The 72,089-nt window shown below is 46.6% G+C and overlaps 1 protein-coding gene across 8 annotated transcripts; it reads left to right on the plus strand.

Annotated features, from left to right (window-relative positions):
• The first annotated feature begins 31,914 nt into the window (after positions 1-31,914).
• On the plus strand, positions 31,915-46,691 carry LOC125514415 (probable amino acid permease 7). Of its 8 annotated transcripts, none has more exons than XM_048679734.1 (9): positions 31,954-32,070; positions 32,581-33,215; positions 33,283-33,387; positions 34,009-34,251; positions 34,669-34,762; positions 45,310-45,539; positions 45,615-45,748; positions 45,842-46,063; positions 46,149-46,691. In XM_048679734.1, the coding sequence occupies exons 3-9, from the start codon at positions 33,363-33,365 to the stop codon at positions 46,530-46,532; spliced, it is 1,332 nt and encodes a 443-aa protein (XP_048535691.1). In that variant the 5' UTR covers positions 31,954-32,070; positions 32,581-33,215; positions 33,283-33,362; the 3' UTR covers positions 46,533-46,691. The 8 variants fall into 8 exon arrangements, with proteins under 8 accessions (XP_048535686.1, XP_048535687.1, XP_048535690.1 ...); XM_048679735.1 differs by having other exon boundaries at positions 32,581-32,978; positions 33,104-33,387; XM_048679736.1 differs by having other exon boundaries at positions 32,581-32,973; positions 33,104-33,387.
• Positions 46,692-72,089: the final 25,398 nt, after the last annotated feature.

The raw sequence follows: 72,089 nt of genomic DNA on the forward strand, positions 1-72,089 counted from the left end.
GCTCGCTGGACCGGTTGCTGGGCTGGGTCGGCTAGGTGGGCCTGCCAGGTGAGCGCTAGGTAAGTCCTCTGCTCTCTGCCTTTTGTTTTTCTTTTTTTATTTGTTCCCGTTCTGTGTTTTGAAATAGTAAAAATTCTATTCCATTTAGGAAAAACCTGAAATTATTCAGAGGCATGAAAATATTCTCAACAGCCTAAAAATACCTTTAGAATTATTTGGGCATTTTAAAATATTTATAGGATTTAAATTGCCCAAATGCAAATACTAATGGCTTGGTGCAAAAATCCAGAATGGCCCCCAAAAATATGAAACCATTTTTGGCAGAGGGTTTAGCCAGGACCAAAGATGGTGAACATTTATGAAGGGCATTTTGGGTTCATTGAAAATAATTTTAGTAAACCCTAGTTGTTTCCAGGGGGTGCTGGGGGTTCTGCCTTCCCCATTTCAGTTTTCTGGAAAAGTAGACATGATGCAACACTCTAATGCATGAACTAGCTAGGGTGTGACAAGCAACAGGATAAATTATACCTGCCTGAAGAAGCTTTAGTATTTCCTTTCTTACCACTTCCTTCATCTTAGGATTGAGCCGTCGTTGATGATCATGAACTGGTTTGGCATCTTCCTCCAAATTTATTTTGTGTGGACACAAAGTGGGACTAATGCCCTTAAGATCATCAAGAGTATATCCAATAGCAGCACAGTGCTTCTTCAGAATTTTCAATAATCTTTCTTCTTCATGCTCTGAAAGGTTAGCACTAATAATAAAAGGATATACCTTTTTCTCATCAATATAAGCATATTTAAGAGTATCAGGTAACGGTTTAAGCTCAAACACGGGATCACCCTTGGGTGGAGGAGGATCCCCTAGGATTTCAACAGGCAAATTGTGTTTCAGGATGGGTTCCTATTTAAAGAATACTTCGTCTATTTCCCTTCTTTCATTCATAAACATATCATTTTCATGGTCTAGCAAATATTGTTCTAAAGGATCACTAGGAGGTACAGCAATAGAAGCAAGACCAATAATTTCATCTTTACTAGGCAATTCCTCTTCACGCTGTTGTCTACGAAATTTAGAGAAATTAAATTCAAGAGACATATCACCTAAACCAATAGTAACAACATCCTTTTTGCAATCTATCTTAGCATTAACAGTGTTCAAGAAGGGTCTACCAAATATAATGGGACAAAAGCTATCTTGTGGGGAACCAAGAACAAGAAAATCAGCAGGATGTTTAGTTTTCCCACACAAAACTTCAACATCTCTAACAATTCCAATTGGTGAAATAGTATCTCTATTGGCAAGTTTAATTGTGACATCAATATCTTCTATCTCAGCAGGTGCAATATCATGCATAATTTCTTTGTATAAGTTAATAGGTATTTCACTAGCACTAGCACCCATATCACACAAGCCATGATAACAATGATCTCCTATTTTAACAGAAATAACAGGCATGCCTACCACAGGTCTAGGTTTATCTTTAGCACAAGGTTTAGCAATTCTAGCAGTCTCATCACGGAAATAAATAACATGCCCATCAATATTATCAGACAACAGATCTTTAACAATAGCAATATTAGGTTCAACTTTAACTTTCTCAGGAGGTGTATAAGTTCTAATATTGCTTTTACGAACCACAGTTGAAGCTTTAGCATGATCTTTTATCCTAACAGGAAAAGGTGGTTTCTCAACATAAGAAGTAGGAACAATAGGATCATTATAAGTGACAGTCTTTTCTTCAACTTTAATAGGTGCAGCTAATTTTACTTCTATGGGAGGATGATATTTAAACCACTTCTCCCTGGGAGATCAACATGAGTAGCAAAAGATTCACAGAAAGAAGCTACTATTTCAGAGTCAAGTCCATATTTAGTGCTAAATTTACGGAAAACATCGGTATCCATAAAAGATTTAACACAATCAAACTTAGGTGTCATACCTGACTCCTTACCTTCGTCGAGGTCCCAATCTTCAGAGTTGCGTTTAATTCTTTCCAATAAATCCCATTTGAATTCAATAGTCTTCATCATAAAAGAGCCAGCACAAGAAGTATCGAGCATGGTGCAATTGCTATCAGAAAGCCGAGCATAAAATTTTCGAATAATCATTTCTCTTGGGAGCTCATGATTGGGGCATAAATCTAACTTGATTTAAGCCTCCCCCAAGCTTGAGCGATGCTTTCTCCTTCGCGAGCCCTGAAATTATATATATAATTGCGATCACGATGAACAAGATGCATAGGATAAAACTTCTGATGAAATTCCAATTTCAATCGTTTGTAATTCCATGACCCCGTATCATCACATAGCCTATACCATGTCAATGCATCTCCCTTCAAAGATAAAGGGAAGACCTTCTTCTTAATAACATCTCCGGGCACACCTGCAAGCTCAAATAATCCACAAACTTCATCCACATATATTAGGTGCTCATCAGGATGCTTTGTTCCATCTCCTGCAAAAGGATTAGCTAGCAGTTTTTCTAACATACCTGAAGGAATTTCAAAGCAGACATTTTCATTTTCATCTTCATTTTCAGTAGGTGCAGTAGGTTGAGGATCAACTCTTTGCTCTACTAGTCGGGGTGAAGATACCCCGAACAGGCCCCTCAGAGGATTACTTTCCATAGTAACAAGTGACAGTAAATTTCAGCACACTATATACATTTTTCCTTACCAAAGGCACTTCACTCCCCGGCAACGGCGCCAGAAAAGAGTCTTGATGACCCACAAGTATAGGGGATCTATCGTAGTCCTTTCGATAAGTAAGAGTGTCGAACCCAACTGTAACGCCCCGGACACACCCGCCGGTGGTCGTTACTCCTGGCGGGATCTAGACTGGCCCCACAGATCAATACTAGTCTTTTCTGCACACTTTGTCCTCACTCATGCGCACCCGGGAGCAACTTCCCGGTCGGTCACCCATCCTGACACTACTCCAAGCTGAGCACGCTTAACTTTGGAGTTTTGTCCGAATGGGCTCCCGGAAAAGAAGGAATTCCTTATTGATATGAGTAGTCTATCATCCCTAATAAGCCAGGCCATCACATACACCCCCACTTAGAGGAACCGATGTCCTCGTCGGGCTACAGGAACGTTCCCTCTTGGCACAAACGTCTGTGCTTCTAGTCCGGTACATGTGCCATGCCGGGTGCCACGACGGGTCACAAACGTCATGAACAACATGACCACACACCTGTCCGCAACCATCCGTGTAACCGCGAGGGTCGGCTCTGATACCAACTTGTAACGCCCCGGACACACCCGCCGGTGGTCGTTACTCCTGGCGGGATCTAGACTGGCCCCACAGATCAATACTAGTCTTTTCTGCGCACTTTGTCCTCACTCGTGCGCACCCGGGAGCAACTTCCCGGTCGGTCACCCATCCTGACACTACTCCAAACTGAGCACGCTTAACTTTGGAGTATTGTCTGAATGGGCTCCCGGAAAAGAAGGAATTCCTTATTGATATGAGTAGTCTATCATCCCTAATAAGCCAGGCTATCACACCAACGAGGAGCAGAAGGAAATTGTACGCGGTTTTCAGCAAGGTATTCTCTGCAAGCACTGAAATAATAGGTAACATATAGTTTTGTGATAGGATAATTTCTAATGAGTAAGAAGTAACAAAAGTAAATAAAGTGCAGCAAGGTGGCCCAATCCTTTTTGTAGCAAAGGGCAAGCCTGGACAAACTCTTATATGATGTAAAGCCCTCCCGAGGACACATGGGAATTATCGTCAAGCTAGTTTTCATCACGTTCATATGATTCACGATCGGTACTTTGATAATTTGGTATGTGGGTGGACCGGTGCTTGGGTACTGTCCTTACTTGGACAAGCATCCCAGTTATGATTAACCTCTATTGCAAGCATCCGCAACTACAACAAAAGTATTAAGGTAAACCTAACCATAGCATGAAACATATGGATCCAAATCAGCCCCTTACGAAGCGACGCATAAACTAGGGTTTAAGCTTCTGTCACTCTAGCAACCCATCATCTACTTATTACTTCCCAATGCCTTCCTCTAGGCCCAAATAATGGTGAAGTGTCATGTAGTCGACGTTCACATAACACCACTAGAGGAGAGACAACATACATCTCATCAAAATATCGAACGAATACCAAATTCACATGACTACTAATAGCAAGACTTCTCCCATGTCCTCAGGAACAAACGTAACTACTCAGAAAGCATATTCATGTTCATAATCAGAGGGGTATTAATATGCATATAGGATCTGAACATATGATCTTCCACCAAATAAACCAACTAGCATCAACTACAAGGAGTAATTAACAGTACTAGCAACCCACAAGTACCAATCCCAGACTTGGAGACAAGAATTGGATACAAGATATGAACTAGGGTTTGAGAGGAGATGGTGCTGGTGAAGATGTTGATGGAGATTGACCCCCTCCTGATGTGAGGATCGTTGGTGATGACTATGGCGATGATTTCCCCCTCCCGAAGGGAAGTTTCCCCGGCAGAACAGCTCCGCCGGAGCGCTAGATTGGTTCCGCCAAGGTTCCGCCTTGTGGCGGCGGACTCTCGTCCAGAAAGATGGATTATGATTTTTTTTTCTCATCGAAAGACTCCATATAGCAGAAGATGGTCATCAGAGGGCCACCAGGGGGCCCACGAGGTAGCGGGCGCGCCCAGGGGGTAGGGCGCACCCCCACCCTCGTGGGCAGGGTGTGGCCCCCCTGGTGAACTTCTTGCGCTCAGTATTTTTTATATATTCTGAAAATGACTTCTGTGAAGTTTTAGGACTTTTGGAGCTGTGCAGAATAGGTCTCTAATATTTGCTCCTTTTCCAGCCCAGAATCCTAGCTGCCGGCATTCTCCCACTTTATGTAAACCTTGTAAAATAAGAGAGAATATGCATAAGTATTATGACATAATGTGTAATAACATCCCATAATGCAATAAATATCGATATAAAAGCATGATGCAAAATGGACGTATCAGTATGTTGCTGTTCTGAGAATGATCACGATGCCTTCTGATACGTCTCCAACGTATCTATAATTTTTGATTGCTCCATGCTATATTATCTACTGTTTTGGAGTATATTGGGCTTTATTTTCCACTTTTATATTATTTTTGGGACTAACCTATTAACCGGAGGCCTAGTCCAGAATTGCTGTTTTTTTGCATGTTTTAGGGTTTCGAAGAAAAGGACTATCAAACGGAGTCCAAACGTAATGAAACCTTCGGGAACATGATTTTCTCATCAGATAAGACCCAGGAGACTTGGACCCTCCGTCAAGAAAGCCACGAGGCGGTCACGAGGGTGGAGGGCGCGCCCCTACCTCGTGGGCCCCTCGAAGCTCCACCTACATACTTCTTCCTCCTATATATATCCACGTACCCCCAAACGATCAGAACAGGAGCCAAAAACCTAATTCCACCGCCGCAACTTTCTGTATCCACGAGATCCCATCTTGGGGCCTGTTCCAGAGCTCCGCCGAAGGAAGCATCGATCACAGAGGGCTTCTACTGAAGGAAATATGCCCTAGAGGCAATAATAAAGTTATTATTTATTTCCTTATATCATGATAAATGTTTATTATTCGTGCTAGAATTTTATTAACCGGAGACATAATACATGTGTGAATACATAGAAAAACAGAGTGTCACTAGTATGCCTCTACTTGACTAGCTCGTTGATCGAAGATGGTTATGTTTCCTAACCATAGACATGAGTTGTCATTTGATTATCGGGATCACATCATTAGGAGAATGATGTGATTGACTTGACCCATTCCGTTAGCTTAGCACTTGATCGTTTAGTTTGTTGCTATTGCTTTCTTCATAACTTATACATGTTCCTATGACTATGACATTATGCAACTCCCGTTTACCGGAGGAACACTTTGTGTGCTACCAAATGTCACAACGTAACTGGGTGATTATAAAGGTGCTCTACAGGTGTCTCCGAAGGTACTTGTTGGGTTGGCGTATTTCAAGATTAGGATTTGTCACTCCGATTGTTAGAGAGGTATCTCTGGGCCCTCTCGGTAATGCACATCACTCAAGCCTTGCAAGCATTGCAACTAATAAGTTAGTTGTGGGATGATGTATTACGGAACGAGTAAAGAGACTTGCCGGTAACGAGATTGAACTAGGTATTAAGATACAGACGATCGAATCTCGGGCAAGTAACATACCGATGACAAAGGGAACAACGTATGTTGTTATGCGGTCTGACCGATAAAGATCTTCGTAGAATATGTAGGAGCCAATATGAGCATCGAGGTTCCGCTATTGGTTATTGACAGGAGACGTGTCTCGGTCATGTCTACATAGTTCTCGAACGCGTAGGGTCCGCACACTTAAAGTTCGGTGACGATCGTAATTAGGGTTTTTGTGTTTTGATGTACCGAAGGTTGTTTGGAGTACCGGATGTGATCACGGACATGACGAGGAGTCTCGAAATGGTCGAGACATAAAGATTGATATATTGGAAGCCTATATTTGGATATCGGAAATGTTCTGGGTGAAATCGGGATTTTACCGGAGTACCGGGGGGTTACCGGAACCCCCCCGGGGGGTTGTTGTGCCTACATGGGCCATAAGGGAGAAGAGGAGGGACGGCCAGGGCAGGCCGCGCGCCCCCTCCCCCTAGTCCGAATAGGACAAGGAAGGGGGGGCGGCGCCCCCCTTTCCTCTTTCTCCCTTCCCCCTTCCTTTTCCAACAAGGCAAGAGGGGGGAGTCCTACTCCCGGTGGGAGTAGGACTCCTCCAGGCGCACCCCTAGGGCCGGCCGCACCTCCCCCTATCCCTCCTTTATATACGGGGGCAAGGGGGCACCCCATGACACACAAGTTGATCTTCGTGATAGTTCCTTAGCCGTGTGCGGTGCCCCCTTCCACCATATTCCACCTTGGTCATATCGTAGCCGTGCTTAGGCGAAGCCCTGCGTCGGTAGAACATCATCACCGTCATCTTGCCGTCGTGCTGACGAAACTCTCCCTCAATGTTTTGCTGGATCGGAGCATGAGGGACGTCACCGAGTTGAACGTGTGCAAAACTCGGAGGTGCCGTACGTTCGGTACTTGGATCGGTCGGATCGGGAAGATGTACGACTACTTCCTTTACGTTGTGTCAACGCTTCCGTTGCCGGTCTACAAGGGTACGTAGACAACACTCTCCCCTCTCGTTTCTATGAATCACCATGATCTTGCGTGTGCGTAGGAATTTTTTTGAAATTACTACGTTCCCCAATAGTGGCATCCGAGCCTAGGTTTTATGCGTTGATGTTGTGCACGAGTAGAACACAAGTGAGTTGTGGGCGATATAAGTCATACTGCTTACCAGCATGTCATAATTTGGTTCGGCGGTATTGTTGGATGAAGCGGCCCGGACCGACATTACGTGTACGCTTACGCGAGACTGGTTCTACCGACGTGCTTTGCACACAGGTGGCTGGCGGGTGTCAGTTTCTCCAACTTTAGTTGAACCTAGTGTGGCTACGCCCGGTCCTTGCGAAGTTTAAAACAGCACCAACTTGACAAACTATCGTTGTCGTTTTGATGCGTAGGTAAGAACGGTTCTTGCTAAGCCCATAGCAGCCACGTAAAACTTTTAACAACAAAGTAGAGGACGTCTAACTTGTTTTTGCAGGGCATGTTGTGATGTGATCTGGTCAAGACATGATGCTAAATTTTATTGTATGAGATGATCATTGAGGGAGTCCTGGATTAGGGGGTGTTCGGATAGCCGAACTATACCTTCAGCCGGACTCCTGGACTATGAAGATACAAGATTAAAGACTTCGTCCCGTGTCCGGAAAGGACTTTCCTTGGCGTGGAAGGCAAGCTTGGCGATACGGATATACAGATCTCCTACCATTGTAACCGACTTTGTGTAACCCTAACCCTCTCCGGTGTCTATATAAACCGGAGGGTTTTAGTCCGTAGGACAACATAGACAACAACAATCATACCATAGGCTAGCTTCTAGGGTTTAGCCTCTCCGATCTCGTGGTAGATCCACTCTTGTACTACCCATATCATCAATATTAATCAAGTAGGACGTAGGGTTTTACCTCCATCGAGAGGGCCCGAACCTGGGTAAAACTTCGTGTCCCTTGCCTCCTGTTACCATCCGGCCTAGACGCACAGTTCGGGACCCCCTACCCGAGATCCGCCGGTTTTGACACCGACATTGGTGCTTTCATTAAGAGTTCCTCTCTGTCGTACCGTTGCTAAGGGAGCTTTGGCTCTTGGCCAAACCCTCCGGCTAGGTGGTTTTCTTATGATCGCTCGTTCGGCTTCTGCGCCGACGATGACCTCTCGGGCCATAGAAAACAATCTTCATGTCAGCTCGGAACTCGCCGAGCAGTTAGATCCGATGGAGCTCTCCTCCATAAATGAGCTCTTGGATCGCTTCGCCGCCCTGGGAGTCGCTACGGATTACGACCAGATTGGGCCTAAACCCGTTCTGAGAGAGATTAACTCCCCCCAAGTCACCCATCACGTTGCCGTGGTAGAGGGACAGTGCGGCGACCCTTCATCTATCTTAAGGACTCGTTACGTCCGGATTCCCGATCCCTCCAAGACGGATACCCACGGAGGGGAGGATATCACTCAAGACCTGAACTTAGAGCCAGGCGACGGACTGGATTCATTGGACAACATCCAGAAATCCAAATTTTCGAATTCAGAAATTCCTCGGCCTCTGAGCCTCAGATGGGGTGAGGCTTCAGATTTAATTCCACCCACCCACCCAAACATTAGCGATCTATCCCAAATTAGGCAAGAGCCCAAAGAAACAGTACATCATTATGGGGCCAGATTCCTCCTGGTTATGAACGGGATAAAGGACTGTCGCGAGGAAGATGCGATTTCATTCTTCTGCAATAATTGCACGGACAAGGGAATCCTCAACGCCATAAGTCGCCGTGATATTACACGCTTCGCTGACTTGGCGTCCATAGTACGAAAGTACTGTGCGATGGAAAGCGCCCGGAAAACCGAAATAAAATTTTGGGACAATCCGGCCCTGAATGCAAACCCAGTCCGAAATAAAAGGGTGCATCATTGCCAAACACCCGGGTCCAAAACCAAAAAGCAAAAACCCTCTACAGGGCATGGAACCGTATTGGAAGGATGGCTTAATGGACCCTGTAAAATTCACAGTAAAGAGGACGCCACACCAACTCACAGCCTTAGAGCATGTTGGATACTCCGGCAGGTGGCCAAAATTGGCGAAAATCTCCTAATTACGGAGGCCACAGAAAGCCACCCCAGAGACACCAATACGGTATTAACAGTCTTCGACACCTTCGCATCAAATAATATGCGAAAAAGGACACTTCGCAGCCTTGCCGAAGTCTACCAAGTAGCAACAATAAACCCATGGAGTGACACAGGTATTACCTTTAATGCCAGTGATGAACCTAAATTCCGAACAGCCCGAGCACCAGTCGCATTGGTCCTTAGTCCAATAGTGGACGGCTTTCGTCTTACCAAGGTACTCATGGACGGCGGCATCGGATTGATCCTCATTTATGAGGAAACTCTTCAAAAAATGGAAATAGACTGGAACCGCATCGAGCGAAGCAGCACAACCTTTAGAGGAATAATCCCCAGTCGGGAAGCGCGCTGTACAGGAAAAAACACACTAGATGTGGTGTTCGGCACGCTGGATAATTACAGGTCCGAAGAGGTCACGTTCCATGTGGCCCCGTTCAGCAGCGGTTATCACGCTCTGCTAGGGCGGGAAGCGTTTACAATCTTCCAAGCAATACCTCATTAAGAGTACATGAAGCTCAAGATGCCTGGGCCCAACGGGATCATCACTCTCGCTAGTGATCCGGACATAGCACTCCGCACCGAAAACAAGACAGTCGCACTGGCCCTCGAGGCACTATCCGAAGCCCTAGCGGCTGAGGAGCTGACTGCGCTGCGCTCTACGGTGAATAGGGACGATGTGGTACTCGACAAAAGATCCAAGTCCACCTCCTTTAAACCAGCGGACGAAATAGTCAAATTCCAAGTCCATCCAACGGACCCCAGTAAAACAGCTTCCATCGGGGCACAGTTAAACCCTGACGTAGACGTCGCACTGCGAGAGTTCCTACGAGAGAACTGGGACATTTTCGCCTGGCACCCTTCAGACATGCCAGGAATCCCATGCAGGCTGGCCGAGCACAGCTTAAATATCCGAACAGAATTCAAACCTGTCAAACATGCTCTTCGGCATTTTTCCGAACCTAAGAGACAGGCCATGGGAGAGGAGCCAACAAAGCTATTGGAGGCCGGATTCATCAGAGATATAAAACATCCGGACTGGCTAGCAAACTTGGTGATGGTACCAAAGAAGGACAAATCCTGGCGCTTGTGCGTTGATTTTAAAGACCTTAACAAGACCTTAATAATGGTCATCATCGCCCCGTGGACAGAACCATTCCTCGCCTACCTTATTAGGCAGGAACTCCTCGAGGACCAAAACGAGGCACGCTGCATAGTACGGCGATCCAAAGACTACAAAGTCCATGATGGAGAGCTTTATAAGAAAAGCACTACCGGAGTCCTTCAAAGGTGTATCTCTGAAGAGGAAGGGCGGACCCTCCTGGCTGAAATTCATGCCGGACTCGGCGGTCATCACGCTGCAGCCCGGTCCCTGGTGAGCAAGGCCTTCCGCACAGGCTTTTACTGGCCGACGGCCCGGGCAGACGCCCAGGACTTAGTCCAACGATGCACCGGTTGCCAGCTCTTCGCCAACCAAAGCCATATGCCACCCACCGCCCTCCAAACTATCCCCATCACTTGGCCCTTTGCGGTCTGGGGGCTTGATATGGTTGGACCCCTTAAAGGTGGAACCCACAAGCACAAATACTTACTAGTCATGGTGGATAAGTTCACCAAATGGATAGAAGCCAAGCCTGTTAAGACGGCCGAATCTGGACCTGTGATAGACTTTGTATCCGGGGTTGTACACCATTACGGCGTCCCTCATAGCATCATCACTGATAATGGCACGAACTTTACGGCCGACGAGGTAAAACTCTGGTGCAAAAACATGGGCATCAAGCTCGATTATGCTTCCGTCTATCACCCACAAACTAACGGCCAGGTCGAACATGCAAATGGTCTTATCATGAGCGGCATCAAACCCAGATTAGTGCGGTCCCTCAAGGAATCTAACACGCACTGGGTAGAGGAGCTCGACTCCGTACTCTGGGGGCTGCGGACCACGCCGAATTGCACCACCGGATACACACCATTCTTTATGGTGTATGGCGCAAAGGCAGTTTTGCCTTGCGACATAATTCATGACTCACCTCGAGTGCGCATGTATGAAGAAAGGGAAGCCGAGCTCGATCGGCAGGACAGTTTGGACGCATTAGAGGAGGAGCGTGACGTGGCAAAAGCCCGTTCCGCGTTTTATCAATAGCAGGCTCGAAGATACCAAAGCAGAGAAGTACGGGCCAAAAATTACAACGTTGGCAAATTAGTTCTACACCTGCTGGACAAGAAAAAGGACAAACTCAAGCCCAAGTGGGAAGGTCCCTTCATAATTGACCAAGTCCTGACTGGTGGAGCGTACCGCCTGCGAAATGTATCGGATAACCGACTGAGCCGAACCCATGGAACGCAGCCCGTCTCCGAAGATTGTATGCCTAGCGCCGGATCCTGTGTTCGTCTCCTTACTCTGTCCATTTTTTATATACTTTATGTCTTACATTTCTCTCCTTCTCTCTCTCTCTTATAGCCTTTAAAGGCTCACAAAGTGACGCGCTATCCGCGCTCAGTAAACCTGGGGGCTTCTTTAAACAGAAGCTTATTTATACGGGCTTCATGCCCAACACATGTGTCAAACTTCCGCATGTACCTTTTATTCACCATTATATGCATCGATATGACTTAAGTTTTGGCCAATCTGGGTTGCCTAGCTCCTGTGCTTACCCCTACGTTCCCGATTGTTCGGCTAGCCGGTAAAGGGAGCACCTCTGCGATTGCTACTGCCGGGTCAGCTGGACATGTACCTCAGACTGGGTGAAGCCGAAAGCTAGCGTTCTTAAGGGAATATTCGGTCGGTGAACTAAAGATGATCTTTTTTTATCCCCATGCCCCCAGATGTTTTTCCTGCGTTTCTTTTTGCAGCATGGACATGCACTTTAGGGCATGCTTCCCAGGGAAAGGAACCCCTAACGGAACTATTCTCCCTGGAAGATGTTTCTTACTAACCATGTAATATAACATAACTAGTCGGGCACTTGTCTATTCATGCACTAATGACCCCTACGCCTGGTCTCCATGCATTCCCCGGTTCTTATATAACCACACGGGAATTCAGACACACTCCGGACCGTCAGGTCCGAGGCTGAAGTGAAAAGGTCGGCCATGACAAATGATCTACAATCCAGCTAGAAGGCATTACAAATGTCAATTAAATTACAATCATTTTGACTGATTGTATTCCTCTTCAATACCATCTAACAGGCTGTCTAATTTACAGTCCTGCTAGGAATACTTTGCGGCCAACTTTACTTGGCCATATACTAAGCTTACAGGGATCTCCTTCCCATCAGGCCCTATAGGACCGACCTCGGCCATGTGGTTGGGGTCAGCCTTTGAGTATCGCGTTTTCACCATGGCCCAGGCCTCCCTAGCGCCTTGACGGCAGGCCGATATCTTCCACAATCGGAAGTGCTGCCGTGCTCCCTTTAGCTTCTCCGCAAGCTCTCCAAGACCTTCGGGCACGGAGATGGATGGCCACAGGGCCTGGGCGACGCCTTGCATCGCCTACCGAACTCGATCGAGCAGTTGCGAGAGCTCGGGAAGAAGGTCACCCGTAGAACCGGGCATCTCCTCTGCAGGACGACCTGTTAGCACACCTACAGACATTGCTCTGTTAGTCGACTTCCCCGCTGAACTTTCTTTTAAAGGTTCGTTCAAGCACTTACTAAATATGTCGCGCCGAAGCCGCTGATTCTCCTTCACAGAGTCTGACAGCTGGGCACGAATATCTTTCAGCTCGACGCCCAGCTTGGTGTTGGCATCCTGGAGATCGTTCTTCTCCCGCCTCACCTTTGTCAACACCTTCTCACCAGCCTTTAGCTGGCGTAGGAGGTGTTGCCTTTCCGGATTCAATCCGGCGCCATCTGCAATTTCATTTGTCAGATTCGCACCCATGCCACGCTTCGCGAAACACTTATCTTTCAAAGCATATATTACCAGAGGGGGTCTCCTTGGGCTCCCCTGCCGCGGCCAGTGCGGCCTCAAGTTGGGCTTTGCACTCTTCCAGCTCCTTGGACAGTAGGGAATTCTTTTCTGTGAGAACCTGCATAACAAATGATCCTTAAATCAGTTATTCTAACTGTTTCAAGTCTCGGGGGCTACTGGTCTATATATAATTACCAAAATTTTCTTACCCGTATGTCTTTTACCTATTGCTCTGTGGCTCTGGCTAGACCATTCTGAGCGGCACAGAGGTACGCATCTCCCGAATTGAAGGCATCTAACGCCCCTTGGGAGAAACAAGCGTCACGAAGAATTGTCCGGTGGCGCCTGTGGTTCATGGCACTCTCCACCTCAGAGTGGTGGCCGACAACCCGTCCGCATCCTCCGTCGGAGGAGCGTCTGGCACGCGCCTTGCGTTTGCCTCCACCTCGGACCAGGCTTTGGAGCCTGGCTGGTGGAGGCGCGATTGGCAGCCTCTCCGGATATAGTCCGGCGAGGTCTCTTTGTCCTAAAGAAAGCACAAGTGTCAAATGTTCCTTGAAGGTATAATACCTAGGATAGGGGGGCGCGCCATACCTTTGCGCTGATGCCTCGGTCCGGACTGCACTTCTTTTCTGCCCACGGGGCCCTGCGGCCCCTCGTTGGCTTGTCGCCGCAGGTTCGACCTTCCGCCTCAGAAACCTCCCCTGCAAAGTTCGGTTGTAATCCGGAAACTGAAAACACGAGAGGGCGGACACCTATTCGGGGTACTGGGACTTCGATCTCAGTTACCTGGGAGGCCGGAATTAGCCCTAGGTAATCAGCCGTAATGGCCACCAAGGCGTTGTCCATACTCAATTGATGGAACACTCCATCAATTAGCTCCACAGATATGTCCGGATCCTCTTGAGAGGCCGGGTCGAGGGACCGTCCTGGGTCCTTGGGTTGTGGAGGAGGGCTGCTTATTTCCTTAACAGCCCGGTGCAGTTCCTGCGTTGAAGTTGTTAAACTGAATATTTAACAATGGGAATACGAAACGGATGAGCAAGTAAATGCGACCACTTACCCAGCTTGGGGGATTGTGCATAGAGAATCCACCCCGTGGGTTGACGCGGAGAAATTCCTCCTCTTCTCCCTTATACAAAGTGGACAAGATCTTTAGTAGAGCGGCAGCCGAATCTGGCCCCTTACGGCCGTAGCGGGTGGCGTCGTCCTCCCCGTTGAAGTCCCACATGGGGTGGCTTCTATACTGAAGCGGCTGCACCCCCCGCATGATGCATTCGGCCATAACCCCGATCATGGTTAGTCCGGAATGGGCCAACAATCTTATTCAGCCCATCAGGTAAATGATGTCCCTGTCACTTTCCCTCTGAGGGCTCCGCGGACGCCAGCTTTGACGCTTCTTTAAGGGAGCACCGTCGAATTCAGGGAGGCCGACCCGGACAGGATCCGGCAGCAGGACGTCTTCTATATAGAACCATTCCAAGGGCCAGTCTTCGGACGCCTTCTTTGGGGTTCCGGGCAGATATCCGGTCCCGGCGATGCGCCATACTTCGGCTCCGCCCACTTGATACATTGACCCCTCCTTAGAGCGGGGCACAAGGCAGAATAAACTTTTCCATAGCCCGAAATGAGCCTCGATGCCTAAAAACAGCTCGCAGAGGGCTACGTAGCCCGCGATATGCAATACGGAGGCTGGCGTGAGATTGTGTAGCTGGAGGCCGTAGAACTCCAGCAGCCCCCAGAGGAATGGATGGATTGGAAACCCGAGCCCCCTTATTAAATAAGGGACAAGGCACACCCGCTCTCCTTTGGAGGGATTGGGGGCACTCTCCACTTGCTTTCCGCCGTTATAGATGGCAAGACCGGCTCGAACCGGGACCATGTAGGCCGGGGGGAGAAATCCCTTGGTCTGGAGCTTCACCAGCTCACTCTGCGGGATGGAGCATCTCTCCCAATACCCGGGCTAAGGTCTGGAAGGGCGAGGGGAGGAGTTGTGACGACTGGCCATGGTGGAATGGACCTTCGTCGGATGCGCTCTGATGAACACTCACGAAGGGGGGAAGATGTGGTTTGGATCTAAATCCTCGTCCCCTTAAATAGGGCAGCTCATTTACGCGGCTAGGGGTGTGAATGTAAAAGCACTCAGACTTTTCATATTCATTTGACACATGGGAAGCGGCCATTATTGGGCATAGAAGCCAAGGAGCGCAACATCTACAAGAAACCAGACTTTATTCAACAGGTACACGGAATTTGGGGTAGAACCCGCCTTGCAATGCCGAAGACAATCTACGCGCCGGACTCATCGTCATTGAAGCCTGGTTCGGGGGCTACTGAGGGAGTCCTGGATTAGGGGGTGTTCGGATAGCTGAACTATACCTTCAGCCGGACTCCTGGACTATGAAGATACAAGATTAAAGACTTCATCCCGTGTCCGGAAAGGACTTTCCTTGGCATGGAAGGCAAGCTTGGCGATACGGATATACAGATCTCCTACCATTGTAACCGACTTTGTGTAACCCTAACCCTCTCCAGTGTCTATATAAACCGGAGGGTTTTAGTCCGTAGGACAACATAGACAACAACAATCATACCATAGGCTAGCTTCTAGGGTTTAGCCTCTCCGATCTCGTGGTAGATCCACTCTTGTACTACCCATGTCATCAATATTAATCAAGCGGGACGTAGGGTTTTACCTCCATCAAGAGGGCCCGAACCTGGGTAAAACTTTGTGTCCCTTGCCTCCTGTTACCATCCAGCCTAGGCGCACAGTTCGGGACCCCCTACCCGAGATCCGCCGGTTTTGACACCAACAATCATGTTTTGTAACCAAGTTATCGGCAACTGGCAGGAGCCATATGGTTGTCGCTTTATTGTATGCAATGCAATTGCGCTGTAATGCTTTACTTTATCACTAAGCGGTTGCGATAGTCGTGGAAGCATAAGATTGGCGAGACGACAATGATGCTACGATGGTGATCAAGGTGTTGCGCCGGTGACGCTGGTAATCATGACGGTGCTTCGGAGATGGAGATCACAAGCACAAGATGATGATGACCATATCATATCACTTATATTGATTGCATGTGATGTTTATCTTTTATGCATCTTATCTTGCTTTGATTGACGGTAGCATTATAAGATGATCTCTCACTAAATTTCAAGATAAAAGTGTTCTCCCTGAGTATGCACCGTTGCCAAAGTTCATCGTGCCCAGACACCACGTGATGATCGGGTGTGATAAGCTCTACGTCCATCTACAACGGGTGCAAGCTAGTTTTGCACACGCAGAATACTCAGGTTAAACTTGACGAGCCTAGCATATGAAGATATGGCCTCGGAACACTGAGACCGAAAGGTCGAGCATGAATCATATAGTAGATATGATCAACATATTGATGTTCACCATTGAAGGCTACTCCATTTCACGTGATGATAGGTTATGGTTTAGTTGATTTGGATCACGTGATCACTTAGAAGATTAGAGGGATGTCTTTCTAAGTGGGAGTTCCTAAGTAATATGATTAATTGAACTTAAATTTATCATGAACTTAGTACCTGATAGTATCTTGCTTGTCTATGTTTGATTGTAGATAGATGGCCCGTGCTGTTGTTCCATTGAATTTTAGTGCGTTCCTTGAGAAAGCAAAGTTGAAAGATGATGCTAGCAATTACACGGACTGGGTCCGTAACTTGAGGATTAACCTCATTGCTGCACAGAAGAATTACGTCCTGGAAGCACCGCTAGGTGCCAGGTCTGCTGCTGGAGCAACACCAGATGTTATGAACGTCTGGCAGAGCAAAGCTGATGACTACTCGATAGTTCAGTGTGCCATGCTTTATGGCTTAGAATCGGGACTTCAACGACGTTTTGAATGTCATGGAGCATATGAGATGTTGCAGGAGTTGAAGTTAATATTTCAAGCAAATGCCCGGATTGAGAGATATGAAGTCTCCAATAAATTCTATAGCTGCAAGATGGAGGAGAATAGTTCTGTCAGTGAACATATACTCAAAATGTCTGGGCATCATAATCACTTGACTCAACTAGGAGTTAATCTTCCTGTTGATAGTGTCATTGACAGAGTTCTTCAATCACTGCCACCAAGCTACAAGAGCTTCGTGATGAACTATAACATGCAAGTGATGGATAATACAATTCCCGAGCTCTTCGCAATGCTAAAGGCTGCGGAGTTAGAAATCAAGAAGGAGCATCAAGTGTTGATGGTCAACAAGACCGCCAGTTTCAAGAAAAAGGGCAAAGGGAAGAAGAAGGGGAACTTCAAGAAGAACAGTAAGCAAGTTACTGCTCAGGAGAAGAAACCCAAATCTGGACCTAAGCCTGAAACTGAGTGCTTCTACTGCAAGCAGACTGGACACTGGAAGCGGAACTGCCCCAAGTATTTGGCGGATAAGAAGGATGGCAAGGTGAACAAAGGTATATGTGATATACATGTTATTGATGTGTACCTTACTAGAGCTCGCAGTAGCACCTGGGTATTTGATACTGGTTCTGTTGCTAACATTTGCAACTCGAAACAGGGACTACAGATTAAGCGAACACTGGCAAAGGACGAGGTGACGATGCGCGTGGGAAATGGTTCCAAAGTCGATGTGATCTCGGTCGGCACGCTACCTCTACATCTACCTTCGGGATTAGTTTTAGACCTAAATAATTGTTATTTGGTGCCAGCGTTGAGCATGAACATTATATCTGGATCTTGTTTGATGCGAGACGGTTATTCATTTAAATCAGAGAATAATGGTTGTTCTATTTATATGAGTAATATCTTTTATGGTCATGCACCCTTGAAGAGTGGTCTATTTTTGATGAATCTTGATAGTAGTGATACACATATTCATAATGTTGAAGCCAAAAGATGCAGAGTTGATAATGATAGTGCAACTTATTTGTGGCACTGCCATTTAGGTCATATCGGTGTAAAGCGCATGAAGAAACTCCATACTGATGGACTTTTGGAATCACTTGATTATGAATCACTTGGTACTTGCGAACCGTGCCTCATGGGCAAGATGACTAAAACGCCGTTCTCCGGTACTATGGAGAGAGCAACGGATTTGTTGGAAATCATACATACAGATGTATGTGGTCTGATGAATATTGAGGCTCGTGGCGGATATCGTTATTTTCTCACCTTCACAGATGATTTAAGCAGATATGGGTATATCTACTTAATGAAACATAAGTTTGAAACATTTGAAAAGTTCAAAGAATTTCAGAGTGAAGTTGAAAATCATTGTAACAAGAAAATAAAGTTTCTACGATCTGATCGTGGAGGAGAATATTTGAGTTACGAGTTTGGTCTACATTTGAAACAATGTGGAATAGTTTCGCAACTCACGCCACCCGGAACACCACAACGTAATGGTGTGTCCGAACATCGAAATAGTACTTTACTAGATATGGTGCGATCTATGATGTCTCTTACAGATTTACCGCTATCATTTTGGGGTTATGCTTTAGAGACGGCTGCATTCACGTTAAATAGGGCACCATCGAAATCCGTTGAGACGACACCTTATGAACTGTGGTTTGGCAAGAAACCAAAGTTGTCGTTTCTGAAAGTTTGGGGCTGCGATGCTTATGTGAAAAAGCTTCAACCTGATAAGCTCGAACCCAAATCGAAGAAATGTGTCTTCATAGGATACCCAAAGGAAACTGTTGGGTACACCTTCTATCACAGATCCGAAGGCAAGACTTTCGTTGCTAAGAATGGATCCTTTCTAGAGAAGGAGTTTCTCTCGAAAGAAGTGAGTGGGAGAAAAGTAGAACTTGATGAGGTAACTGTACCTGCTCCCTTATTGGAAAGTAGTACATCACAGAAACCGGTTTCTGTGACACCTACACCAATTAGTGAGGAAGCTAATGATAATGATCATGAAACTTCAGATCAAGTTACTACCGAACCTCGTATATCAACCAGAGTAAGATCCTCACCAGACTGGTACGGTAATCCTGTTCTGGAAGTCATGCTACTAGATCATGATGAACCTACGAACGAAGCGATGGTGAGCCCAGATTCCGCAAAGTGGCTAGAAGCCATGAAATCTGAGATGGGATCCATGTATGAGAACAAAGTGTGGACTTTGGTTGACTCGCCCGTTGATCGGCAAGCAATTGAGAATAAATGGATCTTCAAGAAGAAGACTGACGCCGATGGTAATGTTACAGTCTACAAAGCTCGACTTGTTGCGAAAGGTTTTCGACAAGTTCAAGGGATTGACTACGATGAGACCTTCTCACCCGCAGTGATGCTTAAGTCTGTCCGAATCATGTTAGCAATTGCCGCATTTTATGATTATGAAATTTGGCAAATGGATGTCAAAACTGCATTCCTGAATGGATTTCTGGAAGAAGAGTTGTATATGATGCAACCATAAGGTTTTGTCGATCCAAAGGGAGCTAACAAAGTGTGCAAGCTCCAGCGATCCATTTATGGACTGGTGCAAGCCTCTCGGAGTTGGAATAAACGCTTTGATAGTGTGATCAAAGCATTTGGTTTTGTACAGACTTTTGGAGAAGCCTGTATTTACAAGAAAGTGAGTGGGAGCTCTGTAGCATTTCTGATATTATATGTGGATGACATATTATTGATTGGAAATGATATAGAATTTCTGGATAGCATAAAGGGATACTTTAATAAGAGTTTTTCAATGAAAGACCTCGGCGAAGCTGCTTACATATTGGGCATTAAGATCTATAGAGATAGATCAAGACGCTTAATTGGACTTTCACAAAGCACATACCTTGACAAGGTTTTGAAGAAGTTCAAAATGGATCAAGCAAAGAAAGGGTTCTTGCCTGTGTTACAAGGTATGAAGTTGAGTAAGACTCAATGTCCGACCACCGCAAAAGATAGAGAGAAAATGAAAGATGTTCCCTATGCTTCAGCCACAGGCTCTATCATGTATGCAATGCTGTGTACCAGACCTGATGTGTGCCTTGCTATAAGTCTAGCAGGGAGGTACCAAAGTAATCCAGGAGTGGATCACTGGACAGCGGTCAAGAACATCCTGAAATACCTGAAAAGGACTAAGGATATGTTTCTCGTATATGGAGGTGAAAAGAGCTCATCGTAAATGGTTACGTTGATGCAATCTTTGACACTGATCTGGACGATTCTAAATCGCAAACTGGATACGTGTTTTACTGAACGGTGGAGCTGTCAGTTGGTGCAATTCTAAACAAAGCGTCGTGCAGGATCTACATGTGAAGCGGAGTACATAGTTGCTTCAGAAGCAGCAAATGAAGGAGTCTGGATGAAGGAGTTCATATCCGATCTAGGTGTCATACCTAGTGCATCGGGTCCAATGAAAATCTTTTGTGACAATACTGGTGCAATTGCCTTGACAAAGGAATCCAGATTTCACAAGAGAACCAAGCACATCAAGAGACGCTTCAATTCCATTCGGGATTTAGTCCAAGTGGGAGACATAGAAATTTGCAAGATACATACGGATCTGAATGTTGCAGACCAGCTGACTAAGCCTCTTCCACGATCAAAACATGATCAGCACCAAGGCTTCCATGGGTGTTAGAATCATTACTGTGTAATCTAGATTATTGACTCTAGTGCAAGTGGGAGACTGAAGGAAATATGCCCTAGAGGCAATAATAAAGTTATTATTTATTTCCTTATATCATGATAAATGTTTATTATTCATGCTAGAATTGTATTAACCGGAAACATAATACATGTGTGAATACATAGACAAACAGAGTGTCACTAGTATGCCTCTACTTGACTAGCTCGTTGATCAAAGATGGTTATGTTTCCTAACCATAGACATGAGTTGTCATTTGATTAACGGGATCACATCATTAGGAGAATGATGTGATTGACTTGACCCATTCCGTTAGCTTAGCACTTGATCGTTTAGTTGTTGCTATTGCTTTCTTCATGACTTATACATGTTCCTATGACTATGAGATTATGCAACTCCCGTTTACCGGAGGAACACTTTGTGTGCTACCAAACGTCACAACGTAACTGGGTGATTATAAAGGTGCTCTACAGGTGTCTCCGAAGGTACTTGTTGGGTTGGCGTATTTCGAGATTAGGATTTGTCACTCCGATTGTCGGAGAGGTATCTCTGGGCCCTCTCGGTAATGCACATCACTTAAGCCTTGCAAGCATTGCAACTAATGAGTTAGTTGCGGGATGATGTATTACGGAACGAGTAAAGAGACTTGCCGGTAACGAGATTGAACTAGGTATTGAGATACCGACGATCGAATCTCGGGCAAGTAACATACCGATGACAAAGGGAACAACGTATGTTGTTATGCGGTCTGACCGATAAAGATCTTCGTAGAATATGTAGGAGCCAATATGAGCATCCAGGTTCTGCTATTGGTTATTGACCGGAGACGTGTCTCGGTCATGTCTACATAGTTCTCGAACCCGTAGGGTCCGCACGCTTAAAGTTCGGTGACGATCGTAATTAGGGTTTTTGTGTTTTGATGTACCGAAGGTTGTTCGGAGTCCCGGATGTGATCACGGACATGACGAGGAGTCTCGAAATGGTCGAGACATAAAGATTGATATATTGGAAGCCTATATTTGGATATCGGAAACGTTCCGGGTGAAATCGAGATTTTACCGGAGTACCGGGGGGTTACCGGACCCCCCCCCTCGGGGGGGTTATTGGGCCTACATGGGCCATAAGGGAGAAGAGGAGGGCCAGCCAGGGCAGGCCGCGCGCCCCTCCCCCCTAGTCCGAATAGGACAAGTAAGGGGGGGCGCCCCCCTTTCCTCTTTCTCCCTTCCTCCTTCCTTTTCCAACAAGGCAAGAGGGGGGAGTCCTACTCCCGGTTGGAGTAGGACTCCTCCAGGCGCACCCATAGGGCCGGCCGCACCCCCCTCTCCCTCCTTTATATACTGAGGCAAGGGGGCACCCCATGACACACAAGTTGATCCTCGTGATCGTTCCTTAGCCGTGTGTGGTGCCCCCTTCCACCATATTCCACCTCGGTCATATCGTAGCGGTGCTTAGGCGAAGCCCTGCGTCGGTAGAACATCATCACCGTCATCCACGCCGTCGTGCTGACGAAACTCTCCCTCAACGTTTTGCTGGATCGGAGCTCGAGGGACGTCACCGAGTTGAACGTGTGCAGAACTCGGAGGTGCCGTACGTTCGGTACTTGGATCGGTCGGATCGGGAAGACGTACGACTACTTCCTCTACGTTGTGTCAATGCTTCCGTTGCCGGTCTACGAGGGTACGTAGACAACACTCTCCCCTCTCGTTGCTATGCATCACCATGATCTGCGTGTGCGGTAGGAAATTTTGAAATTACTACCTACGTTCCCCAACAGTAGTTGACATAGTATTTGTGGCAAAGCCACCGTTCATAATTCTTTCATACATGTCACTCTTGGTTCATTGCATATCCCGGTACACCGCCAGAGGCATTCATATAGAGTCATCTTTGTTCTAGTATCGAGTTGTAATCATTGAGTTGTAAATAAATAGAAGTGTGATGATCATCATTATTAGAGCATTGTCCCAAGTGAGGAATAAAAAAAGAAAGGCCATAAAAAAGAGAAGGCCCCCAAAAAAGAGAAAGGCCATAAAAAAGAAAAGGCCCAAAAAATGAGAGAAAAAGAGAGAAGGGACAATGTTACTATCCTTTTACCACACTTGTGCTTCAAAGTAGCACCATGATCTTCATAGTAGAGAGTCTCTCATGTTATCACTTTCATATACTAGTGGAAAATTTTCATTATAGAAATTGGCTTGTATATTCCAACAATAGGCCTCCTCAAGTGCCCTTGGTCTTCGTGAGCAAGCAAGTTGGATGCGCACCCACTAGTTTATTTTGTTGAGCTTTCATACATTTATAGCTCTAGTGCATCTGTTGCATGGCAATCCCTACTCCTTGCATTAACATCAATCGGTGGGCATCTCCATAGCCCATTGATTAGCCTCGTTGATGTGAGACTTTCTCCTTTTTTGTCTTCTCCACATAACCCCCCTTATTATATTCTATTCCACCCATAGTACTATGTCCATGGCTCGCGCTCATATATTGCGTGAAAGTTTATAGGTTTGAGATTACTAAAGTATGAAACAATTGCTTAGCTTGTCATCGGGGTTGTGCATGATGAGAGCATTCTTGTGTGACGAAAATGAAACATGACTAAACTATATGATTTTGTAGGGATGAACTTTCTTTGGCCATGTTATTTTGAGAAGACATAATTGCTTAGTTAGTATGCTTGAAGTATTATCATTTTTATGTCAATATGAACTTTTGTCTTGAATCTTTCGGATCTAAATATTCATACCACAATTAAGAATAATTACATTAAAATTGTGCCAAGTAGCACTCCGCATCAAAAAAATCTATTTTTATCATTTACCTACTCGAGGACAAGCAGGAATTAAGCTTGGGGATGCTTGATACATCTCCAACGTATCTATAATTTTTGATTGCTCCATGCTATATTATCTACTGTTTTGGACTATATTGGGCTTTGTTTTCCACTTTTATATTGTTTTTGGGACTAACCTATAAATCGGAGGCCCAGTCCAGAATTGCTGTTTTTTTGCATGTTTTAGGGTTTCGAAGAAAAGGACTATCAAACGGAGTCCAAACGTAATGAAACCTTCGGGAACGTGATTTTCTCATCAGATAAGACCCAGGAGACTTGGACCCTCTGTCAAGAAAGCCACGAGGCGGTCACGAGGGTGGAGGGCACCCCCCTAGGGCGCGCCCCCCTGCCTCGTGGGCCCCTCGAAGCTCCACCGACGTACTTCTTCCTCCTATATATATCCACGTACCCCCAAACGATCAGAACAGGAGCCAAAAACCTAATTCCACCGCCGCAACTTTCTGTATCCACGAGATCCCATCTTGGGGCCTGTCCCGGAGCTCCGCCGGAGGAGGCATCGATCACGGAGGGCTTCTACATCATCATCCAAGCCTCTCCTATGAAGTGTGAGTAGTTTACTTCAGACCTACGGGTCCATAGTTAGTAGCTAGATGGCTTCTTCTCTCTTTTTGGATCTCAATACAATGTTCTCCCCCTCTCTTGTGGAGATCTATTCGATGTAATCTTCTTTTTGCGGTGTGTTTGTTGAGACCGATGAATTGTGGGTTTATGACCCAGTCTATCTATGAATAATATTTGAATCTTCTCTGAATTCTTTTATGTATGATTGGTTATCTTTGCAAGTCTCTTCGAATTATCAATTTGGTTTGGCCTACTAGATTGGTTGTTCTTGCCATGGGAGAAGTGCTTAAATTTGGGTTCGATATTACGGTGTCCTTTCCCAGTGACAGAAGGGGCAGCAAGGCACGTATTGTATCGTTGCCATCGAGGATAACAAGATGGTTTTTTTATCATATTGCATGAAACTATCCCTCTACATCATGTCATCTTGCTTAAGGCGTTACTCTGTTTTAACTTAATACTCTAGATGCATGTTGGATAGCGGTCGATGAGTGGAGTAATAGTAGTAGATGCAGAATCGTTTCGGTCTACTTGTCTCGGACGTGATGCCTATATACATGATCATACCTAGATATTCTCATAACTATGCTCAGTTCTGTCAATTGCTCAACAGTAGTTTGTTCACCCACCTTAGAATACTTATGCTCTTGAGAGAAGCCACTAGTGAAACCTATGGCCCCCGCGTCTCTTTATCATCATATCAATCTCCATCACTTTATTATTGCTTTGCTTTTACTTTGCTTTTACTTTTTACTCTGCATCTCTATACCAAAAATACCAAAAATATTATTTATCATCTCTATCAGATCTCACTTTCGTAAGTGACCGTGAAGGGATTGACAACCCCTAAGCGTGTTGGTTGCGTTGAGCTATTGTTTTTGTGTAGGTACGAGGGACTCGAGCGTAGCCTCCTACTGGATTGATACCTTGGTTCTCAAAAACTGAGGGAAATACTTACGCTACTTTGCTGCATCATCCTCTCCTCTTCGGGGAAATCCAACGCAGTGCTCAAGAGGTAGCACCCTCATGTCTGTATTTTATTTTTATCGACACATCTATCTCTAAACATGTGGACATATTTTTCGATTTCGGCTTTTGCTTGAGGACAAGCGGGGTCTAAGCTTGGGGGAGTTGATACGTCCATTTTGCTTCATGCTTTTATATCAATATTTATTACATTATGGGCTGTTATTACACATTATGTCACAATACTTATGCCTATTCTATCTTATTTTACAAGGTTTACATAGAGGGAGAATGCCGGTAGCTGGGATTCTGGGCTGGAAAAGGAGCAAATATTAGAGAGCTATTCTGCATAGCTCCAAAAGTCCCGAACCTTCACGGGAGTTATTTCCATAATATATAAAAAATACTGAGCGCAAGAAGTACCAGAGGGGGGCCACCCACCAGCCACGAGGGTGGGGGCGCGCCCTACCCCCTTGGGCGCGCTCCCTGCCTCGTGGGCCCCCTGGTGGCCCTCCGATGCCCATTTTTGTCTATATGGAGTCTTTCGTTGAGAAAAAAACAATAAGCAAGCTTTCGGGACGAGACTCCGCCGCCACGAGGCGGAACCTTGGCGAAACCAATCTAGGGCTCCAGCGGAGCTGTTCTGCCGGGAAACTTCCCTCCAGGAGGGGGAAATCATCACCATCGTCATCACCAACGATCCTCTCATCGGGAGGGGGTCAATCTCCATCAACATCTTCACCAGCACCATCTCCTCTCAAACCCTAGTTCATCTCTTGTATCCAATCTTTGTATCCAAACCTCAGATTGGTACCTGTGGGTTGCTTGTAGTGTTGATTACTCCTTGTAGTTGATGCTAGTTGGTTTACTTGGCGGAAGATCATATGTTCAGATCCATTATGCATATTAATACCCCTCTGATTATGAACATGAATATGCTTTGTGAGTAGTTACGTTTGTTCCTGAGGACATGGGAGAAGTCTTGCTATTAGTAGTCATGTGAATTTGGTATTCGTTCGATATTTTGATGAGATGTATGTTGTCATCCCTCTTGGTGTCATGTGAAAGTCGATTACATGACACTTCACCATTGTTTGGGCCTAGAGGGAGGCATTGGGAAGTAATAAGTAGATGATGGGTTGCTAGAGTGACAGAAACTTAAACCCTAGTTTATGCATTGCTTCATAAGGGGTGGATTTGGATCCATATGTTTCATGCTATGGTTAGGTTTACCTTAATACTTTTGTTGTAGTTGCGGATGCTTGCAATAGGGGTTAATCATAAGTGGGATGCTTGTCCAAGTAAGGACAGTACCCAAGCACCGATCCACCCACATATCAGATTATGAAAGTACCGAACGCGAATCATATGATCGTGATGAAAACTAGCTTGACGATAATTCTCATGTGTCCTCGGGAGCGCTTTACATCATATAAGAGTTTGTTCAGGCTTGTCCTTTGCTACAAAAAGGATTGGGCCATCTTGCTGCACCTTATTCACTTTTGTTACTTGCTACTCGTTACCAATTACCTTATCACAAAACTATCTGTTACGGATAATTTCAGTGCTTCCAGAGAATACCTTGCTGAAAACCGCTTATCATTTCCTTCTGCTCCTCGTTGGGTTCGACACTCTTACTTATCGAAAGGACTACGATAGATCCCCTATACTTGTGCGTCATCATCCACCGCCCCGCAGCCACAGCAGCCCCACCGCACGCCAGGCGCCGCCGCCTCCCGCGCCACAACACGACTCCTTGCCGAGTGGCCGCTTCCCGTGTCGCGAACCGCACTAGGAGGAGGAAGAGGAGACCTTGCCGCTGCCTATGCCGATCGGCCTTTGCTCGGGGGCGCCTCCGGGCGGCGGCGGGGGGGGGGGGGGGGGGGGGGGGGGGGGGGGGGGGGGGGGGGGGGGGGGGGGGGGGGGGGGGCCCGAGAGGTGGCGGCTAGGGTTCGGCTGGCCTCTCACGGGAGAGGCACGAGGCGAACGAGGAAAGGGGGGCAATTAGCATCATGATTCAAAGCTAGGCCGCACCATTTCATGCACTCCATGGTCGTAGGTGGCTAAACAGAAGCAAAATGGCTTCAATTTCGATCTAGAACATAAATTCCCCTTCTCCCTCGAACCCTAACCCTAGAAGTGTGAGAAAGGAGCATATGCTAACCTAGCTTGTCACAAAATCGTTGTCAGACGAGGTTGGCAGATCATCCCAAGAAACCATGTACCTCCCATTGGTGGTGCAGTTCGGAGGCGGCGACGGCAGCTGCGGCGCCGGAGGGGAAGGAGTTGAGGAAAGAGAAAGAGCGGCTGGATGAAATTCCCCTCCCACACGCGCCGTTGATTTAACGAGACAACGGTAACGACTGTCTGGCCATGGCCGTTTGTCCGAGCCACATGGCTCTCGGCATGTGGGCCCGGGATGTTGTTTTTCACTTAGTCGCGGCGCGAAGCTGGTTTAGTGCATTTCGTTATTCACTTGACACGGAAGTGATGGTATTTTGTGATTTTTTTGGCAAAAGCGATAGTCATGGAGTACCCTAGCCACAAATGTGATGGTTTCAAGGAATTTACTCAGGCTTGCGGGGAAAAATATGTCCAGACCACTCGCCGGATCGATAGATGCCCGCGTTGGATGGCACAACACGTTTGAACCACATGGTCGGCATATATGCGGATCGTTTGAGCCTTTGAGGGTCGGGCGTTAGAGATGCCCTTAGACATAACCTTGCATGTATACATAGGCGTAGCCCAGAAGGAAGCAAATGTGCATCTAGTTGCTACATTTACTAGTACAATGTAAATTCAAAATAAATAAGTTTCCCTCTATTCACTTTTGTAAGTCATTTAGAACAGCTGAAATTAAACTGTTTTAGATGCTGTCTTATAAATGTCTAAAAGGCCTTATAAAAATAAACGGAGGGAGTAGTACAATGAAGACTGGCCAATTTACTGTCAGCTTGCCAAGTCGTCGTCCACTCGGTCAAACCGGCCTAGATTCTTTTTTTCGCCAAGGAAACCTCCCTAGATTCACCTTGAGCCGATCCGCTTGACATAAAAGAAATACCACTAGGTCAGGCATGCAGGTCGATCGGCTTCTCCCCACCGCTAGCAATAGCATTTGCAAGATCACCTCAGCCCTATAAAAACCCACGCATTCCCTTCATCTACCATCAACCGATCCCATCTACTACTAGCACTTAGCTACGATCTCATAATAGCTTCCATTAAGCTTGTCTCACTGAGCTTGGTTGTGCTACTGAGCATTGGGCTAGCCAGCGCACAGGGCACACGAGATGGAGGAGGTCTACGTGACTGCCGAGGGTGGCAGCAGTGGATCCGATGCAAGTGCCCGGGGTGGTGCATCCCAGATAGGCCGCACTGCGTTCGCTGGGTCTGGCTTTGCCACCGCTGGCTCAAGCTCTAGCTGGGAAGACGAACCGTGCGGCAACTGGTTTCCAGGTCCTCGACCTGGTTATGGTTATCCTCCTAAGGGTGGATGCACCGGAGGTGGTCAGAATATCGGTATCGATAGTGCCGCGCATCCTTAATTTTTCTCAGTGTGATAAATCTGAAGGCGGAACCCAAAGTTTTATGTTTTTCCCTTTTGCACCTTGGCCTCGTTAGTTTGCTGCGTTTTACTTTCATATATACTTTCATCATGTACTATGGAGGAATCAATAAAGGGCCCCATCATATTAAAGGATGTATCAGCTTATGTTATTACTAATAGTCTTGCCCACTTTGCCTTACGCTCATATTTCTTACCTCAGAATTCCATGTCATATTTGTTGTCTTCGTAATTTAGATTGGCAAGAAATATAGCTAGCGTTTCGAAAAACGACTAAATATGGAAAGGAAAGCAGTTATTCCTAATGGCTGGGTAGACTCGCCCTAATTAATTCAGTTCTTAGCAGCAGTTTGCCGATGTACAAGCTCTTTTTTTTTTCCTAATATCTAAGGGGGTGGTACTGGTACGCCTAGGTTTACTTTTGCTGTGGTATAGAAGATGCAGATCTACTCGTTAACGATCGTCGAAACAGAAAACGTGCACACGAAAGTTGGGTAAAACAACGAAATGAAGCTAGTGGTCAAATAAAATTTCAAAGACTGGGTGCGAATTTTTGCCAAAATTCATCGGTTTTCATAACATGCACGCATGAACATGTTTGTGCTGTATAATAGAGGATGTAGATTTACTCGTTAACGATCGTCGAAATAGAAAACGTGCATACGACGGTTGTGTGAAACAACAAAAGAAGCTAGTGGTCAAAGAAAATTTCAAATGGTCGACCGGGTGCGAAGATTTGCCAACATTCATTGGTTTTCATAACATGCACACATAAACATGTTTGTGTGGGCATAATTGGAGACGTAGATCTACTCGTCAACCATCGTCGAAACAGAAAACATGCACACGACAGTCGTGTGAAACAACAAAAGAAGTTAGTGGTCAAAGAAAATTCAAACGGTCTACCGAATGCGATGATTTTGCTGAAATTTGTATAAAACCCTGCAAAGATTAGCACGAAATTCAAGATATACATTCAATGAAATTAGGACCGACCGTCTGAATGGAACATAACGCTGATGTGCATCTTTTTCGTGCAGAACTTATTTCGAATCGAAGCACCATGTGTAGAATAGAAGGGATCATGTCTAGGTGATTAGGGAGGTGAGTGGCATGACCTAAGCTCGAGGTGTATCGCTCGTGCCTGGCTCTAGAAATAAACGGTTGATTTAAGTGTTTCCCCGAGTCAGGTCCAGAGGTGTTTTTCCCCAGAGCCAGGCCGAAAGGTGCTTTTCTCCAGAGCTGTAGACTACCAAACGCCCAAAATCCTATTCAGCGCTTATGGCAATAGTTACAAGCTTATTCCGTCACTGTTGCCTACGCTTGATCTCCTGTTGAGCGTAACAGGCCGGCCCAAAAGTGTCTCATCCTAGGACCGGGCCGTTTTATTTCGTTGTTTTCGCTTGGTTTTTTGTTTAATTTTATTTGCTTTTTTCCTTTCCTTTTTCTTTCCCAAATTTGTGTGTTTTTTCAAATTCAAAAATATCTTTTTGATTCATAAAATATTTTCAAATCCGTGAACTTTTTCTTGAATTTGTGATCTTCTATATGTATTTTCTAAAACTCATGAACTTTTTCGAATTTATGATTTTTTTTTCAAATGTACGCACTTTTTTTTTGAAATGGAGGCAAAATTTTTACCTCATCGATTAATTAAGAAGAAGAGAATTGCCCAACTAATTTATGAAAAACCTGGCGAAAGTCAATACAAACGAAGAAGCACGAAGAAACTACTCCCACAACATGAAACCCCACAACCGCACAGGTGGGCTGCCAAACTCTCCAAATACACAACATCCACAAACCCCGACACTGCTACTACGTCAACTGACTCCCCACGAGAACACCTCGACAAAAGATATCAAACACCTCCCAACCCACAACGACAACCCAAACAAAGAGGACAAGCCGAGAGACCAAAAATCATCCATCAAGCAGCCATAGACACCTTGCTTTTGGCATCATTTTTGCCTTTGCCCATCTTCTTTTGTTTGCTCTTTATTAACGTCCCCATCAGGAGGCAAGCAATCGATCTGCCCAAACCAGGTCTAGCAACCTTCACGCTGACTAGCAAATCACAAAGTTCCTTCACGAAAAGAGCATTTGGATTTGGAGTAGGTGCCACCACAAGTAGCTCAATGGTCATGTCACTCACAGGCATCACCTGCCCGTCGGTCGCGGGCGAGGGAAGGGCAACAACATCAGAAACTCCGTATGCACCTTTTTCTTTTCAAATGTACGGTAATGACGTGACGAAGTCCGAACTCAAGTGGGTGGCCACTCGGATCGCTTTGGCGCAGAGGCTTCCATGCAGAGCGGGAAACTGCGGACACAAAAGTATACAAACCGACAAAAAAAATATTCAGGAGCAGTCAATTTATGCGAGGCAAATAACTGGAAAAACTGCACTTGACAATTTGTTCGGGGAGCAGACGACGCAACAACTAGAGGCTTGATTGCTTCACAACGAATCGATCTTATTGTTCCAGCGCCAACGTCATCAACGTTTCGCAGGTTTCTTTAAGAAAAAGAGTTAGTAATTCTATTGTTTACCGGCATGATTCAGGCTTGTGACACAATTGACACATATGTGCATTAGCTCGGACGGTTCTCGCATAGGATAGTTGGTTCACTATCCGTCAATCAACATAGATGTGCAGGGGAGGTGCATAGCCTAAAATATGGCACAAGTGTGATCAATCGGGATTATAAATTGAGGCTTTTCTCAAATTGTGGTCAATTCTGTCGTAAGCGTGAACCACGGGTGTAAGAAATGAAATTAATTCTAAGAAAAATGGTTGATCGGTGCAGGTAGACCTAGCACTATGTTTGAACACCTGCACGCACGTTGCCCGTGAGTACCGCACGATGCAACCGCCATTTTATTTTGAGTGGAACACCAGTTCCTCTGCTGTTTTTCAGTAGACAGAGTCCAGTAGATCGATTTTGACATGCTCACAGAGCAGCCACTGCACGGAACGGTAGAGGACACGACTGACGATCAAATGCCACAAATGCCTTTGCACTATCTGCCTGCGGTCCACGAGATGATGTGGTGGACTCTGGATCGGGAGCGCCGAAGCAGAGCAACTTTTTGATGTTTGATTTGTAGGGTTCTGTTCTATTCTATTCTACTGCCAGACCAACCATCGCGAGGGATTTGGTGACAGCGGAATCTTTCTTTTCTTTATACTCCTATATGAGTAGCTGACATTCACTGGCACTAATGTCCCGGACAAACATTCCAAAGAGAAAACAGGAGAAAGAGAAGCCATGGGAGGAAGGGGTGGCGACCCCCAAACAGGGCCGCTGCTGGAGAAGCTCCCGGAGTCCTCTCGCAGTTCATCCGAGGAGCATCCGGTCAAAAGAACCGGTAGGCCCTCTTGTCTAATCAGCTGCTCCGTCACAAGATTACATATCTTGATTTCACCCGTTCGTTAGAAATCCCCATGCCTGAAACGTCTGGGATGAACTTCGTTGTGTTCATGGTAGTACCACTCTGGCAGACGGCGCCTGGTTTATTCATGCATGTGAAATCGTATACGGCAAACCATCTGCCATGGGGTGTATAATCCACCGGCTAGCTCCGTTGAGAGCATCCATGTCCGCCACATACCCGCATAATCGCTCGCTGGAGATTGGCCAAACTGCCAGCAGACGGGTCACCACTCACCACCAGGGCCGGCCCTGGGTAGGGGCAAGAAGGGCGACGCCCTAGGGCCCCAGCCTGATGGGGGGTCGACCCTGGGCATCTATATACACTAGGTATACTAGACAGCCCAACATTTATTAAACAAATGCACCGAGCAAGTCACCATAGTAACAGAAAAAGGCCATCATTCTTAAAGCCTATAGCCTAATCTAACTTACTAATGTTATATAGGTGAATCGTGAGGAGGCAGCCAGCTTCTGTTCCATCTAGCCGCCACCGCCGTTTCTTCTCTCTAGACTGAATTCTTTGTCTGTCTTCTCGTTCCTCATCCCGCTCCAGCGCTCCTACTCCCAAAGCACACATCATGGCTAGTAAATAAGTAGCCGATTTCTTTGACCCACTATTAATTTCTCTATCTCACTTCCCTATGGTTTTCCCTATAAATATGCCCATCGAGTGTGCGGCATCAGGCAACACTTCATCCGCTAGTCTCTTTGCAAAGAGCGCTGCTACACACACGACAGTGCTCAGCCGATTCTTGCATGATCCTACTAATCTAACCATGCATTCCTAGGACAAACTGAAGTAGAACCGCTGGATGAAGCATCGTCCATCGATCGGCCAGTTAAGTATCGTCTGCATAGTACTTTCGCTTTGCAAATTGTAATTTTCTTGGGTCAACAGCTCACAAAGTTCCTGCAATCTCCCAGTCCTTTTGCGCTTCATCTTTGTACTGTTTTTTTGGGTTTTCCAGCGATTCCCTGACCGATCTTCTCTTCATTTGAGGATATGAGGATCATACCAAGATCTAATATGATTGGGATTGGATAGCTGGATTTCTTCCATTTCACCTTTGACAAATTCAGGTGTTCCCGCTCCTTTCCTGTAAAATTGTTGCCTCAAAAGTATTTATCTTGTTTTCTCCGGTGTTAGGAATCCTATCCTCATTGGTATATAAGAATTAAGACTTTGTTGGTTGTTGCCAAGACAAGCATGTGCATTCCTGTTTACCCATGGTGTATTATGAGACGTTATTTGGTAATGCAATCTTCTAGAACTTTCAATCCAAAAGAAAAGTTATGCTTTATATTAATATATAATTGATTTTTCCCACTAGTGGGCCCACTTTTTACGTTCGCCCCGGGCCTTTGAAAAGTCAGGACCGGCCCTGCTCACCACCACTCGATAGGATTGTTGTAATATCGCATTCACTTGACAGCGCCATTTGCACTCTGGACACGGCCGGCAGCAACAACGACCGACGCGAGACGAACAGCCACAATTCCCCAACATGCAATTGCTTGCTCGTGTGCACTCTGGATTCTAGTCTAAGGCCTTGTTTATTTGGACTTTTGCTTCTGTTTTTGTAACTTTTTCACTTTGGCCCTAAAAAACCATAAAAGCTCCTAAATATGTGCTTTTAGAATTTTTCTAGCTTTTGAAGCTAAATGTTGTTATATCGATTCATCAAAAGCCATAAAAGCTTTAAAAGCATCTATTTAGGAGCTTTTGTGGGTTTTTTTGTCAAAGTGGAAAAACTTCAAAAGCAGAAGTAAAAACCCAAACAAATAGGGCCTAAATTACTACGGCCGGATTTTTTTTTTGAGGAATACCATCGGAAATTTTGATTGATTGATTATTTGAGTTTTGGATGGACAGGCACGGTATGGACGGCGTCCGCGCACATCATCACGGCGGTGGTCGGCTCCGGCGTGCTGTCGCTGGCGTGGAGCGTGGCCCAACTCGGCTGGGTCGGCGGGCCGACGGCCATCGTGTTCTTCGCGGGAGTCACCGTGGTGCAGTCCTCCCTGCTCGCCGAATGCTACGTTTCTCGAGGAGATCCGGAGCGTGGCAGCGGCGTCAGGAACAAGTCTTACATGGACGCCGTGAAGTTTTACCTAGGTGATGTGATGATAACCATAACTAGCTACTTCCTCTGTCGAGTTTATTAGTCTTATCGTATTTTATGCCAAACTTTGATAGTAAATTTAACTAATAAAACATAAGTTTTATTGCATTAAAAATAATACCATTCGAAACTTCTTTCGAATAGAAAGCCAATGGTATAAATTTTATGGTGTGTAACTTATATTTTGATAGTAAAAAGTCAGTGATCAAAGTTTGACCAAAAATACAATGAGGACTTTTCATGAGAAACAATATATTGGTCCCAGCTGTGAGTTGTGTTTAATGACATCAATTGTCTATAAATGCTGTTAGTTTCCAGGGCAAAATTAAAGATCGCTAGCTTTGTGAACACTACAGATTATGCACAGATAGCGACTGAGTTTTGATATGCATAATATTACATTGGCGCAGGTGAGAAGAGACAGATGTTGAGCGGATTTTTCCTTAGCATCAGCCTGTTTGGGAGTGGCGTGGTGTACACTCTCACCACAGCCACTAGTATGAGGTAAAATATATCTAAACATAGTACTTGACATATATATGATCTCAGTGCTGTGTGACAACCACACGAGTTTATTGGTTGTAATGTAGAACCATGCCATGCTAAGAAATAATGATGTCAAACAAAGACAAAAAGGTAAACTAGTGTGAAGAGCTTAATGATGGCCTTTTTCATGCCGTCTATGACATGCTAACAAATAAATATGTCATACAAGGCTGAAAAGATAAACTAGTTTCAAGGGCTTAGTAATGGCCTTTTTCATGCCGTCTATGACATGCTAAGAAATAATAATGTCAAAAAAGTGCGAAAAGGTAAACTAGTGCAATGGCTTAGTGATGGTCTTTTTCATGACATCTTTGACATGGCAAGAAATAATGATGTTAAACAAGGCCGAAAAGGTAAGCTAGTGTCAAGTGCTTAGTGATGGCCTTTTTCATACCGTCTATGACTTGCTAAGAAATAATGATGCCAAACAAGTGTGAAAAGGTAAACTAGTGTCAATGGCTTAGTGATGGCCTTTTTCATGCCGTCTTTGACATGGCAAGAAATAATAATGTCAAACAAGGCCGAAAAGGTAAACTAGTGTCAAGGGCTTAGTGATGGCCTTTTTTCATGCCGTCTGTGACATGGTATGAAATAATGATGTCAAACAAGGTTGAAAAGGTAAAGTAGTGTCAAGGGCTTAGTGATGGCCTTTTTCATGTCGTCTATGACATGGTAAGGAATAATGATGTCAAACAAGGCCGAAAAGGTAAACTAGTGTCAAAGGCTTAGTGATGGACTTTTTCATGAGTCTAGAGGTCATCCACTAGTGGCTAGTGTAATATAACCAATAATGTAGTGGGTGAATGAGCGCTTAACCAAAAAGAGTTTAAAGCAAAGTGCTTTGCATAAGATAAAATGTGTATGCAATTTAATCTAGAGCTAGACTATGCCACACATTGTCATTACTTGTTTCGGCACCCAAAAAACACTTTTTTTTCTATTTCATTGGCACACTGTCTGGTCATGTCGTGTTCCAATCATCTTCAAAATGTTTGGATTTTCAGACCAAAATGAATGGCCATTCAGGTTCCTAGCAACCTTTTGATCCTGTGCAAATTAAAATAATCATTTTGCACTAAATTTATATTTGTAGAACTTAGTTTTATTACTTAGTCCACATAATTAACGACATAATAGTTTAAATAAATAAATTATGTTTTATTTTACTATTCAGTTATAATGTATACCACTAAAGCATTTGTTACTTCTAAATTTATATTGTATGGATGACAACATTCTTATTGAATCAATTTATGACAATTGCGTACAGTATATAGTGTACACATATATATACTGCTTGTATATGCATGTGTCCTAGTATATTTCACTATAACTCTTCTAAAAAACCGAGTTGGTGATGAGGGTGTGCCTGCCATCCTGCAATATAAACCGTCCGATCTATATCTGACAGATAGAAAGCAAACTATGACAATTTTGTAAAAAGATACCTGCATCCCTCTTCACATTTGTAGATAAGGCCTTCCCTCATTCATCTTCGTCTCCCACGAGATAAACAGCTCGTATAAATGCATCTTGATGTTCCGTGCAACGCATGGGCCTCTAGCTAGTCACTATAAATATCATGCTAGAGATCTCCAAAGCTTATTGTCTAAGAAATAATCTAATAGTGATTTCTAGTGTATTATTAGACAAGTGTATTTTTAGAAACTTCAGAGTATAATTTAAAGTTAGATTCAACGATTAGTTGTACTTGTACTTGGCACTTGGTATTGAGATAGCATCACTTATAGTAATTACTGATAGACACAATAATGACACTAGTTGTACATTTGCCTACATACAGTTTAATATTTGATTTGCACTTCCGAAATGCCCTTGGTTTTATCTAGCGTATTCAAGAGCTCATGCCAGTCTCTCACAGCCCAAGTCACCACCCACCAAATCAGATTAGTTCGTTCTTAGGTGGTACATGCTCCATTTTTTGTGTTCCCCCAACAAGCACGCTACCAAAATGCATTACATACCTTTTCCACATCTTTCAATCAACAGTGAGCCAATGATAGTTTTTTTGGTTGGTGAAGGCAAAGCCCATATTGGTAGAAAAAAAACACAACCCGGGGTATCATACGCTTGGAAGTAGAACTAGGAAAAAAAAGGATATTTGACGTAGAAAGTAAATACATCTATTTCAACCTTTCTATTAAAAATTAAAATAGGAGAAAGGTGAGTTTGTTGTCGAAGGGAAAACCGTTCGAGCTATTTCTGAATAGCTTCCTTCAAAGGGATTTCCACTTGCCCAGTGGATGTCTTCTCGTCTTTTTTTTCCATGCTCCATTTTCACTCAATGATTTATTCGAACTTCGTGACCAATACTTTTGAGGCTTTGATTTTTTCCGCATATTTAATAATGTTTGGGATGTATTGGATAATAATTTAGTGTTTACTAGTATAATTTGGAGTCAATTGTACCACTGGTGCTAAAACTTGACGGAAATGGACACTTTAGTGGTAAAACTTGCGGTATACAACGACTACCACAACTTGGTTTGAGCATGCAAATACAGTGCTAATCACGGCCGGATACAAAATCGACGCTGACTAGGTGCGCTAGCATGGCATGGGGCCCCCTGTCAGCCACCGAATGACAGAGGCAGGACGTGTGGCCTGTTATTTTACAAAAAATGCTTTAGAGTTTTTTCCTCACAAAAAAGCCCCCAAAACATATCAATATGAATAGTACTAGGCCGCATGGGCACACCTGTCAGCAACTCACAAATAATTGAAAAAGAAGGGTGCGACACTAGTGCAAAAACTTGTGGCACAATGAGTTGGTGCAACAACCTGGATCAGGCGTGCAAATGCAAGCTAATCATGGTCGGGTGCGTGCAAATGCAAGCTAATCGTGGTCGGGTACATCAACGATTACTAGGTGCGCCAGCATGATGTGGGGCCCGCTGTGATCCACCAAACGGTGGAGGCAGGGTGTGTGGCCTGCTATTTTGCGAAAACACCTCGAACGTTTTCCCTAAAGGCTTGTTCGGTTAATCCCTCCCACAAAAGGATTGAAGAGGATTGGAGAGGATTGAGGTGGATTTTGACTTGTGGGGGATTTAATCCCTCTCAATCCCGGATTGAGGTGGATTTTGACTTGTGGGGGATTTTGACTTGTGGGGGATTTAATCCCTCTCAATCCTCTCCAAACCCCTTCAAATCTGAAGGAACCGAACAAGGCCTAACGAAGAAACCCGGTCAATATGAATAGTAGTTGGCTGCATGGGTGCACCTTTAAGTGACTCACAAATAATTAAAAAATGGGTTCGTGCAGCTAACCACCCGACCCAGGAGCATTTCATGTCCTATGTGGATATGTCTTTTTTTTAGGGGCTATGTGGATATGTCTATTATGTATTCTTTGAATCTTAAGTCGGTTGTAGTTTGCACACATTCTGTAATATATTTTTTAGAAATTATTAAATATATGTCAATTATAATCATGTGTTATAATAATATACATATAAATTAAATAAATTATATATAAAATAATGACATATTAATTTATGATTTATCCATATAATTAAATTATAAATTACAAAACTATTCATGTAGTAATACAAATATTTAATAAAAATATCAAAGTAATTTATATGTTTCTGTATATTTCAATAAATGCTTATATAAGCTTAATACTGTTTACGGTTTTAACAAATATTCATGCAGTATATAAAAGCGTTCATGCTTTAAGAAAGTTCAAATTTTTCTATATACTTTAATAAATGCTTTTATAAGTTTTAAAATGTTCACAGTTTTAACAAAATATCCATGTAGTATATAAAAGTGTTCATGCTTTAAGAAAGTTTTTATTATTCTCTGTATTTGAATATGTGCTAATATAATTTGAAAAAGGTTCATAGTTTTAACAGAATATTAATGTACTATATAAAAATATTCATGCTTTAAAAAACATTCTTATAATGTAAAAATAGTTGGCTGGGATTCGATCCATCGACATGCAGTCATCAGGTGCACGTGCCCACCACCCCACACAGCTGCGTTAGTTTTGTAGAAATTTATAAATATATGTAATTTTATAATCTTATGTTATAAATAATATATATTACATTAAAAATATATTCATGTATTAATTCAAAAATTATCCATATAATTAAATTGTAAATTGTAAAATTATTCCCGTATTAGTTTTCATACTTAATAAAAGTATCAAAGTAATTTCATACTGTTCTATGTAATTAAATGCTAATATAAGTTATAAATGTTCATGCTTTTAATAAAATAATTATGTAGTATTTAAAGGTGTTCATTTCTATTTTGCATTTTATTTTATTTTTATTATAACTTGCATATCTTTTGTATTTTTTTAAAAGAATAGTGCAAAATGGTCCATAGGGACTGTAGCCCGCTTAAGTGGTTGTTTGGATACAGGGAATTAGTTGAAAGATTTTAGAAAATGAGTTTTCCTAAAAGCTGGCCTTTTAGACTTTTATACGGTATGTCTAAGGCACATAAGGCACATCTAGATGTGCCCTAGTTATTGCACATCTAAGTGACTCAATTAAGCATAAAAAGGAAACGAAAAAGAATACCCAAACGAATCTCTGCGCAAGATCAATGACATAGGACTTAGATGTGCAATACTTATGGCACATCTAGATCTACTTTAGCAAAACCGTTTATAAAACTCAATTGTGCATATCCACGTTTTAGTTAGGTGATCCAAACAAGTTTTTAGGTGGTCACAACAGAAATCACGTTTAAAAAGACCTAGTTCTCTATAATCCTCTTATTTAAACAACCCGCAAGACTCAATGGATATATAGGAGACATATCCACTTAGAACATGAAACATTATGTGTGAATTGGCTTGGTACACACACCTGCTGGCCACAACTCACCACTTTTGCACATTATTTGTGGGCCCTTGACAACATGACCCACCCATACCAGGGGCTTTTCCATGAGAAAAATAATTATGAGGTTTTTTTTACAAAATAAGGGATCACACATCCTGTTTTTGTCGTCCGGTGGCTGACAGCAGGCCCATGCCATGTCGGCATGCCTAGTTAGCATCGATTTTGTATATGACGGCAATAAGCGTTGTATTTGCACGCCCGAACCAAGGTGTTGCATGAGTTCGATGTATGCCGGTTTCCGTGAAGTTTTAGCACTACTCGTCTAATTGACTATAGAATTTTGTATTTTGGTCTCTCCTCCTCCAAGGACCTAGGTTGGTCGCCCCATTTGTCTTGACTATGGGTTGTATCTGTCAATGTTGGGTATGGCTTGAAAAATCCAAACATTCGAGAAGTGCAAATGGGGCTCTACAAAGTTTTGGAATGCTTTTTTTTTTGCAGAAAGGACCAGAGTTTATATTGAAAATTCCAAAGTAGTTTAGAGTACCCCAGAAGTAAATAAAATTACAGCAAGGTCTGCAGACCACACAACAACCACAGCTTCCGCCGAAGCGAGTTGAAGGCGCGTCATCACCGCCGCCGTCGCCCCATTGCCGGAGCCAGCACCTTGTAAAGACGACCATGGAGACCGGGAAGTCTTCAAACTTCGGCCATAAGACTAGCACCCCGAGAAAACCATCGTTGCCAAGGAATCTTCGTCGGAAACCACATATCCACCCCCTACACACTAGGACCCCACCTCCTTGCCGCCAATGGAGGATTCGTTTGCGCAACAATGAAGAGGAGGGGAAGAATGATAATCATAAGGCCAATTCGTCCTTGCAGCAATGCCAACCAGCCCAAAGCTCAATAACATGCCACAATGTGTTGGAGCCATCGATGCACCTGGAATACAAACCACCACTCGATACATAAATCAATGGGAGAGCAATGCCGCCCTCATGTCGGCACCACCAGCACCAGCAAGGAGGAAAAGAGGCGGTAGAATTATTCCTGCAGAGTGACAGCGATCTCAACCACAAATCAGCGCCACACAACCTAAAGCTACCCTATCTACACGCCCGATGCAGAGGAACGAGATCCCCACCTCCCCCCATTGCCAAAGCGAGCGGAGGAGGCCAGGATCCGCGCTCTCACTGGCGGGTAAAGGGGATCTCCTGGCACCACCTTTTTCACCTTTGCACTCAAGTGGAATGTTTTAGCTAAAGTATCTCACCGAGATAATGCATGACAAGAAATCTCATGGATATGTGAGATATTCTACAAAAAATCTAAAATTTATGACAATGCTAATACTGAGGTGGTTGCTTCCTTTTTGCTCACGGTCTATTCTTTCGAGAAAAAAATCTTCTCTTCCTCTCTATTTCTTCTAGCCAGGGAATCTAGAGTCAGAGGTGGGCTAGGTGGAATGATGCGGATGCTCACCAGAAGATTAAGGGTTAGGACGAGCGATATAGGAGTAGGTTAGAGAGATTGCTTGATCTGGCAACCATGTTCAAGAAATTTCTGACTATTGGCCAAATGAAAAAATCTCATAAATTAATGCTTTTATTTACTTATAATGTTGCATCAACTGGACACAAAGCATAATGTGAATATAACCAGTCTCTACATGACTAGGATGCACACAACAAAACTCTAATTCACCCACATGATAATAATAAAAATGGCAGCAACAACAAAGTCATACTAGACCAAAATCATGCTTATGCGAAGCGGGTGGAGGACCTATCGGTACGTAGACTATGCATCTACTTGTGTGGGGTAAATAAAATCCTTGGCCACCCGCTTCAAATGTGTACACACTGTCGTGAAGAATGGTTAGTGCTCCAGTAGTTGGAGAGTAGACGATAACGGGGCCAATGTGTACATATAACCTGCATTTGTGATAAGTTTATATTTTACCATTGAAAACCATGTCATTTTCTACATAGCCATAGCGGCCATAATAAGGCAGACACTCTCACCGTTATAAGCGCATCAAACTTGTGTGGTATACCATCAAGCCACCGACCATACATATTGGCAACATTGCAAGGCAAATACAAGTTGGATGCGACCTTGGTGACATACCATATAGAAAACGAAAAGGCGCATTGAAAGAGGGGTTTAATTGTCTCTCAGGTGGACAAAAATAACACTTCCTACTTCTCTGCCAATTACCCAGGTTGTCCTTTGTAAGAAACACGCCTCGGTGAAAATACCAAATAAGAAAAAATGAATGATTAATTGATTGATGACCAATATTTCAATTCAAAGCTAACACACTGACTCGTTCTTTGACTCTGCCGGAGGCAATCTTCGTCCTACGCAATATTTATTCTATAATTTTCCTAGCCTTGCCTCTTCTCTCCCTCGCAAATACAATTGGTTTGATCATGGGGTCAGTTGGTCCTTCCACCTAGCCTTGGTGTCACATGGAGGGTCTAGGATTTGGTTGAATCTTGATTGTCACATTGGCCATGTTATGTCGGCGAGTGCATCAAGGGTTGCGGCCATTGGTTCCTCGGGATCTTCTGTGACACTTGATGGCATGATGAAGAATCTGGACCTGGACAACAATGAACTCGAGAATGTTTGTGTCATTGAGGAATATCTGAACAGCCTATGCAAGAGGGTGGAGTGATCAGCGGTGGTGCGCATGCATATGTTGCATCCTTTTGGTGTGCATTCCTTCATTGAGGCGATGAAGGCCGCATGGAGCATGTCATGTAGACTCAAACACCACATGGCTAGGAAGAATTTCATCTTCATATATCTTTACTTTTTGGGTGACTAGTGGTGACTCAAGGAGGCTAGTCCCATGATGTTCCACCCCATGGCTTCCCAAGATCGACAACTGAAAAATCTAATGGTCTGGTTACACATCATTTGCCATCTGGGATTAATACTAGATAGAGGAACTAGTGATGTAGAAGGACAAACAGATCAATATGTGCTCCGTGTGGATGGCATCGACTATGTAAAAGTGAACGAAAATCTTGATTTTTACAAAATCATTGACATACATTCCTTCACGGTGAAATACGAGAGGGCGCCCTAGTTCTGTGACATGGTGTGGTCTTCTAGGGAACATGCATGAAGATTGTAAGCTGGGGGAACATGCACAAGTCACAATTCAATTATGGAGGTTGGATGTGGGACGAGTTTATTAGCACGTAGCCCCCCTTTGATACACACTGCTTCATTTCTAGGAAGGGACATGAAAAGGTGGTAGGGGCCAGAGAGAATGCCATAAGCACTTGTGCATGCAAAAGGACTTTGAAGGAAGCACCATAGATGAATGATTACTCCCACCGTACTGGTGCATAAGTTACATTATGAAAACCAAATAACCCAAAACACTTAGCTGAGGTGCATTAACTACCCACCTCGTTCCCTGTTTTTTGCCTTGAAAAAAGAAATCAGCCAATAGGAGACATGGGACGTGTATGCATCCAATGACTTGTGACTACTTAGCATAACATGCAGTGGTCAATTCTCTGCATGCAATAGTATTAATTATCAAATAAACATCAAGTTTCCCCCACCTTGATCGCGGTGGAGAACCTAAGATGACTAATACACCGGTACAAAGGGAGTAGGAGGAAGACACCACACCTAGTCCCGTGAAGGTAGTAGGAAGGGATGGCCCACTTCGTCTTATGATGAGAAGAAATGGCTCAATTGCAAGTCTAGGGACCGACAATGAGAACTAGGTTGCATCAACTAGTAAGGAGGCCCCATCCCACCCCCATACATCACGTACTTCCTGCGTATTAGTCATCTTAGGTTGTGCACCACGACCAAGGTGGGGGGGGGGGAGGGAACGAGAGAACTTGATGTTTATTTGCTAATTAATACTATTGCATGCAGAGAATTGACCACCGCATATTATGATAAGTAGTCGCAAGTCATTGGATGCATACACGTCCCACGTCTCCTATTGGTTGATTTCTTTTTCCAAGACAAAAAACAGGGAACAAAGTTGGTAGTTAATGCACCGCGCCTAAGTGTTTTAAGATTATTTGGTTTTCATAATGTGACTTATGCACCGGTACGGAGGGAGTACAGTTTTTGAGCTGAAGCACAAAGTAATCTAGATGAGCTCAAATCCCCATACTACATCGAGATATCAATGAGCTCCGAAGAGAAGTGCCTCCTAGAGCAATGAATATGTTGTGCTAGAACTGTCGCCCTTTCCCCACCTTCTGATCTAAGAGCTTTGGGCTTGAGTTGAAATTCACGGAGAAACCACCGATAACTCAATTACCAATGCAAGTGCAGGAAGAAATGAATAGGCGGGGCTACGGGTACCATGAAGCTAAATGTTGCTGGTGAAGTATCAAAATCGTCTGTTGGGAGAGCCATTTGTGTGGCTTTCCATAATCGGGGATTGTTTCCTATCACTCGACGACCATGGCGACGTCGGAGAGGATGGCGCCAGCGGCCGACCTGCACTTGGTGGCATCTGACTGCTTGAGCATTGTCAACAATATTCAGACTAGCTCAATGGACCTATACAAAGTAATCATCCAAGAAACTGAACTGGGAGATTGCAGTTTGAGGATGCGTTTTCTTCGAAACAATCACCAGGAGGGGAGGGAGACTTCCTACCTAAATATATTTCAAATATAGAGAGTATTTAGATCATCATGACAAGCATGAGGAGAGTAAGTCACGCCATCTTCCTATTTTTTCAGAGAATCAGGAAGATGATGAAGGGCTATAAAGAGGCCGGCAACTCAACGGTAGTGCGGACTACCAGAGGTGTTCGATGGGTTGGTAGTCATGCTACATCCCCAACAAATCTGCTAGCAGCCCATTCGAGTTCCGCTTGAAAATAAGAATCTCTTCTTTATTTTCGTTTTATTGCCCAAGATAAGCCCATTTTATAGAGCCAAGCCTATTATAATAGTTCAACTGCCATATTCGGGATAGGACTGCTGGGGTCTCTAAACCCATTTGCGCCCCTAGATTTCGTCTCTCAGTGTCAGTGTCGGCTCAGCAGAGTGATTTCGCCGTTGGTGTTCTTTCCGATTTGAATGCATTTCACCGATTTCTCAAAAAAAAATTGCATTTCACTGCTCCACCGGAAATCCCCTCTGCCCCTAGAGTACTCCAGCTTGGTTGTTTCCACCGCCTGTCCAGGGTTGAGATGGACATTACGCGTCACACGCGACGAGCAACATGACATTTGAAGAATAGGTGCATTTCAGACCTTCCACTGCATGTTGCATCTTGGGCAACTCGTAGAGCTTAGCAGAGTTTTTCAGTGTAGATATTGCCTACTATTGTGGTGATCCAGGTAGAATAGCCAGTCGAAGACCCTAGAACAATTCGTGGTAGTCATGCAAAAAAATTAGCAGTCCTAAATGTTTTTAAAACTAGCATTTTTGGAGCATTGATTTGGTTTTCTTGCCACGACTTCCACGAATGTTATTCGTGCTGAATTTTTGCAAGCATATATACAAAACATTTGTCAAAGTTTTCCCCAAAGGAAATTCAGAATTCTTTGATTTTTAACTATTTTTTATTGTACTGCTCATGAGTGAGCATTTGAGCTCGGGAGCAGATACTCCACATCCCTCCCTTATAGATTGTTGCTAACTATTGTAACAATCTCTGGTTTATCAGGGCGATTCATGAAGCGAATCGCTACGGCCGGGAAGGCCGAGGCGCACCGTTCTCCACCGCCGCCGCCGGGGGCTCAGACGTCTACTACATGCTCCTGTTCGGCCTCGCGCAGGCAGTGCTGTCGCAGATACCGGACTTCCACAACATGGCTTGGCTCTCCGTCTTCGCCGCAGTCATGTCCTTCTTCTACTCCTTCGTCGGCTTCGGCCTCGGCGCCGCCAAGGTGATCGGTACGTGCGTAACAGTAACAGATAGCACGACGCACTCGCACACATGATCGGCCATGTGACGATTCCTTTCTTCAGAGAATGGGGTGATCATGGGGGGAATCGGAGGCATTCCCCTGGTATCCCCGATGCAGAAGGTGTGGCGCGTCGCACAGTCCCTAGGCGACATCGCCTTCGCCTACCCTTACACCTTGGTGCTGCTGGAAATAGAGGTAGGTCAGAATGCATTTGCATATGCACAAAATGCCAGTGCGATTGCATGCGCTCGGCGTAAGGGACCGAGCTGACACGGTATGATCAAGCAGGACACGCTGAGGTCGCCGCCGGCGGAGAGCAAGACGATGAAGAAGGCTTCGAGGGCCAGCATCGCGATCACCACCTTCTTCTACCTCGGCTGCGGGTGCTTCGGCTACGCGGCGTTCGGCGACGGCACGCCGGGGAACCTCCTCACCGGCTTCGGCGAGCCCTACTGGCTCATCGACCTCGCCAACCTCTCCGTCGTCCTCCACCTCCTCGGCGGCTACCAGGCAAGCACCTACTACTATCCTATGTATGTGCCGCGTGCAACCGCGACCTGACCTGACGCCGCTCGTGAATTACGTATGTGTTCAGCTGTACAGCCAGCCGGCGTTCGCGCTCGTGGAACGACGCTTCGGAGCCGAGGCCTGGGCCGTCGAGGTGGAGCTGCCGCTGCTCCGCTGGCGGCGCAGCGTCAACGTATTCAGGCTGTGCTTCCGCACGGCGTACGTTGTGGCCGTGACGGCGATGGCCGTGTGGTACCCCTACTTCAACCAGGTGGTGGGGCTCATCGGCGCCTTCACCTTCTGGCCGCTGGACATCCACTTCCCCGTCGAGATGTACCTTGCGCAGAACAAGGTGGCGCCGTGGACGACGCGGTGGCTCGCCATTCAGGCCTTCCGCGCCACCTGCCTGCTCGTCGCCGCCTTCGCCTCGGTTGGCTCCGCCGTGGGGGTGTTCGGCCCCAACAAAGGCTAGCTAGTAGCCTAGTACATATGCGGTTCGATCACTTGACTTTCTTCAGGTGGCAACTCTGGCAACCCTGATTTTTGCGTAGCTACGAATGTGTTAATTTGTTTTAGAAAAACAAAGTAAATCCTGCCCTATGAAAAGCAAAAAATATACACTTACGATCTATTCATCAAACAGCATGACAATACAAAGAACACAAAAGTAACAACAATAATGTTCATTTTCATAGCCCACCTAACGACAACTACAAACACTCGATCCGAAGGTGCATTGCCATCATTACCGCAGCTCTAACAGACTCTAAGAGCATCTCGTAGCAGATCCCTATCCCATATCTTTTTCTAGGAAACCACTGTTGCTCATCTAGTAGATCCCTTATCCTAAAAATTAGTTGATTTTTCAGTGTTGTCTTTGGTGCAAACTAGGGATCAAGTTTCTCTGCAGATTTTGCAATGGTGTTGGAAAAATACTGACACACGTGGAATCGGCTCCAAAAATAGCAAAGGTGATATACTTAATTCGCCGCAAAATAATCCCTCACTAAACCATCATGACACATGGCGGTCTCGAAAAACCATCCTTAAAACTAATTGAGAACCATGTCGCGGCCTCTTAAAATCCTCCTGCATATCAACCACGTGACCCACCAACTCAAATTCATCGTCTTCGTCCTTATCCGGCGACGAATTGACGAAGATCGTCTCCCACGACCTCTTCATCTAAACATAAGGAAATTTAATAGTCAATTTGAGACCTTTTGTTATAAAATGTTTTTTTTGGAAAAATAAATACCATAGAGGCAAATATCTTCTGTGCGGAGGCGGTCGGAGCGCCAGCAGCAGAGCTCTGGTTTGCGCTCCAAGGCGGCAGCAGAGATTGCCAAGGCTGCCAAGGTGGCGGCACAAGCGGTTCACGAGCGATGATGCGTTGAATGCAATTTGGAAGTAGCGCGACAACGTTGACGACGCCAATGACAGACTACTTCTCTGGTTCTGGCTGTGCCGGCCAGCTCTGGCCTGCGCTCCAGCTTGCTATCGTATTTCCGAGGTCGGTTGGTCTAATTCCAGAGAAAACTGACCTCGGCAGCGACCAGGCAGAGCTTAGTGACGACGGGCTCGTCATCAGCGGCGGAAAAGGCAATTCTAGCCACCTCGACTGACGAGAAGGGGCGGGGAGAGGTCGACATGGTTACGGGATGGCGGTGTCGGTCGATTCTGACAGCATGAAGTCGACAGAGGCAACTGTGGTGGCGGTGTCAAGGGCCAGGTCAGTGCAGTGAGGTGGGTGGAGTGGTTGGGTAAGTATGGTGAGAGTCGCATGTCCAGACTAGAGCATATCCAGCAAATAACGATAAGTTATATTTTAGAAGAAATTGTCTGCTTTAGGAGGATTAACACCTATCTACTAGATCCCACAAACTGTATTTTCCCTAAAGTTTCAACTTTTGTACACCTAAGACTCTCCTCACTGGCCTACTTTTGTTCCAAAGGGAGGACGCCTTGGCGGCGGTTGGTCACCCGTATGTCCTTCAGAAAAGCGTGTGATTCGCCGGTGCCAATCGTGCAATCGTCATTGCCCTGGCCGACGCAGTTGCATCCATCATACTATTACACCGCCCCGCATCTCGCTCCGCAGCAACATTTCGTGTCCACCATCATCGTTGGCCACCATGTGTGATACAATGCCGATCACAACGCGGAGCACACCTTCACGGAGTCGCAATTGCCAACGCCTGTCCGTTCGCGGATGCCGGCTCCCACGCCCTTCAATGCCCTGCCTCTGTTTGCCGAAATGTTTCAATCGGGCGTGGTGGTGTGATTGTGATTTTTTTGCCGCCATAACACCGTTGTTTAATCCAAATAATCCTAGAATTTTCGAGAAATTATTTTGATATTGCCACTAATGACTAATGAACGCGGGAGATCATGAAACCCTTTTGTTTAATGTGTTCCCATGGAAAGAATTAATCTCCAACACGAGAGATCATAAATCTCCAACTGCCGCATCCGTCCGGGCCGCGCGGTCTAGACGTTTTCTGCCATACAACGCGATCTTGTATCCATTTGATGCCCGGTTCACACAAACCGGGGCTTTGCGGGCGTCCCGACAGCCCGCTTCCGACAACCCTGGCCCACACAAAACCTTCTCCCTCGCCCGTGCCCTTTCTCGCCTGAGGAGGTCAGCGCCGCTCAGGAGCATCAGCGTCGTATTCATGCTGGCCCAAAGCGTACACGACCTCTCACTGGAGCCGGCATTAAAGCGGCGCACCGACCGAAAGCTCCGTCCACTGCACGCGTCTTCCCTCCACATTGAAACGACATTCGTCCGCCTACCCTCTGAAAGTGCTAGTTATCGACTAGAGGGGGTGAATAGGCGATTTTTATGAATGTCTTCAAAACAGGAGGTCTTTGAAGACAAACGATAGAAATGAACCTATTCATATGCATCGGAAGGAAGACTACACTAGACAAGCCATAGTCAAGTAAGTAATGAAGTGAAAGCACGAAGACTATCAGTAGCTAGGTAGTATGGATCAGGATGGAAGACAGTATGAAGCCAAACAGTAAACAATCTTCACACAGTGAAGACAATCAAATCATACAAGCAGGCAATGACTTCACGAAGACAAACTGTAAAGTAAAGGGAAGTGGAGGATTGAACCAGTTGCTCGGTGAAGACAAGGATTTGGTAGACCAGTTCCAGTTGCTGTGACAACTATACGTCTGGTTAGGGAGGTGGAGATTTGACTCAGAAGACCGCGTCTTCACCTTATTCCCCTTGAGCCAAGGACACACAGTCCTCGTCCAATCACTCTGGTAAGTCTTCAAGGTAGACTTTCAAACCTTCACAGACTTCGTTCACTGGCAATTAACAATGGCTCTTGGATGCTTAGAACGCGACGCCTAACCGACTGAAGGATTCACAATCCTCAGGTGTAACAAGTCTTCAGGTCACGCAGACAGAAAGACTTCAGTGATGCCTAACACTCTTTGGCTTTGGGTGTTTTGGGCTTTGTCCTCACAAGGATCTCTCTCTCAAATGCTTTTGAGGTGGGTTGCTCTCAAACGACAAAAGCCGTGCACTAACTCTGAGCAGCCACCAATTTATGGTGTAGCGGGTGGGCTATTTATAGCCAGGAGGCAACCCGACCTGATTTGTCCGAAATGACCCTGGGTCACTAAGGAACCGACACGTGTCCAACGGTCGGATCTCAAACACACGCGGCAACTTGACTTGGGCTACAAGTAAAGCTGACCCATCCAGCTCTGGATAAGATTTGCTCTCATTGTCTTCGCTCGAAGACATAGGATTTGGTTGAGCATCACTTCAGTCACTCTGACTTTGTTCACTTGGACCCCACTTAATAGTACAGTGGTTCCTATGACTCAATAAAGAAAAAAAGGAAACTACGAAACAACTATGTCTTCGTACTCCATAGTCTTCACGTGAATGTCTTCTCATGTCATGATCTTCACTATGAATATCTTCACAAACCACCATTGTCTTCAATGTCTCCACACATTTTTAGGGGTCATATCTGGTAGATAAACCGAATCAATATGGGACTACTACCTGTGTTATCCTGCAATTCTCACAAACACATTAGTCCCTCAACCAAGTTTGTCGTCGATACTCCAAAACCAACTAGGGGTGGCACTAGATGCACTTACACCCTCATTAAACTAGTGTGTCTGTCGAGGAACCTACACTAGCTCCCCGAGCGCCATACGTTCGTCCGCATGCCGACCGACATTAAACACCTCGCCGCTTGGCGCCTAGCATCCACCTATTATTTAAATGTGGCTAGGCGTTGGGCAATTGCCACAACACACATCCGCTCTTCATCTCCTCCTTGCACCACACCCGTCATGGCCTTGAGCTCCAAAGCCCTATGGGACGGCGTCTCCAGCGAGTAGAAGAAGGAACTCTCCCGCATTGCAGTCGGCTGGGTGACCCGTCGAGACAGCATGATACAGGCTGGCTTGTCAGCGAGCTCTCCAGAGGGTAGAAACGCGGACAAGCCGGTGCCACTGCCCTCGTCGATCTAGGCCGCCATCACCATTGGCAAGGCATGGGAACATTGCACCGACTTAGTGTTGGAAGAACGAGAGGCCGCGTTTTGGCAGGTGCACGCTGACTAGATATACAACCTCCGCATCCTCGACGAGCACTGGCACGCAGAAGAGCAAATCATCTGCACGTGCATCGTAGCGAATGTGGACGAGCAGAAGACGATGCTCCTGTCCTACGCAGCGGCCAGTGAAACCTGCCATGAGCGATCGCGGCACATGTCCCTGCAGGTGGAGAAAAGTCATGTTCATGAAGATTGAGGCGACGGCGAAGAATTTGACTGGAGCACACAGATGACATCGCCAGCTCTACGTCGGCCGCACCCCGCCGCCACGACGACGAAGCTAGCATGTCCGTGGTTGCGGCCGATAGCAAGGAAAAGTACACCATGGGAGGCCATCGCTTCTTGTGTCCTAGGAAGGCCACTGCCACCGTCTTGTCGGGCGTCACAATCGGTGACTTGCCCGCTTCGCGGGGGCGTAGGCCACCATAACTGTCTTCCCTCACCCAAAAACCAACCGTTCATCTGTGCTTCATGGAGGTAGAGGCTATTCTTCCACTCGCGCTGAAGCATTTAGCTCTGGGGCTGGCGACGGTCCAGTGAGCTTGTTGCCGGACATGGGAAATACATGTCGTGGGAAACAGACTATGCCGTGGCCGGTGAGGGAGTCCTGGATTAGGGGGTCCTCGGACAGCCGGACTATATACTTTGGCCGGACTGTTGGACTATGAAGATACAAGATTGAAGACTTCGGCCCGTGTCCGGGTGGGACTCTCCTTTGCGTGGAAGGCAAGCTTAGCAATTCGGATATGTAGATCTCCTCCCTTGTAACCGACTCTGTGTAACCCTAGCCCCCTCCGGTGTCTATATTGAAGGAAATATGCCCTAGAGGCAATAATAAAGTTATTATTTATTTCCTTATTTCATGCTAAATGTTTATTATTCATGCTAGAATTGTATTAACCGGAAACATAATACATGTGTGAATACATAGACAAACATAGTGTCACTAGTATGCCTTTACTAGACTAGCTCATTGATCAAAGATGGTTAAGTTTCCTAACCATAGACATTAGTTGTTATTTGATCAATGGGATCACATCATTAGGAGAATGATGTGATTGACTTGACCCATTTCGTTAGCTTAGCACTTGATCGTTTGTTTACTGCTATTGCTTTCTTCATGACTTATACATGTTCTTATGACTATGAGATTATGCAACTCCCGAATACTAGAGGAACACTTTGTGTGCTACCAAACGTCACAACATAACTTGGTGATTATAAAGGTGCTCTACAGGTGTCTCCAATGGTACTTGTTGAGTTGGCATAGATCAAGATTAGGATTTGTCACTCCGATTGTCGGAGAGGTATATCTGGGCCCTCTCGGTAATACACATCACTATAAGCCTTGCAAGCATGATAACTAATGAGTTAGTTACAGGATGATGTACTATGGAACGAGTAAAGAGACTTGCCGGTAATGAGATTGAACTAGGTATTGAGATACCGACGATCGAATCTCAGGCAAGTAACATACCGATGACAAAGAGAACAACGTATAGTGTTGTGCGGTTTGACCGATAAAGACCTTCACAGAATATGTAGGAACCGATATGAGCATCCAGGTTCCGCTATTGGTTATTGACAGGAGACGTGTCTCGGTCATGTCTACATAGTTCTTGAACCCGTAGGGTCCGCACGCTTAAAGTTCTGTGACGATCGGTTTTATGAGTTTATATGTTTTGATGTACCGAAGGTAGTTCGGAGTCCCGGATTTGATAATGGACATGACGAGGAGTCTCGAAATGGTCGAGACATAAAGATTGATATATTGGAAGCCTACATTTGGACATCGGAATAGTTCCGGATGAAATCGGGATTTTACCGGAGTACCGGAGGGGTTACCGGAACCCCCCGGGGGCTAATGGGCCTTGTTGGGCCATAAGGGAAAGAGAGAGGGGCCGGCCTAGGGCAGGTAGCGTGCCCCTTCCCCCTGTCCGAATTGGACTAGGAGAAGGGGGGCGGCGCCCCCCTTTCCTTCTCTTTCTCTCCCTGCCTTTCCCCCTCCTAGTAGGAGTAGGAAAGGGAGGAATCCTACTCCTACTAGGAGGAGGATTCCTCCTCCTAGGCGCGCCAACAAGGGCCGGCCGGCCTCCCCCTTGCTCCTTTATATACAGGGGTAGGGGGCACCTCTAGACACACAAGTTGATCATAAAGATCTCTCCCAGCTGTGTGCGGTGCCCCCTCCACCATAATCCACCTCGGTCATACTGTAGCGGTGTTTAGGCGAAGCCCTGCTGCGGTAGCTTCATCAACATCGTCACCACGCCGTCGTGCTGGCGAAACTCTTCCCCGAGCTCTACTGGATCGTCAGTTCGCGGGACGTCACCGAGCTGAACGTGTGCTGAACGCGGAGGTGACGTATGTTCGGTACTGAGGATCGGTCGATCGTGAAGACGTACGACTACATCAATCGTGTTGTCATAACGCTTCCGCTTAACGGTCTACGAGGGTACGTGGACGACACTCTCCCATCTTGTTGCTATGCATCACCATGATCCTGCGTGTGCGTAGGAATTTATTTGAAATTACTACGTTCCTCAACAGTGGTATCATAGCCGGTTTTTATGCGTAGATGTTATATGCACGAGTAGAACACAAGTGAGTTGTGGACGATACAAGTCATACTGCTTACCAGCATGTCATACTTTGGTTCGGCGGTATTGTTGGATGAAGCGGCCCGGACCGACATTACGCGTACGTTTACGCGAGACTGGTTCTACCGACGTGCTTTGCACATAGGTGGCTGGCGGGTGTCAGTTTCTCCAACTTTAGTTGAACCGAGTGTGGCTATGCCCGATCCTTGAGAAGGTTAAAACAACACCAACTTGACGAACTATCGTTGTGGTTTTGATGCATAGGTAAGAACGGTTCTTGCTCAGCCCGTAGCAGCCACGTAAAACTTGCAACAACAAAGTAGAGGACGTCTAACTTTCTTTTGCAGGGCATGTTGTGATGTGATATGGTCAAGACATGATGCTATATTTATTATATGAGATGATCATGTTTTTTAACGGAGTTATCGGCAACTGGCAGGAGCCATATGGTTGTCGCTTTATTGTATGCAATGCAATCACCCTGTAATTGCTTTACTTTATCACTAAGTGGTAGCGATAATCATAGAAGCAATAGTTGGCGAGACGCCAATGATGCTACGATGGAGATCAAGGTGTCGCGCCGGTGACGATGGTGATCATGACGGTGCTTCGAAGATGGAGATCACAAGCACAAGATGATGATGGCCATATCATATCACTTATATTGATTTCATGTGATGTTTATCCTTTATGCATCTTATTCTGCTTTGTTTGACGGTAGCATTATAAGAAGATCTCTCACTAAACTTCAAGATAAAAGTGTTCTCCCTGAGTATGCACCATTGCCAAAGTTCGTCGTGCTGAGACACCACGTGATGATCGGGTGTGATAAGCTCTACGTCCATCTAGAACGGGTGCAAGCCAGTTTTGCACATGCAGAATACTCGGGTTAAACTTGACGAGCCTAACATATGCAGATATGGCCTCGGAACACCGAGATGAAAGGTCGAGCATGAATCATATAGTAGATATGATCAACATAGTGATGTTCACCATTGAAAACTACTCCATTTCACGTGATGATCGGTTATGGTTTAGTTGATATGGATCACGTGATCACTTAGAAGACTAGAGGGATGTCTATCTAAGTGGGAGTTCTTAAGTAATATGATTAATTGAACTTAAATTTATCATGAACTTAGTACCTGATAGTATTTTGCTTATCTATGTTGTTGTAGATAGATGGCCCGTGTTGTTGTTCCGTTGAATTTTAATGCGTTCCTTGAGAAAGCAAAGTTGAAAGATGATGGTAGCAATTACACGGACTGGGTCCGTAACTTGAGGATTATCCTCATTGCTGCACAGAATAATTACGTCCTGGAAGCACCGCTGGGTGCCAGGCCTGCTGCAGATGCTACTGACAATGTTAAGAACGTTTGGTAGAGTAAAGTTGATGACTACTCGATAGTTCAGTGTGCCATGCTTTACGGCTTAGAATCGGGACTTCAACGACGTTTTGAACATCATGGAGCATATGAGATGTTCCACGAGTTGAAGTTAATATTTCAAGCAAATGCCCGGATTGAGAGATATGAAGTCTCCAATAAGTTCTATAGCTGCAAGATGGAGCAGAATAGTTCTGTCAGTGAGCATATACTCAAAATTTCTGGGTATCATAATCACTTGACTCAACTGGGAGTTAATCTTCCTGTTGATAGTGTCATCGACAGAGTTCTTCAATCACTGCCACCAAGCTACAAAAGCTTCGTGATGAACTATAATATGCAAGGGATGAATAAGACAATTCCCGAGCTCTTCGCAATGCTAAAGGCTGCAGAGGTAGAAATCAAGAAGGAGCATCAAGTGTTGATGGTCAATAAAACCACCAGTTTGAAAAAGGGCAAAGGGAAGAAGAAGGGGAACTTCAAGAAGAACGGCAAACAAGTTGCTGCTCAGGAGAAGAAACCAAAGTCTGGACCTAAGCCTGAGACTGAGTGCTTCTACTGCAAACAGACTGGTCACTGGAAGCGGAACTGCCCCAAGTATTTGGCAGATAAGAAGGATGGCAAGGTGAACAAAGGTATATGTGATATACATGTTATTGATGTGTACCTTACCAGAGCTCGCAGTAGCACCTGGGTATTTGATACTGGTTCTGTTGCTAATATTTGCAACTCGAAACAGGGACTACGGATTAAGCGAAGACTGGCTAAGGACGAGGTGACGATGCGCGTGGGAAATGGTTCCAAAGTCGATGTGATCGCCGTCGGCACGCTACCTCTACATCTACCTTCGAGATTAGTTTTAGACTTAAATAATTGTTATTTGGTGCCAGCGTTAAGCATGAACATTATATCTGGATCTTGTTTGATGCGAGACGGTTATTCATTTAAATCTGAGAATAATGGTTGTTCTATTTATATGAGTAATATCTTTTATGGTCATGCACCCTTAAAGAGTGGTCTATTCTTGTTGAATCTCGATAGTAGTGATACACATATTCATAATGTTGAAGCCAAAAGATGCAGAGTTGATAATGATAGTGCAACTTATTTGTGGCACTGCCATTTGGGTCATATTGGTATAAAGGGCATGAAGAAACTCCATACTGTTGGACTTTTGGAATCACTTGATTATGAATCACTTGGTACTTGCGAACCATGCTTTATGGGAAAGATGACTAAAACACTATTCTCCGGAACTATGGAGCGAGCAACAGATTTATTGGAAATCATACATACTGATGTATGTGGTCCGATGAATATTGAGGCTCGCGGTGGGTATCGTTATTTTCTCACCTTCACAGATGATTTAAGCAGATATGGGTATATCTACTTAATGAAACATAAGTCTGAAACATTTGAAAAGTTCAAAGAATTTCAGAGTGAAGTGGAAAATCATTGTAAAAAGAAAATAAAGTTTCAACGATCTGATCGTGGAGGAGAGTATTTGAGTTACGAGTTTGGCATACATTTGAAACAATGCGGAATAGTTTCACAACTCACGCCACCCGGAACACCACAACGTAATGGTGTGTCCGAACGTCGTAATCGTACTTTACTAGATATGGTGCGATCTATGATGTCTCTTACTGATTTACCGCTATCGTTTTGGGGTTATGCTTTAGAGACGGCTGCATTCACGTTAAACAGGGCACCATCAAAATCTGTTGAGACGACGTCTTATGAACTATGGTTTGGCAAGAAACCAAAGTTATCGTTTCTTAAAGTTTGGGGCTGCGATGCTTATGTGAAAAAGCTTCAACCTGATAAGCTCGAACCCAAATCAGAGAAATGTGACTTCATAGGATACCCAAAGGAAACTATTGGGTACACCTTCTATCACAGATCCGAAGGCAAGATATTCGTTGCTAAGAATGGATCCTTTCTAGAGAAGGAGTTTCTCTCGAAAGAAGTGAGTGGGAGGAAAGTAGAACTTGATGAGGTAACTGTACCTGCTCCCTTATTGGAAAGTAGTACATCACAGAAACCGGTTTCTGTGACACCTACACCAATTAGTAAGGAAGCCAATGATGATGATCATGAAACTTCAGATCAAGTTACTACCGAACATCGTAGGTCAACCAGAGTAAGATCCGCACCAGAGTGGTACGATAATCCTCTTCTGGAGGTCATGCTACTTGACCATGACGAACCTATGAACTATGAGGAAGCGATGATGAGCCCGGATTCCGCAAAATGGTGTGAGGCCATGAAATCTGAGATGCGATCCATGTATGAGAACAAAGTGTGGACTTTGGTTGACTTGCCCGATGATCGGCAAGCGATCGAGAATAAATGGATCTTCAAAAAGAAGACTGACGCTGACGGTAACGTTACTGTCTACAAAGCTCGACTTGTTGCGAAAGGTTTTCGACAAGTTCAAGGAGTTGACTACGATGAGACCTTCTCACCTGTAGCGATGCTTAAGTCCGTCCGAATCATGTTAGCAATTGCCACATTTTATGATTATGAAATTTGGCAAATGGATGTAAAGACTGCATTCCTGAATGGATTTCTGGAAGAAGAGTTGTATATGATGCAACCTGAAGGTTTTATCGATCCAAAGGGTGCTAACAAAGTGTGCAAGCTCTAGCGATCCATTTATGGACTGGTGCAAGCCTCTCTGAGTTGGAATAAACGTTTTGATAGTGTGATCAAAGCATATGGTTTTATATAGACTTTTGGAGAAGCCTCTATTTACAAGAAAGTGAGTGGGAGCTCTGTAGCATTTCTAATATTATATGTGGAGCAGATCGAGAGCTATGCCCCTGGCCATCAGTTCAGGTTTGGAAGCTTGAACTATACTGCCGACATCCGCGGAGACTTGATCTTTGACGGATTCGAGCCCAGGTCAGGTGCGCCGCATAGTCACGACGAGCATGACTTAGCTCTGCCGTCGGACGGTGTTCGGGAGATCACACCTGTGGCTACTCCGGCCCTCAATCTGGAGCAGATCATACCGTCCGAGGACGGGTGGTTGGACCCCGCCACGGAAGCCGCACACTCACCGGCGATAGAGCCGAATACTGACTTCACCTTATCATGAGACCCTCGGCCGAACTATGTCCAATCAGGAGACCCTCGGCCGAACTATGAGACCTGTGTTACCGGACCCTTGGATTCATCCCCGGCCACAGGCTCCGAACTACCTATGTCCGTGCCTATCCAATCTGATTGGGCACTGATCATGGAGTTTACATCCGTAGATATTTTTCAGCACTCGCCCTTGGGTGATGTGCTAGATTCATTGAGGTCTCTCTCCTTATCAGGAGACCCTCGGCCGAACTATGTCCGGCTCGAGTGGGAAGCAGACAACGGAGGAATTCGTTCCCCACCCACCACCCACTTAATAGCCACTATCGATGATTTAACCGACATGCTTGATTTCGACTCCGAAGACATCGACGGTATGGACGACGATGCAGGAGAGAAACAGGAACCACTGCCCACAGGGCGTTGGACAGCCACTTCATCACACGATATATACATGGTGGATACACCCACAGAAAACAATGACGAGGAACGGGAGGATGCAGCGAAGGATAGTCCCCTTGAGAAGCAACCAAAGCGACGACGTAGGCGCCGCTCCAAATCCCGCCTCAACAAAAACAGCGATAATAGCGCAAGAAAGAATAATACCCCGGTTGACTCCAAGGGAAACGATGGCCACACGGACCCAGCGATGGAGCAGGGTGAGCCAGTGGACGGCGAACATAGTATAGAGCCGATGTCCGATCACAGCAACGCCGAGGGTAAAGCTCGTCAACCTGTCTCCGGAGAGGAGAACAGTCCGGACAACGATGCACACATCATCCCGGAAAGGCACTTGGAACAAGAGAACCTCCATAGAAGGCTTATCGCCACCGCGAGGAGCCTGAAGAAACAGAAGCAAAGGCTTAAGGCTGCGCAGAATACGCTCAACAGCAGATGGAACAAAGTGCTTGACACTGAAGAAAAGTATGGCGGCAGTCACCACACAAAGAGCTATCCGAAGCGCAAGCTGCTACCTGAATTCGATGACGAGGCTTTAGAGCCCATTCAGCCAAAAAATAAAATGGCTGATCAGCCGGATCGACCACCCCGTGGCCGCGACAGAGCGGCTAACGACGCCGCACACAAGTCAGCACACGATTTACGTGAAGACCCGCACAAAAAAGGCGGTATGACCAGGTCCATCTATGGATCTAGGAAGCGCACTCTGGCACAGGATCATGGCCGCCCAAACGACTATACTGACCGAATAGCATCTCGGAATCAAAACCAAACGCTACAACCGTCCGAAGAATGCCATGACACATCAAAATAAAGGGGTGCCGCGCACCCCCTATGCTTCACCGATGAGGTGCTGGACCATGAATTTCCAGAGGGATTCAAACCCGTGAACTTAGAGGCATATGACGGAACGACAGACCCTAGAGTCTGGATTGAGGACTTTGTCCTTCACATCCACATGGCTCGCGGAGATGATCTCCACACCATCAAATACCTGCCCCTCAAGTTGAAAGGACTAGCTCGACACTGGCTGAAAAGCCTCCCCGAAAACTCAATTGGAAAATGGGAGGAGCTCGAGGTTGCTTTTAGGGCCAATTTTCAAGGGATCTATGTCCGACCTCCGGACGCAGACGATTTAAGTCACATAATTCAACAGCCCGGAGAGTCAGCCCGAAAGCTTTGGAACAGATTTCTCACGAAGAAGAATCAAATCGTCGACTGCCCGGATGCCGAAGCCTTAGCGGCTTTCAAGCATAGTGTCCGGGATGAATGGCTCGCTAGACACCTCGGCCAGGAAAAACCGAGGAGAATGACAACCCTAACAAGCCTTATGACCCGCTTTTGTGCGGGCGAAGACAGTTGGCTAGCCCGTAGCGGCACCAGCAACCCAGGCACATCCGAAGTCAGGGATGGCAACGGGAAACCACGACTGTCGGTGTCAAAACCGGCGGATCTCGGGTAGGGGGTCCCGAACTGTGCGTCTAAGGCGGATGGTCACAGGAGGCAGGGGACACGATGTTTACCCAGGTTCGGGCCCTCTTGATGGAGGTAAAACCCTACGTCCCGCTTGATTGTTCTTGATAATATGAGTAGTACAAGAGTTGATCTACCACGAGATCGAAGAGGCTAAACCCTAGAAGCTAGCCTATGGTATGATTGGTGTTGTCCTACGGACTAAAACCCTCCGGTTTATATAGACACCCGAGGGGCCTAGGGTTACATAGAGTCGGTTACAAGGAAGGAGATCTACATATCCGTATTGCCAAGCTTGCCTCCCACGCCAAGGAGAGTCCCATCCGGACACGGGACGGAGTCTTCAATCTTGTATCTTCATAGTCCAACAGTCCAGCCAAAGGATATAATCTGGCTATCCAGATACCCCCTAATCCAGGACTCCCTCAGTAGCCCCTGAGCCAGGCTTCAATGACGATGAGTCCGGCGCGCAGATTGTCTTCGGCATTGCAAGGCGGGTTCCTCCTCCGAATACTTCATAGAAGATTTTGAACATGAGGATCGTGTCCGGATCTGCAAAACAAGTTCCACATACCACCGTAGAGAGAATAATATTTCCACAAATCTAATCTGCTGACGTACCCCGTAGCATGACATCCCACCACAGCCAGGTCTTTATTCGAATCGTTTTTCATAACCCATCTCAGGGTGTTTCACGAAGCGGTTTCCTTGGCACATCTTGTCGAAGCAGAGACCGTGTCCCGTTATTACGGGATTCCCATCAATACGGACGTGGGTAACCCAACCGCGCCATCAATTACGGTGCTTGGGTGATAAGCGAGTTTTACTAGGCTGGTGGGGGCGCATAGTTTTGTCCACCCTTATAAAGGGATAAGGTTTCACCTTTTTCTACCCACGCCTTCTTCCTCCTTGCTCATCCATTCTCGCGCACTCGAGCTCCAGTGCCCAAGTCCACATCCTTCTCCTCAACTCTCTCCAAACATGTCCGGAGCGGGAGGCAAGTGGATGGTCTCCTCTGTCACGGAGGGACACATCAAAAAACTACGTGGGGCCGGATACTTAGCCGCGGATATCGCGCACCGGCTGCCAGCCGCGGGGCAGATCGTCCCTACACCTGAACCTTACGAAAGGGTGGTTTTCCTCCCCCACTTTGTCCGCGAACTAGGGTTTCCCCTCCATCCATTCGTCCGCGGCCTTATGTTCTATTATGGGCTGGACTTTCATGATCTGGCCCCGAATTTCATCCTCAACATCTCGGCGTTTATCGTCGTGTGCGAGGCTTTCCTACGCATCCGGCCCCACTTCGGCCTGTGGCTGAAGACCTTCAATGTCAAGCCGAAGGTAGTAGGCGGCCAACAAGCGGAATGCGGCGGAGCCATGGTGGGAAAAATGCCCAACGTTACATGGCTCGAGGGCTCCTTCGTGGAGACCATAAAGGGGTGGCAATCGGGGTGGTTCTACATCACCGAGCCGCACGACACCAACTAGGTGGCGACCCCCGAGTTTCGATCTGGAATCCCCATTCGGCTTACTTCCTGGAAGGATAAGGGCCTATCCTGGGGCTCATCGGTGGAGCTAGACGGACTCCAGAAGTGTATCCGGAACATGATAAGCAAGAAACTCAAGCTTGTCAACATAGTCCAGGTCATGCTATTCCGCCGGATCCTCCCGTGTCAACAACGGGCTTTCAACTTATGGGAGTTCGACCCGGCCCAGCACCAGACTCTACGTGAGCTCTTCGACACGACGCATCAGGACGTCTGGAAGGTGTTGTTCAAGGCCGCCAAGGTCCCCCCAACTTACCGAGGACCGTGGGCTAAGCGTGACGCGCCCTGCGAATCTGGTAAGTTCTGTACATCTCGTAGGGTATTTATTTCCCATAGCTTAACCATATGCGGGGTCTGAGCTCCCATGCCTTTGACAGGACTGGATGGAGACATCGGAGCAGATTAACTATCCGGCCCCTCTGCCCGAAGACCCTGCAGACGCTCTCCTGACGGAGATGCGGACTCCGGCTCCTTATGAGGTGCCCGAGAAGAAGATCAAGAAGAAGGCCATGGGAACCCAAAAGAGTTCCCGACGCTAGGTGGTATCGGACTCATCGTCCGATAACTCCGGGACGCACTCCTCCCATAAATACGAGGAGGAGGAAGATGAAGATTCTCCCCCTCCAGCTGGGGGAGACAAGAAAAGGAAGGCTGCCCCAACCGGGGAGGCCGAAAGGTCCAAGAAGGGAAGGATTCTCCTTCCGGACTGTTCCACCACCGCCGCCGACAGCGAAGGCGAGTGGTTACTCAGGGCCAAGCCCCTGGCGAAGTCGTAAGTATTCGGATACCAGAGTAACTCGTAGCATACTTTTATTGCACTGCTTCTCCTAACGTCGAATATGAACATGCAATCCGCCCCGAGCCCGTATCGATGTATCCTCGTCGGACGGTTCCTTGGACTCATCGGATATGAATAGTGATACACTTCCAACTGCCTCCTCTCCTCGCCCTACGGACAATGTCGAGGTATTGTCTCAAGAGGCACCGATCCGGGGGAGATAGTCCCGGAGGCACCTCAAAGCGACCTTTCGGACTCCAGGTGCAAAGGGAGCAAGATTCCCAAGGGCTCCAAGTTCGGCCCTCAGCCAAACACCCGCCGGAACCTCCAGTGGTTCCGGACTCCGGCAGGCGGCCCCCTTCCAAGGGGGGCAAGCCGCCTGTGCCGGTGACCTCTGTCCATCCAGAGGCACCGGACAACCTGTTGGGAGCGCTTCGCGGTGCTTCCGTCGACGAAGAGCACCGCACTATTATGAGTGCGGTGATCAAGAAGGTTCAGTCCGCCAAGAGCGGACTAACTGAAGCCTGTGCCAGCCTTCTAACAGGCTTTGAGGTAAGTATTTAAAATATAGGAAAATATTACCGCATAGACAGTAGCCCCTGATGCTCTGTTTGGTGTTCACAAAGAAAAGCTGAATAGAGGATCAAATAATATCTGCAGGAGTCTAATGTAAGTATGTCTGTATGCGTATGCAGGCTTTGCTGCTGACCTCTGTCGCACTGACTGCAGAGGTCGCCGCACTAAAGCAGAACCTCGAGCGGTCCGAGAAAGAGCTCGGCCTTTCCAAGAGGCAGCTCGAGGAGAACAAAGGTAAGTAATACCTTGTCTATATAAAAAAGATGTGGTTGCAAAATGACAGGATCATCATGGATGTGCCAGGGGCCACGACCGAAGTGGCGACCCTGAAGCAAGCGCTGTCCGAGGCCGAAAACAAAGCGGCCAAGGAGCGCACCGAGCGGGAGAAACAAGAGGCATGGGTGGGCGAGGTGCAGCAAGAGCTCCAGGCTCTCGTGAAGAAGCACAAGACTTTGGAGCTTGACTCGAAGACGCGAGGGTCCGAGCTTGCCGCGGCCCTCGAGAGCACAAAGCATGCCAAGGCTGAAGCCCAAAAGGCCCTCGGGGAAATGGAGGCGATGAGGAAGATAGCGGCGGGTAAGGCATTCATTATGCAAAGCAAACATGTGAAAGTAAATTACTTATTACTTACCCAAGTTCGGAGCTCTCCAGGAGCATTCGCAGATTTGCCCCGCAGCATGTTGGATGCCGCAAAGTACTATCGGGCCGAGGAGGGATGCTCGACGGAGAAGTTGTTTTGGTCTCAGTATACTGGGACTGAACACCCGATGCCTGTGAGCGACCAGCTGAAGCAACTGGTCGAGCTGCACAAGGCGGCCGAACAAGCCATGAGGGGCCTCATAGTCCGGATGTGGCCTGGAGACTCCCTTCCCAACAGCTACTTCGGCCTGGTGAGGCGGCTTGTGGATCCCTGCCCACGGCTAGAAGTCATAAAGCGGTCCGTCTGCATCGAAGGTGCATGCCGGGCCTTTACCCGTGCGAAGGTGCACTGGGCCAAGATGGACGCCGAGAAGCTGGTGAAGGAGGGGCCGCCGCAGGGCAAGGAGCATCGCCACCCTGAGATGTATTATGAGGGTGTCCTGAAGGGTGCCCGTCTTGTGGCGGACGAGTGTGCGAAGGATGTAATTTTTGAATGAACTTGCTCGTGTGATCCTGTATTATGAAAACTTGTTCATGTGCGCTATGCAACGCTTGTTTGGATTTAAAATATTACCTTCTGTGCGGCTGTTTATCAAATCTGAGGGATGGCCAGTCGTCGGCTTCTGCCCCCATGCCACGAGTGCTGGGGTGTTCGGGATAAACCTGGGCACTCTTTTTCCCATTGTTGGGTCCTTCGAGGGAGGTGCTCAGCACAACGAACAAGGCAATTGGACTATAATGCTTTATCACTCTCACTTAGCCATAGAAGTCTACAATTTTAAATTTTGGTGAAGCCCCTAGTATTCGGAAGGCCGAATTCGGGGCGCTATACACGCCTAAGCCGGACAAAGCCGAGTCCTCGCCCTAAGCGGCATAAGTCTTTAGGGACTCAAGACCTCTCGAACAACGACCAGCTCTCGCCTTATCATAACAGTCAGTTTTAGCTTTCTCTACTGAGGTGCTTGCCTAGATGAACCGGGGCACAATCGCAGTAGTTCTCCCAGTGCTACCTTAGCCGATATAGCGAAACGTAAGGTACCAAAACATGGGAGTCGGGCAAACCCGACTATTGACCCAAGACATGATTCAGAGCTGATGCATATAATGTTATAAGTTCGGGGTGCCGCACTGTCAAAAGTGTTCAGACTTCTCACGCCGTATTATGGGGTATGCTTAAGCCCCTGGCGTATTGGCCGTACCAGAGTGTGCGGGTGCTGAATGTCATGAATGAACATATATATATATATATATATATAAGAATAGAGAATGCGGTAATAGTCTAGTGCTATGCATTGTTTACTCAAAAAGGTGCGTCGAAGCAGAATGATACAAGTAGTGCAATAAGCAAAAAGTAGGACTATTTGACATGTCCCCTCCAAGGGCAAGCTGAGGAATGGTATTTAAAGCAGGTATTTTACTCGTTATCAGAGACCACCTGGGAGTTCCATGGTGCGACGTAGCTTTCTGCCTCCTTGGTTGTTGTATCGTGTGTCCGACAATCGTACTACCGGACGGGGTTTCCAGAGAGTAAAGTCCTGAAAAAGAGAAAAAATAATAAGGCGGGAAGCCCCTAGTGCGGTTGAGCCGCGTTTTGGGGTGTGCCGTAGTCGTGCCCCCACCTATGCCCATGGTATTTTCAATGCATAATTATGTGCGTGTGGCACGGATTTCGCCGTTTGGCGGGGACTGGGGTGGGGGCGCATTGCTATGCGAGCTCAGAGCGTGTCAGGCGGTCTTGTTGCAGATTACTCCGGGCGCGCTTGATGGTGTCCGGGTGTTTAATCACCGAACTGGTGGATTGCCTGAAGAGGCTACTTTGTGCTTCTGTTGCGAGGGCCGTAGTGTGCTCCTCCGTGCGGAGAGAGCGCTCTGTGTTTCCATTGACTGTGATGACCCCCCGAGGTCCTGGCATCTTGAGCTTGAGGTATGCATAATGTGGTACCGCATTGAATCTCGCAAATGCGGTTCGCCCGAGCAATGCATGATAACCACTGCTGAACAGGACTATATAGAAGATTAACTCCTCGCTTCAGAAGTTATCCGGGGATCCGAAGACCACTTCCAGTGTGACTGAGCCTATGCAATGGGCCTCTACACCTGGTATGACGCCTTTGAAGGTCGTTTCTGTGGGTTTGATCCTTGAGGGGTCTATACCCATTTTGCGCACTGTGTCCTGATAAAGCAGGTTCAGGCTGCTGCCGTTGTCTATAAGGACTCGAGTGAGGTGAAATCCGTCTATGATTGGGTCTAGGACCAGTGCGGCGAATCCGCCATGACGGATACTAGTGGGGTGGTCCCTGCGCTCGAAGGTGATCGGACAGGAGGACCATGGGTTGAACTTTGGGGCGACTGGCTCCAACGCATATACGTCCCTTAGCGCACGCTTCCGCTCCCTCTTGGGGATGTGGGTTGCGTATATCATGTTCACCATCCGCACTTGTGGGGGGAACCTCTTTTGTCCTCCGGTGTTCGGCGGCCGGGGCTCTTCCTCATCATCGCTATGTAACCCCTTATCTTTGTTTTCGGCATTTAACTTGCCGGCCTGCTTGAACACCCAACATTCCCTGTTGGTGTGGTTGGCTGGCTTGTCGGGGGTGCCATGTATTTGGCACGAGCGATCGAGTATACGGTCCAAACTGGACGGGCCCGGAGTGCTTCTTTTGAATGGCTTTTTCCGCTGACCGGGTTTAGAGCCTCTGAATCCGGCATTGACTGCCGTATCCTTGGTATTGTCGTTGTTGATGTGGCGCTTGTGTTTGTTGCGACATGACCTGCCGTTGCTATCCTTGGTATCCGAAGTACCATGGTTCTTTGATATGTTATTGCTTCGAGCCAGCCAGCTGTCCTCTCCCGCGCGAAAGCGGGTCATGAGTGTCGTGAGGGCTGCCATAGATTTCGTCTTTTCCTGGCCAAGGTGCCGGGCGAGCCACTCGTCGCGGATGTTGTGCTTAAAAGCTGCTAGGGCCTCTGCATCTGGACAGTCGACGATTTGATTTTTCTTTGTCAGGAACCGTGTCCAGAATTGCCTGGCTGATTCCTCTGGCTGCTGAATTATGCTGCTCAAGTCATCGGCATCTGGTGGTCACACATAAGTGCCCTGGAAGTTGTCGAGGAATGCGGCTTCCAGATCCTCCCAACAGCCAATGGATTCTGCTGGTAGGCTGTTGAGCCAATGCCGAGCTGGTCCTTTGAGTTTGAGTGGGAGGTATTTGATGGCGTGTAGATCGTCACCGCGGGCCATGTGGATGTGTAGGAGGAAGTCCTCGATCCATACCGTAGGATCTGTTGTGCCGTCGTATGATTCGATATTTACGGGTTTGAAACCCTCTGGGATTTGGTGATCCATTACTTCGTCTGTGAAGCATAGGGGGTGTGCGGTGCCTCTGTACTGGGCTATATCACGACGCTGCTCAAATGAGTCTTGTCCGCTGTGTTCGGCCCGGCCGGATTTACTTTTACTGTATTCGGCGTGACGGTTATCGTCTTGCATAGTGGCGCGCCCTCGTGATCCGTAGATTGATCTTGCGTGTTTTGCGTTGTCCTCCAATACGTCTCGCAGGTCTAGCGTGTTTCCCCATGCCTTGACATTTTTATGTGAGTGGCGTCGGGTTGCGGGCTGAGCTTTTGGCTGAAATGCCTCTCTGTCGCGGCCACGAGGTGGCCGATCAGCCGCGCCATACACTAGAGATGTAGGTTTTAATGCTTCCTCCTCTAGTCAGGGTAACAACCTGCGCTTTGGGTAACTCATGGAGGGGCGTTCGAGTTCATATTCCTTGGCCGCAAGGACTTCAGTCCATCTGCCAGCTAGCAAATCTTGATAAGCTTGAAGCTGCTATTGCTTTTTCTTAAGGCTATTTGCCATGGCTATAAGGCACGACAAATTCGTCATCGTCGAGGCTTGCCTCGTCTTCGGAAGGAGGCATGTAATTATCATCCTCCGCCTCTCCATCAGCCGATCTCTTGGGAGGGCTGGCTTCTCCATCCTCCTGCTCTAAATCTTGCTGGAGGGGATTGTCGTCATCTTTGGCACTGTCCGGAGTGCTATTATCTCTTGTGCCAGTATCACCGCTTTTGCCTTGGCGAGACTTAGATCGGCGCCGCTGACGTCGGCGCTTGGGTTGCTTCTTGGAGGGGTCATCCTTCGTTGTCCCGACGCCATTGCCTTCTTTGGGTGTGTCCACCATATATATATCATATGATGAGGTGGCTGTCTAGTGCCCTGTGGGCAGTGGTTCTTGTTCGTCTCCTGCATCGTCGTCCATACCATCGATGTCTTCGGAGTCGAAGTCGAGCATGTCGGTCAAATTGTCGACAATGGCTACTAAGTGGGTGGTGGGTGGGCGGCGAATTTCTTCGTCATCCGCATCCCAATCCTGCCGGACATAGTTCGGCCAGGGCTCTCCTGACAAGGAGAGAGACCTTAATGAGTCCAGTATGTCGCCAAAGGGTGAGTGCTGAAAGATATCCGCAGAGGTGAACTCCATGATCGGCGCCCAGTTGGATTCGATACGCACGGGCGCAGGCGGTTCGGAGTCCGTGGCCGGGGAAGAATCTGGCAGTTTGGCGTCACGGCTCTCGTGAAGGGTAAGGTTGATACTTGGCTCGGTCGCACTGAGAATGCGGCCCCCATGGCAGGGTCTATCCACCTGTCCGTGGATGGCGCAATTGGCTCCGAATTGAGGGTCGGAGCGGTTGCCGGTGCGATCTCCTGAACACTGTCTGATGGTAGAGCTAAATCATGCTCATCGTGACCGTGTGGCGCACTCGGCAGGGGCTCGAATCCGTCGAAGATCAAGTCTCCGTGGATATCGGCTGTGTAGTTTAAGCTTCCAAACCTGACCTGGTGGCCAAGGGCGTAACTCTCGATCTGCTCCAGATGGCCAAGAGAGTTGGCCCGCAGTGCGAAGCCGCCGAATATAAAGATCTATCCGGTGAGAAAAGTCTCACCCTGGACTGTATCGCTATCGATGATTGAAGGAGCCCTCAAGCCTAATGATGACGACACAGAGGAACTCTCAATGAAAGCACCAATGTCGGTGTCAAAACCGGCGAATCTCGGGTAGGGGGTACCGGACTGTGCGTCTAAGGCGGATGGTAACAGGAGGCAGGGGACACGATGTTTACCCAGGTTCGGGCCCTCTTGATGGAGGTAAAACCCTACGTCCTTCTTGATTGTTCTTGATAATATGAGTAGTACAAGAGTTGATCTACCATGAGATCGAAGAGGCTAAACCCTAGAAGCTAGCCTATGGTATGATTGTTGTTTTCCTACAGACTAAAACCCTCCGGTTTATATAGACACCAGAGGGGGCTAGGGTTACACAGAGTCGGTTACAAGGAAGGAGATCTACATATCCGTATTGCCAAGCTTGCCTCCCACGCCAAGGAGAGTCCCATCCGGACACGGGGCGAAGTCTTCAATCTTGTATCTTCATAGTCCAACAGTCCGGCCAAAGGATATAATCCGGCTGTCCGGATACCCCCTAATCCAGGACTCCCTAAGCGATGCAATAAAAGCAAGCATCAAAACAATGAAGACAGCCCAGACAACACGACGGTAAATGCCGGATTCAGGGGCTCTCGACCTGGTCAACGGAAAAAGCCATTTAAAGGCAGCAGAGATGGACCGTCCAGCCTAAACAAGATTCTAGATAGATTATGTCAGATTCATGGCACCTCCGACAAACTGGCAAACCACACCAACAAAGAATGCTGGGTCTTCAAGCAAGCCGGCAAGCTAAACGCCGAGCACAAGGGGAGGGAGACACCAAGCGAAGACGAGGATGAGCCTCGCCAGCCGAACACTGGGCGGCAGAAAAAATTCCCACCAGAGGTCAAAACAGTGAACATGATTTACGCAACCCACATACCGAAGAGGAGGCGCCAGCGCGCACCCCGAGACGTATACGCCGTGGAGCCCGTCACCCCCAAGTTCAACCCTTGGCCGGCCTGCCCGATCACTTTTGATCGCAGGGATCACCCGACTAGTATCCGGCATGGAGGATCGGCCGCCTTGGTGCAAAATGGAGGATCACCCGACTAGTATCCGGCATGGAGGATCGACCCAATAGTTAACGGATATCATCTCACCCGAGTCCTTATGGATGGCGGTAGTAGTCTTAATCTGATATATGAGGACACCGTCCGCAAAATGGGGATAGACCCGACAAGAATCAGCGAAAGTAATACTACCTTTAAAGGAGTAATACCAGGCCTAGAGGCCCACTGTATGGGCTCTCTAGTACTAGAGGTTGTATTCGGTTCTTCCGACAACTTCCAAAGCGAAGATTAACCTTCGACATCGCTCCATTCCGAAGCGGCCATCACACACTACTTGGGAGAACGGCCTTCGCTCGTCTTAATGCAGTACCGCATTACGCTTATCTTAAGCTTAAGATGCCCGGTCCACGTGGCATCATCATAGTTAGCGGAAACACAGAGCATTCCTCATGTAGGGAGGAATATGTGGCGGCTCTAGCAGCCAACCACTGAACATTCTCTCCAACCAGAAGAAACGATCGGTCGTCAAGACCGCAGACATGGTTAGACGAGTTCGGTGCACCACTAGCTGTAACAGCTCAGATAAACCTGAGATTGGGTCGATGGATATACCCCCATAGGTGGTGCTAGGGGCTTCCCACATGTAAAAAGGGCTATAGTTCGGCCTGACCCTATTTAGATTGCATTTTAATGGTTCATTAAGAATAACCAATTTTTCGCACGAAGACTTTCACCTATGTTTTTCTCTTTTACAGATGATCATCATGCTACACCCTTCTAGAATACGGCACAATGGAGACACATGCGCATATGTGCAGCAGGGGCCCGCTCAAAGGCTTCTTTTTAGATTAAGACCCTGTGTAAACCTTTTTTACTGTCTCTTGTTTCTTCACTCCCTTCGGATACTCAACACAACCGAAAGGGACGCTGGCGTTATTGACATTTCGTCACGTCAGACTAATGCAAGTACCTGGAAATTAAGGGCTCATAATCGAGGGCGTTTCTCAGCCCAGTATATGATGCAAAGTCCGAACACCTTAGGGAGTGTTCGGCGTCGCGAGTTTGGCCTTATATGCATCAGCTCTGAATCATGTCTTTGGTCAATAGTTGGGTTTGCCCGGCTCCCGTGTTTTGCTACCTTACGTTCCGCTTGTTAAGGCATATCTCTCTCGATGTAGTTTTGGTGATTGATGACAACATATTTGCGGACTAACCTTGTGCTTTGAGCATTTCAGACATTCATCCTTTGGCTCGAGACGATTTCTTTCCCCTCAGAGTGTTTTTCAAGACGGTGTAGCTCTTTCGTTTCTTGTTGGTGGATTAGTTTTGTAGGAGTCACCGTACTATCAACAGGGGGTCCACTTTGGTATGGCTAGGGTGGAATCATCACGTACACTTTCGTTTCACACCCTCTGGGCCTTCCTACGTCGTTGGAGGTCTTATTCCCTGCTGTTTGGGCAGTCTTTAGCCCCAGTGGTAGTACTGCGGTGCCCAGCGGTAGTACCGCTTGTGTGTCCTCAGCGGCAGTACTGCTGCGGTACCAGGCCACTACCGCCTCGACTCGAGGGGGGCACTTCTCGTGTCGGATTGAGCGGCACTTGCAGCGGTTGTAGGTGCAGTAGTACCACTCGAGAGCGGTAGTACCGCCCTGCCACCGCGGCAGTACCACGCTAGGCCTGTCCGGCAGTACCGCGCTGGGCCAGTCCCTCCTGTATCTTCAAGCCCTCTCTGGCTGGGCGGTAGTACCGTATGTGGGAGCGGTAGTACCGCTGGGTCCAGCGGTAGTACCGCTGCCCACTGCGGTAGTACCGCCCTCTGCGGGGCTGTTTAGTGGGGTAACGGTTGGATTGTTCCCCCCACTATAAAAGGGGTCCCCTTCTTCTTCATTGACTTAGCTCTTCACCCAAAAGCTCCATTATTTCTCCAAGCTCCATTTTCGCCCGATCTCTCTCTCTAGCCAACCAAACTTGTTGATTTGCTCGGGAGTAGTTGAGAAGGCCCCGATCTACACTTCCACCAAGAGATATTTGATTGCCCCACTAATCCCTAGCGGATCTTGTTACTCTTGGGTGTTTGAGGACCCTAGACGGTTGAGGTCACCATGGAGCCATAGTCCATTGTGGTGAAGCTTCATGGTGTTGTTGGGAGCCTCCGATTGAGTTGTGGAGTTTGCCCCAACCTTGTTTGTAAAGGTCCGGTCGCCGCCTCCAAGGGCACCAATAGTGGAATCACGACATCTCGCATTGTGTGAGGGCGTGAGGAGAATACGGTGGCCCTAGTGGCTTCTTGGGGAGCATTGTGCCTCCACACTGCTCTAACGGAGACGTACTTCCCCTTAAAAGGAAGGAACTTCGGTAACACATCCTCGTCTTCACTGGGTCCACTCTTGGTTATCTCTTACCTTTACTTGTGCAAGCTTATTAGTGTTACTTATCTTGCTTGCGTGTATGTTCATTGTTGTTGCATCATATAGGTTGTTCACCTAGTTACACATCTAGACAACCTACTTTGATGCAAAGTTTAATTTGGTAAAGAAAAGTTGAAAATTGTTAGTTGCCTATTCACCCCCCTCTAGTCAACCATATCGATCCTTTCAATTGGTATCAGAGCCTCGTCTCTTTACTAAGGACTTTGCCGTCCGAAGAGTATCGTTGAAACCGTAGACGGTGTGGAGGAGCACTCTGGTGTAAATCCGATCTCGTCTACGGGTGATGGGGGAACCTCAGTCTCCCGTGAGGAATTCAATGTAGCCTTGGAGATATTGAAAACCTCAATGACGACCGAGATTGAAAGCATGTTTACTAAATTCATTGAAGGGCTTAAACTATCCACCGCATCGTTGAAAGTGGGTGATACCGACAAGGTGACGAATGCTATCTCCGAC

Source organism: Triticum urartu, chromosome 6 (assembly GCF_003073215.2).
Source record: "Triticum urartu cultivar G1812 chromosome 6, Tu2.1, whole genome shotgun sequence".
NCBI classification, from domain to species: Eukaryota; Viridiplantae; Streptophyta; class Magnoliopsida; order Poales; family Poaceae; genus Triticum; species Triticum urartu.

Excerpts from the sequence above, each read along its gene's own strand:
- LOC125514415 (XM_048679729.1), top strand. The coding sequence starts at position 31,971 with ATGGGAGGAAGGGGTGGCGACCCCCAAACAGGGCCGCTGCTGGAGAAG. Across the intron at positions 34,763-45,309 it reads ACCACAGCCACTAGTATGAG|GGCGATTCATGAAGCGAATC; the intron begins GTAAAATATATC and ends CTGGTTTATCAG. Across the intron at positions 45,749-45,841 it reads TGGTGCTGCTGGAAATAGAG|GACACGCTGAGGTCGCCGCC; the intron begins GTAGGTCAGAAT and ends ATGATCAAGCAG.